The 71,721-nt window shown below is 42.6% G+C and overlaps 2 protein-coding genes across 8 annotated transcripts; both read left to right on the plus strand.

Moving 5' to 3' along the window:
• The first annotated feature begins 3,983 nt into the window (after window positions 1-3,983).
• LOC102932788 (butyrophilin subfamily 3 member A2) lies at window positions 3,984-30,136 on the plus strand. 5 transcript variants are annotated; one of them, XM_037888629.2, is made up of 14 exons: window positions 4,010-4,179; window positions 4,313-4,444; window positions 6,051-6,199; window positions 8,454-8,804; window positions 13,928-14,212; window positions 15,801-15,899; window positions 16,258-16,284; window positions 17,858-17,884; window positions 20,116-20,142; window positions 20,678-20,704; window positions 22,396-22,422; window positions 24,608-24,628; window positions 24,828-24,854; window positions 28,532-30,136. In XM_037888629.2, the coding sequence occupies exons 3-14, from the start codon at window positions 6,082-6,084 to the stop codon at window positions 29,095-29,097; spliced, it is 1,602 nt and encodes a 533-aa protein (XP_037744557.1). In that variant the 5' UTR covers window positions 4,010-4,179; window positions 4,313-4,444; window positions 6,051-6,081; the 3' UTR covers window positions 29,098-30,136. The 5 variants fall into 5 exon arrangements, with proteins under 5 accessions (XP_037744556.1, XP_037744559.1, XP_037744557.1 ...); XM_037888628.2 differs by lacking the exon at window positions 4,313-4,444 and having other exon boundaries at window positions 3,984-4,260; XM_043534694.1 differs by lacking the exon at window positions 22,396-22,422 and having other exon boundaries at window positions 4,026-4,179; window positions 20,678-20,695.
• A 4,875-nt stretch (window positions 30,137-35,011) lies between these two features.
• On the plus strand, window positions 35,012-58,267 carry LOC119564947 (butyrophilin subfamily 3 member A3-like). Of its 3 annotated transcripts, XM_043534695.1 has the most exons (13): window positions 35,012-35,380; window positions 36,070-36,231; window positions 38,306-38,656; window positions 43,594-43,878; window positions 45,663-45,761; window positions 46,120-46,146; window positions 47,720-47,746; window positions 49,952-49,978; window positions 50,513-50,539; window positions 52,231-52,257; window positions 53,515-53,535; window positions 53,735-53,761; window positions 57,567-58,267. In XM_043534695.1, the coding sequence occupies exons 2-13, from the start codon at window positions 36,159-36,161 to the stop codon at window positions 58,130-58,132; spliced, it is 1,557 nt and encodes a 518-aa protein (XP_043390630.1). In that variant the 5' UTR covers window positions 35,012-35,380; window positions 36,070-36,158; the 3' UTR covers window positions 58,133-58,267. The 3 variants fall into 3 exon arrangements, with proteins under 3 accessions (XP_043390630.1, XP_043390632.1, XP_043390631.1); XM_043534697.1 differs by lacking the exon at window positions 52,231-52,257 and having other exon boundaries at window positions 35,036-35,380; window positions 50,513-50,530; XM_043534696.1 differs by lacking the exon at window positions 47,720-47,746 and having other exon boundaries at window positions 35,038-35,380.
• Window positions 58,268-71,721: the final 13,454 nt, after the last annotated feature.

A 71,721-nucleotide genomic window follows, 5' to 3' on the forward strand; every position in this document is an offset into this window, starting at 1 on the left:
CATACCCTTTCCCCTAACAGCTTATACAGTTGAGAAACAAGGTAGGTGAGATCTGATCTGTCAGTCCTCATCCTCAAAGGAAACCTGCATAACATTTTCAAAAGATGTGCCGGGAAGCTTAAATTCATAACATTGCTAGACACTAAAAAACATGAACTGACTAGAGACACTGGATCTATGGCTTATTACAACAATCTATAACCCACTGACACCCCCTACCCCACCTCCAGCTGCCTTTCCCACCTGTTCCTTCCTTTCCCCCTTGTATTTAGCAGTGACACTCTGAGTTACTTTCCCAGAACTGAAGAAGAGCTCTCTGTAATATCGAAAGCTTGTCTCTCTCACCAACAGAAGTTGGTCTAACAAAAGATATTACCTCACCCAATTTCGCTTGCTAATTTCCTGGGACACACAAGGGTCCATAGCTAATACAGTTGTCACACAACATTGTAGAAAAATTAAGCTGGGATTTTCAAAGGGCCTAACTGAAAATCGGTGGAACATGGGTGCCCAACTCCCTTAGCCTCATTTGAAAAATCCTGGATGTAAAACAGGATGATTCTGTAGTTAAACATTAAACCCTGCCACACAGCATTTCTGGATGATAAGAGCACAGTGCAGGTGGAATTAAAAAGCCAGTGTCCACAGGATAAGTGACAAATCATCCAGGCATGGCAGTGGTCCCTCAGGGACAAAACCTGTCTGATCTCCTTTGGGAATGGAAACTGGTCCCTGCAGAAGCACGTGTTGGGTTCCACTGTGTTAGGCAGAGGTGGCCAAAACTCAGGATTTCTGGTTCATTCAGTTTCACTCTGCAGCTTCTGGGACTCCCAAGGGCTGCATCTCCAGCTCACCCAGAAGCCCTGGGTCTCTAGCCCCAGGTCAGCCCGCATGGATGGCTGTCCCAGAGTTGCAGACCTTGGGAGCCTATCCCAGGACCTCGAGACTCCCAGACTTGCAGCAATGAACTTGGAAAACTTGAGAGCCCCCTGTAGTTCCAGGCTCCCTGCTGCAGAGTTGGGAGCCTAGACTCTGAGAGTCCTAGAGTTTCTGCTATTTCCAGAGCAGCTCAATCTATAAATATTAACTTTTCCTCTTAAATTTAAAGGCAACATGTCAGAACACAGAGCAACACCAAGTGGGAGGGCAAGATCTATCTCTGTGGTGCTGTCATTGAACAGAGGGAGAGCTTTCTCACGCTAAAGCCTATTCCCCTACAAATAACCATGATTCCACTAACATGCTGTAGGTATCAGCAGGGAGAAATGTGGTAGAAACCAACTTAAGAACATAGGAATAACCAAAGATTTTTTTTCAAAATAATATTTTTCATGGAAATATTGATTTAGTTGAAACTATTTTGTTGTTTAAATATTGCTTTGGTCAAAAAGATTCAACTTGTCTTAAAAGAAAAGGAGTACTTGTGGCACCTTAGAGACTAACCAATTTATTTGGGTATAAGCTTTCATGAGCTACAGTTCACTTCATCTTGCGCTATATTGATGACATCTTCATCATCTGGACCCATGGAAAAGAAGCCCTTGAGGAATTCCACCATGATTTCAACAATTTCCATCCCACCATCAACCTCAGCCTGGTCCAGTCCACACAAGAGATCCACTTCCTGGACACTATAGTGCTAATAAACAATGGTCACATAAACACCACCTTATACCGGAAACCTACTGACCGCTATTCCTACCTACATGCCTCCAGATTTCACCCTGACCACACCACACGATCCATTGTCTACAGCCAAGCTCTGCGATACAACCGCATTTGCTCCAACCCCTCAGACAGAGACAAACACCTACAAGATCTCTATCAAGCATTCTTACAACTACAATACCCACCTGCGGAAGTGAAGAAACAGATTGATAGAGCCAGAAGAGTATCCAGAAGTCACCTACTACAGGACAGGCCCAACAAAGAAAATAACAGAACGCCACTAGCCGTCACCTTCAGCCCCCAACTAAAACCCCTCCAACGCATTATCAAGGATCTACAACCTATCCTGAAGGACGACCCATCAATCTCATAAATCTTGGGAGACAGGCCAGTCCTTGCCTACAGACAGCCCCCCAACCTGAAGCAAATACTCACCAGCAACCACATACCACACAACAGAACCACTAACCCAGGAACCTATCCTTGCAACAAAGCCCGTTGCCAACTGTGCCCACAAATCTATTCAGGGGACACCATCACAGGGCCTAATAACATCAGCCACACTATCAGAGGCTCGTTCACCTGCACATCTACCAATGTGATATATGCCATCATTTGCCAGTAATGCCCCTCTGCCATGTATATTGGTCAAACTGGACAGTCTCTACGTAAAAGAATAAATGGACACAAATCAGATGTCAAGAATTATAACATTCATAAACCAGTCGGAGAACACTTCAATCTCTCTGGTCACTCGATTTCTGATCTCAAAGTGACTATCCTTCAACAACAAAAAACTTCGAAAACAGACTCCAATGAGAGACTGCTGAACTGGAATTAATTTGCAAATTGGATACAATTAACTTAGGCTTGAATAGAGACTGGGAATGGTTGATTCATTATTAAAAGTAACCTATTTCCCCTTGTTTATTCCTTCCCCCCCCCCCCCCCAGTGTTCCTCAGACGTTCTTGTTAAACCCTGGATTTGTGCTGGAAATGGCCCACCTTGATTATCATACACATTGTAAGGAGAGTGATCACTTTAGATAAGCTATTACCAACAGGAGAGTGGGGTGGGGGGAGAGAAAACCTTTTGTAGTGATAAACACCCATTTTTTTCATGGTCTGTGTGTATAAAAACATCTTCTGTATTTTCCACAGTATGCATCCGATGAAGTGAGCTGTAGCTCACGAAAGCTTATGCTCAAATAAATTGGTTAGTCTCTAAGGTGCCACAAGTACTCCTTCTATTTTTGCGAATACAGACTAACACGGCTGTTACTCTGAAACCTGTCAACTTGACCTGTTACTCAGCAGGAACACTGTGATGCAAAAATCATGAGTCAAGGCACTAATATATTAATTATAGTGTATTATAATCCCAAGTATCAAATACGGAAAGACTCTGGAACATCCCCTTATAAGTGACCATCTATAATTCCACAACTGCAGGCACAGACAATAGTGCTTCAGATGCACCGAGTGTGCCTCTGGACAGGACAGACAGAAACTAGATAAACCGAAGGGGAAAACTGAGAGGAAGCTGCTACTGAAAATACATCGTAACAGCTCCTGCTAGTCTCAAATAGAGCAGAAACAGATTAATAATACGAAGAGTATCGCTAATATTCAGACTCACATTTGTCTGGAATTTCAGTCTGCCTATTGGCCTTATAGAATCTCCGCGAGTGTAACAAACCCAAGCAAATCTCTCTATTCTGTCTGATTCTATCTCATAGAAAATGGTTTTCAGTTTTATTGCAATATTTGGTTGATGAATAACTATAGTCTGGATGATGAATCGCTCTGCAAAGGTGCCCAAGGGCTTAAGGTTTATAAGCCTCCCCTTCCGCATATGCTCCTGCAAACCCTCCTGAACTTTGGATCTGGGTGTGCAGGTTTAAGCTGCTGCTGTACACCTGCTATTCCTGTCTGAGGGGGAGTGGGCAGACCTTTGGCACTGACAAGCGCATCTGAGCCAGTAACAAGATTAGGGCAGTACTTTGCTATTGGTAAAAGACCAATCACCAGTTATCAGTGTTATTCATAGCACACACACACAGAGAAAGTAGATAAAAACATAAAATATTATTGTTGGAAAGTTGCAACATAACACTGTTTATTACTCAGAATCCAGAACACTACCATACAAGAACCGCAAAACAGAGAGAGACAGAGCAGGCTGCTCTGTAAAAGAGAGAGGCAGAACTCACCCCACCTTGCTGTAGGCTGGCTCTCTGTAGACTGCCCAGATTGCACAACTTTCTGCAGAACCACCTAGCAAACAATCAGGAACAGGAAACCCTTTGCAAACTGAAAGTGATAGCTTGTAATTTAAACACAGTTTTCAACACACTACAATTAATCCCTGGAGGAAGTGTGGCAGGGATAATGTTGCTCCTTTGTCATGATTTCTTCCATATGCTGATTCCACGGAGCAGATCATTAAACCACAAACTCACACTAGATAAATACAGAAGAGTAAAGAACAAAGTTCAATAGCCATAAAAGGTATCTGTAACAGGAGAAAGCTTCGTCTCAGCCCTAATCCCTGTACAGTTTGTAATGGCTGCCCCGGATTCTGCTATTGAGGTAAGAAATGACATTTTAGCTAAAAGAGAAATAAAACTCATTATGTTTACAGGGATATTCAGATGGATGTTGGCCTCGTGATCTGGTAAAAACAAGCCTCACTGGCTGATTGAATTTGAGAATTAAAATTAGATTCTTCCAGGTCTGAAACTGCATGACAGAGAAACATTACTGCCATTTGCAGGTAAGAAGAAATTTGCTCAGAATAGTATGTTTCACTTTATTTCAGGCATTAATCTCAGGAATAAAATGAACTAGCAAACAGACGTGAAGAAAGATGAGGAATTTGTGGTTGTTTCTGTATGGGAGAGTTTTCTGACAGCTCCTTATATTAATAGCGGGGTGTGAGCATTGTGCTTTTTTTATAAACTAGTAACGATGCTTAAAAGAGCTGTGTTGTCAAATCAGCCAAGACAAAGAAGATTGTGTTCTCCCCTGCAATGCATTGGTTTTGCCACAAGCGCACACAAAAAGATTGTCTATAAATGCTGTCCTTTTGTATTGAAAAATTAAATATGTCCGGTGTTTTCCAGGCAGTTTATACATAAAATTATGGATGTCCAGCCTTTTTGTGTATGTATCTGTATCAGTCTGTGGATGCAATTTTAAATAAGTTCTATGGGTGCTAGGCACCCAAATGCCATTGAAAGTTAATAAGCCTTTATTTTTTAGCATTTTGTCTGTGTGTGAGTAATCCCCTTTCTGGTTTATGTGGCAAATGGGACCTGGAGATAATGATAGTTTCTGATTTCTTTTTTAAAAGGGAATAAAATATTTTGAAAGTTAAGACAGAAACATTTGACCCTTTTTTAAAACATATCGGATTCTGCTTTCACACAGGTGTAAATCTGGAGTAACTATGGATTATATGAACAGAGAATCAGGCCTATCTATTCCCTCCCCCTCTTTTAAATCTTTTTTCCCTTTACTTCCTTCCAAACCTAGTGAAAAGCACACTCTGATCTTAACTTCTCTGTGCCTAGACAGTGTATAGACCGATCGACAGAAAGATGCATCGATAGGATTGAGAAGTACAGTAATGGGAGTGGATATGTAGTTCCATTTTCTTCTGCAGGAGAGCTGGCCTCCATTTGAGCTCTGATCTTTCATTTTCCTTTGTTGGGAGAACTCTGGAGTGCATATACTCACCCTTACAGATGACTCAGTGCCTAGCGTGCTTTGCAGGGTGCCCTTGTGTCTATCCAGGAGCATTGCTGGACTCCAAAGAGAATCCAGTCCCATTCCAACCTCTGTGTGTGTGTGTGTGTGTTTTGTGATCACTTCATAGGTGGTATAGAGATGTTACTTTTCTCACGTTAAGTACCTGTCTAGTTAGCTCAAGCAGTAACAGTTTATGATTTCAGTTCTGTAAATCCTCACTTCAGTTCCCAGTGTCAGTCAAGATGGCAGTTGTTCCACAATAATCTTTTAGTGCCAAGAACTTGCATACAGGTTTTTAATTATATATATATATGTATCTGACAAAATCCCTTTTTTTAACCCCCAGGGCATTTCCCAAGGGCCCTGGTCAGCACTACCTATTCCTTCCTTCCTGTGCGAAAATTATCAATAAAGATAATAAAAGTTCTGCACACATTAGAAAGTCTAAGTAGGGTCTGTAAGGAGTATATTCCTTCAGCACAGCTCAGCGTACATAGCAACATTGGTCCTAGTCCTGCTCCAATTAATAGCAGGATCAGGTCCTTTGTCTATAATTTTCTTTTCATTTTTCCTACAATATTGAGCTATTTCTACCCTCACTGCTGTCGTTTTGTGTTCTGCATCTGAAGAGACTGGAAGACTCATAAGGATTTCCCTTGGATGTTTCATCACTGTCCTATTGATGTCTTGAAAGCCTGCACAGCGATGGGGTCTGTATTTCACTGGGTGACAGTTGTTCACATACTGTCTTTTCTACAGATGCCACATGTGATTACAGGTAAATAGGGTTCTGTGTTAAACATATGCAAAGAAACAATTAATCATTTCCATTACTGTGGAAAACCATAGATTCCAAAAATGATGTATTCATGTGTCATCCTTTACTTTAAAAGGTATAAGGTTTCATTTAAAAAACCTGTCTAATATTTTTATTTTCCAGGTACATTCCCATAAAACCAGTCCCCTCTGTCCTGTTCAACCTCACATGCGGAGACCTGACTCAAATGAAAGCCAATCACATTATGTACTATTCTAATACAGCTTATCCATACAGACAAATGTATTCCCTTTGGGAGAGCAATTCACTTCTCTGTATCACTTAAGTCATACTCAATCCCTCACCATAGAGTTAATGTAGGATTTACTTTGTTCTTTGGCCTATGATAATTTACCAGGCAGGTTCTCATATAAATTTCTAGGGCTGTTCTTCGGGTTCCTTTCATGATCACTAAAATTCACAGAGCAGATCATATGGGCCCACATCATTGAAGCCCCCAGTTATAGAAGAGACATGCAAAACATATAAGGACAAAATCCAGTGGGCACACCTTTTGATATGCAAAGTGAGATACTTACTGGTGTTAGGTAGTACCTATTTCCAGTGATAGCTCCACTTGAAGTCAGTGCTACAAGTCACAGAGTTAGTCATTGTGAAAAAGGACTGCAGAATATGGCATCTGTGACTAAAATACTAAATGTGTGATAGTATTTCAGACTGTTCAGATATAAATGTTTAATGGTGAGAGTAACTAATCAATTTTCCAAGGGCCATGGTGTATTCTCTATCACTGATAATTTCTAAATTAAGATTGGAGGTTTTTTTCTAAAAGATCTGATCTAGGAATTATTTTAGGGAACTTCTTTGGTCTGTGTGATACAGGTCAGGCTGGATGACCACAATGGTCCCTTCTGGCCTCAGAATTTATGGATCTATGTATGTGCATAAGTGTGCCCATGCATTGTTGTGCAATTACCATCCCAGCTGGTGGTTCTTCCCATGTAGGAGGCTTTGTTGCTTTGGCTATTCATTACCAGTTCCATTTTTTCCTGTATAAAAGTGCAGCTAGAGTGGGCTGAAATATTTCAGCCAAATAGTTTATTCAATGAAAATTGCAGTTTCAGTTGACCCAAAACTATTTGCCAATTTGACTAATAGTTTTGGTGATCGACAAAACAGCAGGAGAATGTGGTGGTGGTACTGCCGTAGCCCTTTTCTTCTTATAACATGGCTCCTTTCTTCTTACAACATTTATCCTCCTGGTTAGGGCTCTCCCCGGGGATATGAAGGATCCAGGTTTGAATGACCGCTCTGGAACAAAGCCCAAAGTGACTTTACTGAGTCACCAAAAATTCAAAAAACTTTAGATTCACTTTGACCCAAATCAAATTCTTTCTTCAATTTTTCCAAATTGCTACTAAACCAGAAAATTTGTTATTTTCCCAGCTCTGTGAAACATGGAGAGCTGTAGAAGCTTTTATGAAATCAAGCAAGCTTTTCCTCTCTGCCTGCAGTGATCACTGTAAACAGTAATTCCATTTACCAGATAATAAATGGTGGAAAAAGCATTGGTAGCCTGTGAATATCTGTCCCTGTTCAATACTGTTAAATGAGAGATCAAAGTCCCTTTGCCCCCTTTGGGAGGGTGGGGGAATCTTTATTGCATTCAGTGTGATATGTGAAGAGCAGGCCCTTCCTGGAACGGTGGGAAATTAACTGGAGCCATTTTTGCACCTTCTGATTTAAATGTCATATCTGTCTCCTAAGTGGAAGTGGAAACTGATCATCCTGGGCCAGATTCTGACATGGGTTGTGTGCCTCTGCAGGAGAGTAAGGGGAAGTGACAACCCACTTATACCTCTGTGCAGGCCACCCAGACCTTGGGACCTGGCATAGTGGCATAAGCAGGAGCTACGCTCATGCAGCCAACTCCCAGAGCAGCTGGATCATGAGTGACGGGGCCTTAGCTCCTTCCCCTATACATCCGTCAGCACAGCTGAATCAGCACAGGTATTTTAATTTGCTGCTAGTATAACATATCGGCAAGTGGCTACCCCCTCTGCTCCAGAGCAACCAGGAAGCAAGGAGGGAATTGTGTTTCCTCTCTGTGATGTTCCAAGGATAACACAGCTACGCACAGCTTCATCCACAGGGCTTGAGGCAGATCCACACTCTAGCCTCACATAGTTTCCTATAGAATCCACAAACGAGGGCATCTGCAATGGATACAACCTCTGTTTCTGTCCACACACAGGTCAGTTTAAAATCATCCCTCCTCAGAATCCTGTCATTGCTATCGTTGGAGAATCGGTTGTCCTGCCTTGCCAGCTGACAGGTCAGAATAACCCTGAGACAATTACTGTCCAGTGGATACTTTCTAGACACTCGGAAAAAGTAGATGTGAGCTCCTATGATGGAGTAACAAAAGAGGAGAGACAGGATGAGAGATACCAGGGCAGAACGCAGTTCTTCCACACTGAATTTCAAGCAGGAAACGTGTCTCTAAACCTGAAGGATGTCATTGTCTCCGACAAAGGGAAATACACCTGCAGTGTCTCTTTGGAGACCTGGTACGATGAGGTGGTGGTTGAATTGGATGTGACAGGTAAGTGGAATGGCTCTCTGTCTTCACTCTAAGGTAATATAGTATCTAACCAGGTGGGAGAACAAAGAGTGAAGGGACGTGGGGGAGGGAGCTTCCTGGGCTTCCAGGTCCAATGTCCTTCCTTTACCCCTTCTTCTCACCTAGTCAACAGTATTCAGGGGAATCTGTCAGCTACTGCTCGCAGGCCAGGGTTTGATCCCTTGTTCCTCCCTCCCCTTTGCAAGAGGGGGAAGATTTGGCTGGAACAAGGACCAGTCTCTCAGGCAGCCCCTAAGAGGATCATCTCTAAGGGCTCAGTCTCACAAAGACTGTTGCCCCTTTATGTGGTTTACTTTCCACCCCTCTTCCTGGGGTGTATTGATTTGCCCTCGATCAGGGTGGTTTGGGGGCAGTGTGTCCTGTAGCTGTATCCTCCTTGGCTGGATTCCCTCTGCTGCCAGCAGTCCCTGGGTGGAGCAACCTTCTTCCTGTTCACTGCCCCTTCCTGTGGTAAGCTTGCACTTTTAAGCTCCTTCCCCTCCATAGAACATTAGGGTTGGAAGAGACATCAGGAGGTCATCTAGTCCAACCTCCTGCTCAAAGCAGGACCAACCCCAACTAAATCATCTCAGCCAGGGCTTTGTCAAGCCGGGCCTTAAAAACCTCTAAAGATGGAGATTCCACCACCTCCCGAGATAACACATTCCACTGCTTCACCAACCTGCTAGTGAAATAGTTTTTCCTAATATCCAACCTAGATCTCCCCAACTGCAACCTGAGACCATTGCTCCTTGTTCTGTCATCTGCCACCACTGAGAATAGCCTAGTTTCATCCTCTTTGGAACCTACCTTCAGGTAATTGAAGTCTGCTATCAAATCCTCCCTCACTCTTCTCTTCTGCAGACTAAATAAGCCCAGTTCCCTCAGCTTCTCCTCATAAGTCATGTGCCTCAGCCCCCTAATCATTTTCGTTGGCCTGTGCTGGACTTTCTCCAATTCGTCCACATCCTTTCTGAAGTGGGGGGCCCCAAATGGGATGCAATACTCCAGATAGAAAAGGAGTACTTGTGGCACCTTACAGACTAACAAATTTATTTGAGCATAAGCTTTTGTGAGCTACAGCTCACTTCATCGGATGCACGAAAGCTTATGCTCAAATAAATTTGTTAGTCTCGAAGGTGCCACAAGTACTCCTTTTCTTTTTGCGAATACAGACTAACACGGCTGCTACTCTGAATACTGCAGATGTGACCTCACCAGTGCCAAAGAGAGGGGAATAATCACTTCCCTCGATCTGCTGGCAATGCTCCTACTAATGCAGCCCAATATGCTGTTAGCCTTTTTGGCAATAAGGGCACACTGTTGACTCATATCCAGCTTCTTGTCCACTGTAATCCCCAGGTCCTTTTCTACAGAACTGCTGCTTAGCCAGTTGGTCCCCAGCCTGTAGCACTGCATGGGATTCTTCCATCCTAAGTGCAGGAATCATAGAATCATAGAATATCAGGGTTGGAAGGGAGCTCAGGAGGTCATCTAGTCCAACCCCCTGCTCAAAGCAGGACCAATCCCCAATCAAATCATCCCAGCCAAGGCTTTGTCAAGCCTGACCTTAAAAACTTCCAAGGAAGGAGATTCTACCACCTCCCTAGGTAACGCATTCCAGTGTTTCACCACCCTCTTAGTGAAAAAGTTTTTCCTAATATCCAACCTAAACCTCCCCCACTGCAACTTGAGACCATTACTCCTTGTCCTGTCCTCTTCTACCACTGAGAATAGTCTAGAACCATCCTCTCTGGAACCACCTCTCAGGTAGTTGAAAGCAGCTATCAAATCCCCCTCATTCTTCTCTTCCGCAGACTAAACAATCCCAGTTCCCTCAGCCTCTCCTCATAAGTCATGTGTTCCAGACCCCTAATCATTTTTGTTGCCCTTCGCTGGACTCTCTCCAATTTATCCACGTCCTTCTTGTAGTGTGGGGCCCAAAACTGGACACAGTACTCCAGATGAGGCCTCACCAATGTCGAATAGAGGGGAACGATCACATCCCTCGATCTGCTCGCTATGCCCCTACTTATACATCCCAAAATGCCATTGGCCTTCTTGGCAACAAGGGCACACTGCTGACTCATATCCAGCTTCTCGTCCACTGTAACCCCTAGGTCCTTTTCCGCAGAACTGCTGCCTAGCCATTCGGTCCCTAGTCTGTAGCTGTGCATTGGGTTCTTCCATCCTAAGTGCAGGACCCTGCACTTATCCTTATTGAACTGCATCAGGTTTCTTTTGGCCCAATCCTCCAATTTGTCTAGGTCCCTCTGTATCCTATCCCTGCCCTCCAGCGTATCTACCACTCCTCCCAGTTTAGTATCATCCGCAAATTTGCTGAGAGTGCAATCCACACCATCCTCCAGATCATTTATGAAGATATTGAACAAAACCGGCCCCAGGACCGACCCCTGGGGCACTCCACTTGACACCGGCTGCCAACTAGACATGGAGCCATTGATCACTACCCGTTGAGCCCGACAATCTAGCCAACTTTCTACCCACCTTATAGTGCATTCATCCAGCCCATACTTCTTTAACTTGCTGACAAGAATACTGTGGGAGACCGTGTCAAAAGCTTTGCTAAAGTCAAGAAACAATACATCCACTGCTTTCCCTTCATCCACAGAATCAGTAATCTCATCATAGAAGGCTATTAGATTAGTCAGGCATGACCTACCCTTGGTGAATCCATGCTGACTGTTCCTGATCACTTTCCTCTCGTGTAAGTGCTTCAGGATTGATTCCTTGAGGACCTGCTCCATGACTCTGCACTTGTCCTTGTTGAACCTCATCAGATTTCTTTTGGCCCAATCCTGCCATTTGTCTAGGTCACTCTGGACCCTATCCCTACCCACCAGCATATCTATCTACTTCTCCCTGCAGCTTAGTGTCATCCACAAACTTGCTGAGGGTGCAATCCATCTCATCATCCAGATCATTAATAAAGATGTTGAACAAAACTGGCCCCAGGACAGACCCCTGGAGCACTCCACTTGATACCGGCTGCCAACTAGACATCAAGCCATTGATCACTACCCGTTGAGTCCAACGATCTAACCAGCTTTCTATCCACCTTATAGTCCATTCATCCAGTCCATACTATCGGAGATCAAATATCAAAAGCTTTGATAAAGTCAAGATATATCACGTCCACCACTTTTCCCATATCCCCAGAGCCAGTAATCTCACCATAGAAGGCAATCAGGTTGGTCAGGTATGACAGGTCCCGCCAACTCCCTCAGCACCCTCGGATACATTAGATCTGGTCTCATGGGGTTGTGCATGTCCAGCTTTTCTAAATAGTCCTTAACTTGTTCTTTCACCACTGAGGGCTGCTCACTTCCTCCTCATACTGTGCTGCTCAGTGCAGTAGTCTGGGAGCTGACCTGTGAAGACTGAGGCAAAACAAGCATTAAGTACTTCAGCTTTTTCCACATCCTCTGTCACTAGGTTGCCTCCCCCATTCATTAAGGCTCCCGCACTTTCCCTGACCTTCTTCTTCTTGCTAACATACTGGTAGTAACCCTTCTAGTTACCCTTCACATCCCTTGGTAGCTGCAACTCCAATTGTACTTTGGTCTTCCTGATTACACCCTCGAGCAATATTTTTATAGTCCTCCCTAGTCATCTGTCCAAGTTTCCGCTTCTTGTAAGCTTCCTTTTTGTGTTTAAGCTCACTGAAGATTTCTCTGTTAAGCCAAGTTAGTCACCTGACATATTTGTTATTCTTTCTGCACATCAGGATGGTTTGATCCTGCACCCTCAGGAAGGCTTCTTTGAAATACAGTCAGCTCTTCTGGACTCCTTTTCCCATATTAGCCTGCCAGAGGACCCTGCCCATCAGATCCCTGAGGGAGTCAAAGTTTGCTTTTCTGAAGTCCAGGGTCCGTGTTCTGCTGCTCTCCTTTTTTCCTATTGTCGGGTCCTGAACTAGACCATCTCATGGTCACTGCTGCCCAGGTTGCCACCGACTTCTACTTGCCCTACTTCTGAGGTGAGCGAATCCACCAATAAGCGCAGGACCCACCAAGGTAGAGGAGGAACTTTGTCACAACTGTCATCAGGCTTTTCTCCAGTTTCATATTGTAGCTCTGAACAATCATACTGCTCCCTTATATACAATGCAACTCCTCCACCTTTTCTCCCCTGCCTGTCCTTGAACAGTTTATACCAATCCATGACAGTGCTCCAGTCATGTGAGTTACCACACCAAGTCCAGGCTGAGAAAACCTTGCAGGTGTTTCTTGTCAGCATGGAAAAGGCTAAGAGGAGCTCTTTAGTTTACCTCATACCAGGGTAAGAGGGTATCCCTTCACAGGACTTAATGTAATTCTGTTGAACTCAATTAAATTCTATGGAGGATGAGTTTTATACAGGGACGGCAGGTGTTTATGTTAGAAGATTTCTCTACAGCACTAAGCCCCTATGTAAAATGTTACCTGACACATCTAGGTCATACCATGGTGCAGTCCACTTAACTTCCAAATATTGTGTTCATGGCATACAAACACAGAAGTTAGACAAAAGCCATAAAATGCTCTTTCAGGGAGGTTGCAATATAACATTACCTAATTTCTTAGAATCGAAAACCCTAACACAAAATAACCAAAAAACAGAGAGAGACAAAGCAGGCTCCTTATACCAGAGAGGCCCAATTCACCCCACATTGCTCTAGGCTTCCTCTTTGCAGACTGACTGCTGCTAAACCCAGATTCACACTTCTCTACAGAGCACAGCAAAAGGGACCCAGAAAAAACCCTGAAATTTAAAGTGACAGCTTACAATTTGAACTGAGTTTTCACCACATCTGCACACCAAGATATCTGAATTAATAGGAGTATGTCCATAGAGGCTTTTTGACAGATTCTGAACTGCTATGGGCAAAGAGAAACAGCTCCAATGTATAGGTTTCTTAAGATACAATGTCACTATTTTAACTTAACATGGGAAGGGTCCTTGCCCTGTAATTTCATATGAAAGGAGTCACAAATTCTGTCAGAATTCTCAGGCAGCATGTGTACAAGGCCATGGGAAATCCCCCAAACCCTGCACTGTTTGGAGAGGAGACGGTAATAACAACTTTTCTTCTTTCTTTGTAGCTAGAGGTGGCGAGTCTTCCATTTTCATGGAGGACTATGCAGACCAGGGGATCGGCCTCACCTGCAGGTCGGAGGGATGGTTCCCTGAGCCCCAGGTGCTCTGGTTAGACAGTAAGGGACAAAAACGAACAGAAAACCCTACGACTAGTAACACAAAGACACCTGCTGGAATCTACAATATTGAAAGTGCCATTAAAATAGAACCCGGCTCGGACAATGAAGTCTCCTGCAAAATAATCAACAACATACTAAAGACAGTGAGCGAGTCCAGGGTCCTAATTTCAGGTGAGTGCACATGGGGATCAATGACTGTAAGAATGAATAAAGAGGCTGCTTGGTTAATGAGATGTGTCCCGTTTTTCTCTCCCCCTTTCTTATTACAAATAGATGCCCAGAGTTTGTCTGGTCTAGCAGATGGAGCACTGGGTTAGGATTTAGGAGGCCTGAGTGCTATTCCTGAATATGCTGCTGACCTGATGAGTGACACTGGGCAAACCACTTCCCCTCTCTGTGCCTCAGTTTGCCCAAAACTGGGGTTAATAATATTGACCTCCTTTGTAAAATGCTTTGAGATCTACTGTTGAAATGCCCAATATAAGAGCTAGGTGTTATTATCTTTTAAATATGTGCCTGTCAGTTTCCATCAAAAAACCCATTTTGATTAGGCTGAGTTAAAAAAAGTTTAAAAATCATAATTTGCACAAGTACATTATTAAGTGTTTTCTTTCCACATCATGATCCAGCTTTCATTGCACATGAATATGTAACAAAGTTGCATGGCTTTTTCAATATTACTAAAAGATATGGAAAATTCTGTCTCATTCAATGTACTGGTGCATCATTGAAAAAGAGGGTAAAGTTAAGGTGGTGTGTATGACCTTCATTTTGGCCTCTCCTGATTCTTGTGTGCTTAATTTTTCAACATTAACTTTACTTTAAGTTTTCATTATTATTGAATGGTTATTGGGCAGATTCCATAGCCCTTACTTGTACTTTCAAGTACTCACCCCGGTGAGTTGTCCCGTTTATATCTGTTGAGTACAGAGATTCTGTATTGAGTTCAAACCTTGCCACTGACTTGCCTTATGGCCTCAGAGAAGTTGCTTAACTTCTCTCACTTTCCCCACCTCAATAGGGAGGGAATGATATTTATCCCACTTACATCATAGGATGTTCACAGGGTTAATTAATTTTAGTGCATACAGAGAAATGGTTTCTATCATTAACCTGAGTAACTCCGCCAAAGATACTACTTTTAGGTTCTCTACCTCCCTTCCTCAGTAGAGCATCTTTCTGCCTTTCTTTTTATTTTATACTATTTCTGGTGGGAATGCTCTGGCAAAGAGATGCATCTTGCATTTTGCCCAGTAAGCAGCAGGGGTTGTGCCCATGAGGTATCTTGGATATGACTTTCACCATTTCATGGACTGATGGAGAACAAGTTATAATTTATATATGTGCAGATGAAAACCTTTTATTAAATATGCATACAACTTCTGTATGAATACTAGCATTGAAAGGGTATTTGAGGTAAATCCTGCAAACCCTACTCATGTGAGATATGCCAATGTCTGAGGTGTTTCTATCTGCATGAGTAAGGTGAGCTGGGTGTGGCTGAAGGTGTGTGCTTTTCCAGAATGCACTGGAGGAGCCCACAGCTCTGTTCTCCATGATATCCTTGAAGATGTGTAGAATCTTTAAATCTAAATTCATCTAGACTTTGTTCTGCCAGAAGGAAACAGCAGACTTTAAATTCAAGTGAAATCTGAATTCACCAAGTTCTCAGACAGACTCCATTTGCTTGGCCTTATAATTTTCATGATGTTTCTTAAGAATTATTGGACTGTAACTGACATTTTCTCATATTTTTCAGATGTTTTCTTCCCAACCACCTCCCCTTGGATGACTGCTTTCCTCATCATTTTATTTCTTAGCATAGCCCTTATTGCTGCTGTAGGGTATAAACTGAAAAGTAAGTATTTCTTTGTATGTTTTTTTCAATAACTATATGAAAATGTTTAAACAAATGATATGGAATTCTTTACCTATACTAAAACCAAACAAAAACTTAAATGAGTTTTCTAGGGGCAGATTCAGAAAATGAAATATAAGGGTCTGTAAATTATAATTCCTTACCAGATAAGTCCCTTGTTCTGACAAGACAATTTTTTAATTCCTCACCTATAAATATATTCAAGACCAGAATAGACACCAATGGATGGTTCGGGATTACAGACTTAGCATTCATGCCAGTGACTGTTTCCATCAAAACTATTGTAGGATGCTATGAAAAGTGTCTCATTTTCAAAAGGCATTTTAATTTTTTTCAGATAATAATGACACAACATCTCGCTCAGGTAAGTAAGCAGGCAGGTGAATGCAAATTAATATGAACATATTTTATATTTTGATTTTGACACAGTCTCAGGGAGCCTGTGGAATCTGCATCACTGGAGAGTTTTCAGAACAGGTTTGACAAACACTTGTCAGAGATGGTCTAGTAGGGTGACCAGATGTCCCGATTTTGTAGGGACAGTCCCGGTATTTGGGGCTTTTTTTGATATGGGCTCCTAATACCCCCCACCCCCTGTCCTGATTTTTTCACACTTGCTATCTGGTCACCCTATGGTCTAGGTTTAGTTGGTCCTGCCTCAGCACAGAGAGTCCGACTGGATGACTTCTCGAGGTCCCTTTCAGACCCTACATTTCTCTGATTTTAGAACAAAAGTTTAACGTAGCAGTTGCTGTTCTGATCTGAGAAGTTGTTTATAAGTTACAGGAGATGGGTGGATTTGTTCTGTCTTAATTGTGGTCAACAGCTGTGTGCTTTTAACGTTTGCAGTATGCATCCAATGATTTCATAGGAGACAGGGTCTATGTTCAGGTATTGAGCAACAGGGAGTATTGCCATTGGTGGCTCATCAGGAAAGTTTGTTTCCTTCTGTTATAAACAGATCTTGTCATTAAAATAGATCACATTCAGGCTAGCTTTCTGCCATTCATTGTTAGGTGAGCTTGACATTGTTCCAGAATCATTAACAGTTGTAGAAAGGGGTTGCTTATGTACATGAAGAATCACTTATATCCTCCAATATAGACTGGGTAAAGTATAAAATTTGAGGCCTTTTATAACATAGGCACTGGAAACAGAAGTGATTGTCTCCTGCTGGTTGTCTGCCTGGGAATTATGTTTGCCCATAGTGGATTTGCTCTTGGTCCACAAGATTCATTCAGGACTAGGGCAAGACCTGGCCTTTTTTAACTAGCTGGGTGAGAATCTAGCTCCTCTGATCACTCATTTCCCTTGTGGGTGTCCATGGGGTATCCTAGAAATTTCAGCATTCCATAATATTTCTCTGGTAAAAAAATCTTCTTCCTCCATAAAGTTTCAATTTAGTCTTCTTCAGCAGATTGTAGGGCTCATGATCAGTCCCATTTATTTCACTTCACCTACACTTAATTGTTTTGGACTCCTTCCTTTATTTTTCAGCTCTTCCAAAACTTCTGTCTGATGCCCCTCTTTTCCCACCCCAATCATTGTACCAGTTGGTATCTGATCCTGTTCACTGATGGTTTTATCTGGCTCACTCAGAAGCTTCCCTGCCAAGTCAGAGGATGTGGGTGGGGGGGATGTCCTGAGGCAAGGGGCCTCCAGAAGCATCCTAACATTTTCCCAGATGACAGGCCATCCGCTGCTTTATGTGGTCAGAATCTCTGCATAATCAGTGAACTGGCAGAAACCATCTTCCAATATAGTGAATGAGGAGATAATCTTCAAGTGCAACAATCCACTTCCGGTCTCCTAAAGCAGGTTTTTCCGACATGGAGAGAATCTCATCCAGTATTTTAAAGTTGTTTTGTGGTTGAAATAAGGCTTGGGGAAACTTATAAGAGTAATTAACGATGCAATGTGATTCCATGTATTTGCAGTAAATGAGAAGAAAACAATGGAAGAAGGTAAATATATATTTTGATGTGATATAAGCTGCTAAGAGTATTTCCATGAGTCAGATTCATGGAGACAGTATTACATAGAAATTTTCCAAGACAGTAACCACAGAGGTATCAGTCCTTACCCAGGTAAAAGAATCACTGAGGACTGGGACTTTTGTTAATATAAGAATCTCTGAATCTATCTGTCAACAAGGGATTACACCAGGGCTATTCACCACGAAAGAACCGCAGATGCCCACGGAACAAGGCTTAAATGAGATTTAGGCTATGTACACACTACAGATTAGGTAGGTAAGTTATCATAGAATCATAGAATATCAGGGTTGGAGGAGACTTTGGAGGTCATCTAGTCCAACCCCCTGCTCAAAGCAGGACCAACCCCAACTAAATCAACAAGTTATGTCACTCAGGGGTTTGAATAAGCCCCCCTCCCTCCAAGTAACGTAAGTTACACCGACCTAAGTGCTGGTGTGGACAGCGCTATGTCAGTGGGAGAGCTTCTCCTGCTGACAAAGTTACGGCCACTTGTACGAAGATTAATTAAATGAACTGGAGAGCTCTCTCCCATCAGCTTAGAATGGCTACACTAGAGAACGTACAGTGGCGCAGCTGAACCGATGCAGCTGCACCACTGTAAGCTCTCTAGTGTAGCCAGAGCCTTATAGAGACAACACTAGTCTTGTGCACAAGTTACGTCTCTCTTAAGTCTTAGTCTGAGGTCTGAAATAGGAATTAAGGTATTCACTCTGCACCAGGGGGAATTTTGCTGTGAGTGAGGTTTGCTATCAAGCATGCGAACTTCTCTCCATAGGGAATGTAGCGCACATAATAATTAGAAAGCCAGTAAGTATGGGTAATTATGAGTAAATCTAGACCTGCTGCTGATCTGTCTTTCAGAAGGTAAGAACATTTAAAATAAAATTTCATATTGGGGGCGGGAAAAAAGGAAAGGAAAGGAAAGAAGAAAGTACAGTAAAGTCATTTCCCAATCTAATGAGCTTCCATATTTCAGTCCCCCCAGTACTCTCAAAAGAAACGTAAAACTACAGGACCATTAATTAGATCACTGATGCATTTAAGTGAAACAAGCCTAGGCTGAAATCCAACATAATCCTTAACCATTTGCTCAATTTTAAACACACAAGTAGTCTCACTGAACTCTAAACTCAGGTGCTAATCTCCTATCAAATCAAAACTAACATCGGCTTCTGTATGTCACCACAAACAACCAAAGTCAAATCAATCAAAAGTGGATATGAACTACTACGAAAAACTTAAAAAGTGAATCTTAATCCACTACAAAAAATAAGAAAGAAATGAACCAACAGAGTAAATCACACTAAGTGTAATTTAAAAGAAGTACAATTTATGTAATGACTGAACAACTGTATATGATAGATTAAACAAGACTAATCTTTAGACTGTCATATAACATCAGAAAACCTTCATATGGAAATACAATCTAAGCATGAAAATGTATTATATAATTTACTTCAAAAAAGTACTTATAGATTTTGATTCATGAATGCGGGGGATCTCTTTGATACTGGTTGGTTATATAGTTTCATTGGGATGTAGATAGGCAGGTAAGGCTATTCATCATAGACTCTTCCTGTTCCTGGAAGCTGTAAAGATTGATTTAAAATATATTGTGTTAATATATTATGTTGGCCGAGATAAACCTTTTGTGCTCTGTCAGTGAAATATATTCTAATGTCTAAGACTGTTTGTAAGTGATAGATCAAAAGCACAGGAATACTGCATATTTCAACAAGGTCCAAAGGTTGGCCTGGTCAAAATTTTCGGGGGGGGTTCACTATTTTTTTTCCCAGAAAGTGTTTATGTTCTGTGGAAAACCTACAGTATTCCTACAAATACTGAGTATTTCTAAAACAAAAACGTTTGGTTTTTGCCTGAATATTTTAAAATTTTGACTTTTTGACAAACAAGGCCCATTTTCAGTTACTCCTAAAATGTATTGAACTATACAAATATTCAAATAAAGTAAAAAACATTGTGATATGCTCATGGGTTAAATCAGTGAGTTTACATTGGATTTGCACCAGTGTAACTGAGAGCAGAATTTGACCCATATAAAATACAAATCATTGTATTTTAAAATAAATTATGGTTATAGGTGTAAAGTGTAAAGCATATTTCATAAATGCCATAAAATATACTAAACAACATTTCCCTTCTATCTTACAATGATATTTAAATGTAATTTCTTTCAGACAAAGAACGTCTGAGCTCCCAACTAGGTGAGAATACAAATGCTCGTATGGTTCACCATTTTTCTTGTGTGTGTTTGTGGGCAAGTACAGAAGAAAGGCCAACATCCCCAAGTATTTTTGTCTGGTTGATAGGCCCAATCAAGTTCTTATATGAGTTTAGATTTTCAAGATAAAATATGGAAAATCGAATGCAGATCATTTCCAAGTGAAATGCTCTTTCTTGGATGTGTGTGGGGACATTTAGATTCTTTTTTTTTTTTTCAGTTTTATGGGTTATTTATTATTTTAGAAATTGTTTTCATATCCACTTTGCAAAGACTTGCTTCCAGTTTAACACTGGAATAATAAGGAATAAAGTGTCACAGGCCACCTCACAGCTTTTCACCCAGCACCCCAGGAATTATTTGGGAGCAGTTTTCTGGCTTATGTTATAAAGGAGGTCAGGCTAGATGATCACAATGGCCCTTTCTGCCCTTAGAATCTAGGAACTCTCTCAATTAAAGCCAATCACTACCTCAGTAACATGCATTTGTTCTTGTTTTTCATTCATTTACTCTTTTAGAGTCAGACAAAAAGACAGGTAAAATAGGTAAGTCTCATTTTATTAAAATGCTCCGTGTAGACAGACAGAACTTTGCCATAAATGAAAAGAAGCTGCTTTATAAAAATGAACAGCAGCATATTCGTTATTTGAATGACTATTATATGTATTTTATTTTCAATAGCTGATCAGAGATTATTAATAAATGTGGCTGAACGTTAGAAAAGGCGATCATACATAGCTGCCTACTTAACGACATCATAATCATTTCTCCCATATTAGGGACTGGATAGAGATCTCCACTGGTGTCTCTATGCCTTTGACCCTCTCCTATGCTCTCTCTCCCTGTGGGACATCATTTGGACATACAGCTTCCACTAGCTCTTCTTAAACAAAGACTCATAGATCATCTTCTTCACCTCTTATCTCTTCCCTCCATTCAGTCACACATCTCTGACTGCCTTTCAGATACCACTCCCAGGCTCTCTTGCCACTAGCAACTGCAAAATGAATTTATTTTCCTCAAAATCTCTGCTCTCTTCCTCCCCTCTCTATCACCCTTGACAGGCAGATTTGTCATCATTTCCCTCTCTTCTCTCTCCATTTTCCCACGGGTTGATGGAGTGGGCAGGATTTGACTATTTTGTGTTCTTCCACAATAACATTGGCTCATTCTACTTTATTTCCATCACCAAAAGCCTGCTCCAGCTTTCAGCTTGACCACCGCAACATCCACCTTTACAACCTGTTAGACCCTCACCGCATCCCCTCCCACTTCCATTGACCCAAATTCTGCTGAGAAAGTCACCTAATTTCTCCCCTCATCTAAGTCCACCCTTCTCTTAATATTCTTTCACTGGTTTTCCCTTGCGATCTACAACAAAGTTGGGGTGGTTGTCCCAGCCTTCATCTCCTGTCTGACCCCTCCAGCAGAGATTCTCTTCTCTCCTCCAGCACCTTCTTTGCTCCACCGGCAACTGCAACTTTTATGTCCACTTTTCATCCATGATTTCCTCCCGTGTGTCCCCTGTGCTTTAAACTTCACAGACCAGTGATGACCCAAAGTGCCTCTACACTACATAACTGCAAGTCTCTTATTAAAACACATTTCACTCCTAATGCCTATAAACCCGAGCTCCACAAAGTAGAGCTGCTTGGAAAAATGGAAACAATTTTCACAAACATTTTTTTCAATTTTCCCCTTTTTCGATTCATAATTTCTTCACAGTTCTGAAATAAACAAAAAAAATCTGATCTGCTCCATCATATAATGAGATAAAATAAATATTAAACAAACATACCAGCATTTAAAGAATAACTGTGGAATTAACTAAGAGAAAGCTGCTAAACATCTCGGTCAATCACTCTTTTTGCATAGCATCCTTCATCTCTACAGGAAATTGTCAGTGTATATTGCCTGCTCTTAGTGGCAGGAGCCTCATTGAGTTAAATGTCTTAAAGCACGTAGCATGCTATTGGCACGCTACAAATAATAAAAATAATGTTTTGCACTCTATTGTTTGAAATAAATGGGCCACAGACTGAGTCGTAAGAACAGATGGCTATTAAATATGGAGTGAGAATTTAGCAGCATCCCTGCCATGCATGTGTAATAGCAGAATTCTCTATGAATAGTTTTCACAATGTTCTCCATGGATCACTATCTCTTTGCTCACACTCTCAGTTCTTATTCTCTCTCTCTGCTGTTCATTGCACTAATTGTAATTACTATTTTGCAGCAATTCAAGAGATACAAGAAAATATTGGTAAGAAAACTTGTCTATGTTGTTACTTGTCTTAGAATAAAAGAGGTGAGTGTTCTGGTGAGTCTGTCTATGGCACCTTGAAGGTGAAGCCCAATAAATGTGGTCAAATACCAGCCTGAGAGACTCTGCTTCTACTTCAGGAACATAAGATCTGCCATACTGGGTCATAGCAAAGGTTCATCTAGCCCACGATCCTGTCTCCTACAGTGGCCAGTACCTGAGCTTCAGGGGCAGTGTACAGAGCAGCCAATTCTGAGGAGATCCATCCTTACCTTCCCCTCCTGGCTTCTGGCTGTCCGAGATTTAGGGTCACCTCCAGCACGAGGTTGCATCCCCAACCATCTTGGCTAATAGCCGTTGATAGACCTATCCTCCATAAACATATCTAGTCCTTTTTGAACCCATTTATACAATTGGCCACCACAACATACCGGGTTGACTGGGTGTTGGGTGAAAACAGTGCTTCCTTCTGTTTGTATTGAACCTGCCTATTAGTTTCATGGTGTGACCCCCTGCTTTTTGTATTTTGAAAGCAAAGCATGTGGCCCATTGTCACTGCTCTTTTGGGATTGAGAAATATTCTCCTTTCATCATGAGTCTATCTTGCTTAATACATTGTAACAAATCTGTGGGCACAAATTAATTATTATTATTATTATTATTATTTTATTTATTATTACGATAACACCTAGCCAAACTCCACTGTGCTAGGAGCTGTACAACATGTATTGGATGAATTACAGTAGCATCTAGGATCCCAGTCATGGCACTTGCTAGGTGGTGTATATTATTTATTAGGTGAGTTACAGTAGCACCTAGTATCCGCAGGCATAACCCAAGACCCCATAGTGTTAGGTGCTGTACATTATTTATTAGGTGTATTATGGTAGTGCCTATGAACCCCAGTCATGGAACAGGACCCCGTTGGTATAGGTGCTGTACAAACACAGAACAAAAAGACAGCCCTTGCCTCAAGGGGATTACAATCCAAGTAGGACTACAGATGTTAATATTCTACACATCCTGGCCACTTGGGCCTCCATGACAACAGCACAGATAGAACCCAGATCTCTCCTATTTTTCTATAACACAGGCCCCTATTGCTTCAGCTAAACAAATGTCTCCAATAGCTGAAAGATGTATAGGGTTTGTGAAAGGCAATTGAACAGATATGATTCCATCCAGCAGAAGGCACTGGTGATACACACACTTGCAAAATCATTAAAATATTCTGTCTGTCTTCCTTAGGATTATAGCCTAGATGCTAAGGGTAATGAGATCTTTATACTTGCACAGATTCAGGTATATAATGATTGTATGTGCACCAACCATAGTGCTGAGATTACCAACATTAGTGCTTATGAGTTTTATTTTTTTTAAAGAAATTATCTTTGTTTGAACTCTACAGCAGTAGTTGAAACTGCAACAGGGATGAATTTGGCTCATTTAGTTTTTGCAACAGTGCTAGGAGGGAGACAACAATGATATAAGCTAACACATTCTACACTGTACTTCAGTATCGCACAAAAATTGTGAGGCAGGACTCAATAGTGCTAGACAATAGCACTGGCAAATGATGATGTTTCAGATAAGAACTCAAAACATTGATTTCTGGTGCCTGTTTGTATGATACAGGTACAATAATTTACGTAAGACTTATGAGGTTACAACTACAAAAACAGCCCCCCGGTAATCACTTTTGGTTAGAGGCACTTTGAATGGCTGAGTTAATGGGGGACTGCACTGCAGACAATTGAATATAAAGATGTTGGGGAAGTATTTATATAATGGAATGAACCAATATTACTCTCTGCTTTGTGTCTTTGATAGTCACAGTACAGAGATTGTAATACAGCATTGCCAATAACATTTATGTCTAGCATTTTCAAAGGAGCTTAAGGAAAAAGGTGACTAGCTCTCATAAATCTCAGCCTCAGTGGCCATGTTATTCCCACTCTTCCTGTAAACAAGCTCAGAAACTAAGAGCGCAGTTCTTACTTAGGTGAGTAGTTCCATTAACTGTAATAGGACTGTCAGCGTGGTTAAAGAACTATGAGCACAAATAAGAATTGCATGACTGAGCCCCATTGTCTGAGCATTGTTTGTAGACAGTTCTCAGAATTTTAAAAACATTAGCAGAAATGAACTAGTTAGGGTCAGTGACTGGAGTATCCTTTCATTTCAGATCGACTCTCAGCAGAGCTGGGTAAGTTGAGTTGTTTTAATTATCCGTTTATTCTTTAAATTAAAATTATAATTATCACTCTAGTATTAACTAGATTAAAACAGCATGGAAATGAGTGTGCTATAAACACATGGGTAGGCAGATAGAAGACATATTAAACTCCACTGTATTTCACTATGCCATAGATTGTCAAGGCAGTAATTGTTTTTTCCCTCTGTAGAATTCAGAAGAGCTCAGAGCTATGCAGGTAAGTTGCAGTGCATACAGTAAACCTGTTATCTAGAAATTATGAGATATTTTCTTTCACAGATTAATAGCTGAATTGAAAATCATTCCTTGTGCATTGACTGGATACATATACGGATGATATAAAGATAGGTTATATGTCTCAATCCATCTGTACCTTAAATTCTATTGTATTTACCAGTTTTCCAATAGCAATAATTATTTGTTAATCACTAACTACGAGCTCAGTGCTGTACAGGTTGCAGGAACAAACCATCCTGATGCATAGAAAGAATAGTAAATATGGCAGGCGACCAGCTTGGCTTAACAGTGAAATCCTTACTGATCTTCAACACAAAAAAGAAGCTTAGACGAAGTGGAAGATTGGACAAATGACCAGGGAGGAGTATAAAAATATTGCTCAGGCATGCAGGAGTGAAATCAGGAAGGCCAAATCACACTTGGAGTTGCAGCTAGCAAGGGATGTTAAGAGTAACAAGAAGGGTTTCTTCAGGTAAGTTAGCAACAACAAGAAGGTCAGGGAAAGTGTGGGCCCCTTACTGAATGGAGGAGGCAACCTAGTGACAGAGGAAGTGGAAAAAGCTAGTGTACTCAATACCTTTTTTACCTCTGTCTTCACAAACAAAGTCAGGTCCCAGAGTACTGCACTGGGCAGCACAGCATGGGGAGGAGGTGACCAGCCCTCTGTGGAGAAAGAAGTGGTTCAGGACTATTTAGAAAAGCTGGATGACCACAAGTCCATGGGACCAGATGCGTTGCATCCAAGGGTGCTAAAGGGTTGGCGGATGTGATTGCAGAGCCATTGGCCATTATGTTTGAAAACCCATGGCGATCAGAGGAGGTCCCGGATGACAGGAAAAAGGCTAATGTAGTGCCCATCTTTAAAAAAGGGAAGAAGGAGGATCCAGGGAACTACAGGCCAGTCAGCCTCACCTCCCCGGAAAAATCATGGAGCAGGTCCTCAAGGAATCAATTTTGAAGCAGAGAGTAGAGAAAAGTGATCAGGAAGAGTCAGCATGGATTCACCAAGGGCAAGTCTATGACGAGATATCTAGTTCTGTGAACTAGTTCTCAGTGGGTAGTGTTCAATGGCTCAATATCTAGTTGGCAGCCGGTATCAAGTGGAGTGCCCCAAGGGTCGGTCCTCAGGCCGGTTTTCTTCAGTATCTTCATTAATGATCTGGAGGTTGGCGTGGATTGCATCCTCAGCAAGTTTGCAGATAACACTAAACTGGGAGGGGTGGTAGATACACTGGAGGGCAGGGATAGGATACAGAGGGCCCTAGACAAATTAGAGGATTGGGCCAAAAAAAAATCTGATGAGGTTCAACAAGGACAAGTGCAGAGTCCTGCATTTAGGAAGGAAGAATCCCATGCGCTGCTACAGACTAGGGACCAAGTGGCTAGGCAGCAGTTCTGCAGAAAAGGACCTAGGGGTTACGGTGGACGAGAAGCTGGATATAAGTCAACCGTGTGTCCTTGTTGCCAAGAAGGCTAACAGCATTTTGGACTGTATAAGTAGGAGCATTGCCAGGAGATCAAGGGACGTGATCAATCCCCTCTATGTGGCATTGGTGAGGCCTCATCTGGAGTATTGTGTCCAATTTTGGGCCCCATACTACAAGAAGGATGTGGAAAAAATGGAAAGAGTCCAGCGGAGGGCAACAAAAATGATTTGGGGGCTGGAGCACATAATTTATGTGGAGAGGCTGAAGGAACTGGGCTTATTTAGTCTGCAGAAGAGAAGCATGAGGGGGGATTTGATAGCTGCTTTCAACTACCTGAAAAGGGGTTCCGAAGAGGATGGATCTAGACTATTCTCAGTGGTACCAGATGATAGAATGAGGAGTAATGGTCTCAAGTTACAGTGGGGGAGGTTTAGGTTGGATATTAGGAAAAACTTTTTCATTAGGAGGGTGGTGAAGCACTGGAATGGGTTATCTAGGGAGGTGGTGGAATCTCCTTCCTTAGAAGTTTTTAAGGTCAGGCTTGACAAAGCCCTGGCTGGAATGATTTAGTTGGGGATTAGGTCCTGCTTTGAGCAGAGGGTTGGACTAGATGACCTCCTGAGGTCCCTTCCAACCCTGATATTCTATGATTCTATGATTCTGTGATTCAAACACTTGGAAGGTCCGGTCCCTGTCAAGAACAGTTTACAGTTGAAGACCCCAGTCCAGCAGAATGTTTAAACACAATCATAACTCTAAAGATATGAAGAGCCCTGTTGTCAGTTGTTGCCTATCTGTGTGTTCTCTGTGTGTGCTATGCTGTATCTGATCAGATAGCTGACCCAGCAGACCTCGATCAAACTGCTCAATAAGACCACAGACTTGGTTCAGTAATGAAGACACTTGGCCAGATTTATTGTCAATGAAGCTTGGTAATAGCACCCGGCAGACTCTACAGGGATATTAAGACATGTATGCTTGTGACAATGTATGCTTGTGAGACAGAGCAGATGAGGATCCTGACTTGACCTGTTGTGGCTTAAATGAAAATTGGGATGTGAGGTGCAAGCTGGGGAGGTGAGACAGGAGGAAGCTGTGGGAGATGTGGAAGCATGAGGTGACCAAGGACTTTAGGATCATTTTAGTCATAGGGATAGGCAGGGAGAGGTGGATTATTGAGACCTTGTGGAGAAAGAACAGACAAGGTTTCTCAGCAGGGAGACAAGGTGAAGATAACACCAGAGTTGTGAGTCTGTGCACCAGGGTTAAGACAGAGCTGTCACCAGCAGTGGAGAAAGGCAGGAAAGTGAAGGTCTTGGGAAGAAGACTGAGTTCAGTGTTAGCCATATGGCATTTAAGCTGACAGCAGGACAGACAGGGGCTGATGTGAGCATTCCCAGAGCTCTCCAGGCAGAGTAGGGGACCGACTGCACCATCTTAAGTGACTGTGCTGCTTGACGCTCCCCTTCATGCTGGGAGCCTGTGGAAGATCGAGCCTGAAATTAGCCTCCTATTTAAAGACAAATAAAGCAATTCCAGAATAGAGCTTCACTCCAGGATGAATTCACCCATTGAGCCCAGTTTTTAAAGCACTTGTGGTTTGTAACATAACTCTAGAATTTCACATCCTTTTGGTCAGTTGTGGTGGCCTTACGATGTGGGAGACCGTTGTGTGATTCTTGCCTTTAGAGGTGTGTGTGTGCGCGCGTGTGTGTTATACAGCACATAAGGTTTGGTCCTGCAAGGTGCTGAGAACTCTGACATGATCCAATGATGCAGTGGCAGTCATTTGGGCTACTCATGTTCTGATGAGCTTTGCAGTGAACTGTATGCAAGATGGGATTGCTCCTTACTGCTGCTCACAAAGGAGCAGCTTGTATCTCACCTCCAGAAATCTAACCTCTAACCTTTGTCCTGGCCCCAGGCCAGCAGATGTCCCTCCCTTGGAGCAAAGTCACAGCAGAAGGGACCTTAGCCAGCTCCCATGCTGCCGTACTGGAGTGTAAGATTGGGGAAAGCTCCCCATGCCCCCTCCCTGCCCCAGGGCTGGATCTGGCCTGCAGAGTGTGTAAATTACTGCCATACAGTACCCGTTATGTTCATGTTTATATGAATTTGTCATTTTAAAATGCATTTCTCCCCTGGTTTATTCCCTGTCTCTTCTCCTTACACTGAGTGTCTCTGATTCACTCCTTGCTAACCAGGGGACTATTCCGGTTTCTCTCCCCAGTTCCCATCACTCTGGATCCGGATTGCAAACACCCAGAACTCAAACTGTCAGAGGATCAGAAAAGAGTCTGGAAAGATCTTTCATCTCCTGAGCTGGATGCAGCCTCCTGGGCCCTGCTCGTGGTGGGGAAGGAGGGGTTTGTGGCTGGGAGGCAGTACTGGGAGGTGGAAGTGGGGGAGAAACGGGACTGGGAGCTAGGGGTCCTTAGTCAGTCGGTGAGGGACAGAGTGAAAAGGGAGAAAGCAGAGACACTCCCTGAGGAGGGATATTGGTCTCTGAAGAGATCCCAGGGAGACTTTTTTTCAAGCATAGAAAATGCTAAGATTGAAAAGACGGATTGCCACTATCAAGTAATTGGTGTATTTCTGGATCGGGAAGAGAAAAAAATCTCATTTTATGATGCAGAGATGATGTTCCTCATCACAACTATCCCTGCAGACTTTACTGAGAAATTTTTATACTACCCATTCCTGAGTCCTAGGAACAACACAGGAGAGCAGAAAGCACTAGCAATCCACCCCATCAGAGTCCCTGTTCCATTAAAGCCTCTGAGAAAGGAAAAATGAGATCTAGTTACTTTGGCGAAGTAAAGCTCAAAAACAGAGGGGAGAAGGGAATGTAAACATGTGAAACATCAGAAACCGTAAAATAAGCAAAGTAGAAATGGAAGATTAAATAAAGCACATAAAACAGAAGAAAAAGAGACAAAAACACTTGTCGTAGGCTTGTTGACTCCGAAGTTGAAATCAATACATTCTGAAAGGATTGAGATTTGTCTTCATAGACATATTTTTATTTAACTTTGTTGCATTTTTTAAAAATAGGAAAATATTTCAATGATAAAATCTTGGGGGGCTGTGTTGAGATGAAGGGGAAATGCAAGTGTGCTGTTGCCAAGCAAGGTAGCAATAGTCAGAAAAGACACCATTATGGATGGCTACCCACGGAGAAGAGGATAAAATCTTGCAATTATTCAGTTGCTGTTTAAGAGTCATACAGGAATGGTTATGAAGAAAAACAAAATTTCTTATACAAACCCTGTATCCCAAAAAGCATATTTGATGTCCCCGTGACATCTAAAGCAATAATATGAAGAGAGAGTTTGATTATGCAATATAGAAAATTGAAAAATTAAGATTAAGAATAGAGTCTAACGTTATGCCCTCGGGAAGTCCTCAGATGTTTTCTGCTGCCTTTTTATGTGTTTAGACCTCAAAGAGTGGTGTTGTCATTCTGATGTATTTTTTATTAAACTGTCCATATTTCAATAAACATTGAACCTGCCTTTGTGTGTATTTCCCTGACGGGAATAATTCCCTAACTTTGGCTCTATTGATCCCAGTACATATAGTAGCTTTGCTAATACATTATATAAATCTGTAGGTACTCCTGAGTCATTAATGTAGCTTAAGCAACACAAAATTCGTTATATTCATCCGAAACCTTGAAGTAGTTACTTTCTACATGACTCCTGGGCTTCATATTTTACTTTTCCCACACTAGCTCAATCTTTTTGGAATGAAGATGAGTCACGAAGTGTGAGGAACTTTCTCAAGAAGCAAAGCCCCTTGTGTCTCTGGAACACCTGCCCAGTTCATCTTAAATGTTCTTAAATAAACAAAAACAAAACTATTCTATAGCTGGAGAACAAAAGAGAGTAGATTATAATACTTCTCCTTATAATTGGAATTATATATATTATAGAAACCAGATACCAAAAGGGAGGCAGTATTGCCTAGTAAATCGATCTCTGGAGTGGAGTTCAGGAGACCTAGTTTCTTTTCTCAGTTCTGCTGCTCTTCTGGGTGTCCTTGGCCCAGTCACAGTCTCTCTGTGCTTCAGTTTCCTCATGTGTTCAATGGGTATAAGGAAACTGACCTCCTTTGTAGAACACCTTGAGATCTACTGATGAAAAGTGCTGTATAAAAGCTGGGCATTCTTATTACTCTAAACTCCAAATAAATGTTCTTTTCCTTTTTTATTCTACTTATGTTGTGTGGTTTTATTTTCATGCATTATTCTTCCTCTAAGAGGAATCCAAAACTGCTTATTTCAACGCAACTGAAACAATTCAAAAATATCTGGTGCTTTAAAATCAGTTTGAACATCACCTGTCCAACAAATACAACCTGAAATCATCCATTTGAATAATACATCCTCCTAGCTGTATACGTTTACCATTTAAATTCCTGCACCCTGGCTTTTCAATTATACCAACTTCGTTCCATTCTTTGGTGTATCCAAATAAACTGCCCCAAGTAAAATCCATCTTGAAGGATATTTGGTGCTCTTGTATTAAGCCTGGGTAGTCAAGGGGCAGAGGTATGTTGAGGAGGCAGATTTACTGAGGTGCAGGTGTGTCAGGAACAAATTGTGGGATGTAAGTCACCTAGAGGGGCAAATTTGGAGGGGTAATTTCCTTTGAGTATTTTATGGGGTACAGTCTCTCCTAAGGGACAGATTATGGAGTGTAATTCCTCTGCAGAGTAGATTACGGGGACATTTCAACCAAGAACACATTATGAAGTGTCATTCGTCCCTGGGGAAAGATTATGGGGTACAGTCCCCCAGGGTGAAAGACTGGGGGCCGGGGGGACAGTTCCTCTTCAGGGTAGATAATGTTATTAGGCCCCTCTTCTCTGGTACATTCTTTGGGGACTCTGGCCAGGCCTATCGCCCCTGCTGCCAGCAGCTTGCTGGGCTGAGCCACTAGTGGGGTGATATGGGACCCTCATTGTTGGGTGGCCCACGCTGGGCAGGAGCTGCTCCCCCTCTAAGCCAGGCCCCTGTCAAGCCTGTAGCTGCCTCAGGAGCAAGTTGCCAGAGCAACATACTGACAGAGCAAAAGCCCTGCCTGAGCAGAGTAATATCTGAATGCCCTGGGGGATGCGGAGAGAGCAGGATGGGTAGTGGGGGTCACAGTATCATTAATATGGGTTCCTTGGGCCTGCCCTTATTGAGGAGTCATCCCCTAAATGTGACGGTCAATCTCCTCAGAGTCCATGTGTGGGGTCACCCCCTCCCACAGCCTCAGCACCATCACCTGCAAGTCAGGACTCTCATGAAATCACTAGCACCACCATAGCTTGGCAGAAAACAGACTTCAAAACAATATCCTGACCCACATTGGGATGAAATTGAGATCTGTCATTTTTTTCCCAAAAGCCAGAGGCAAAGAGAGCTATCAGAGGAAGAAACCCAGCTGCCCCTAAATAATGCACTCATCTAGGATGTACAAAACCCACAGTCAAGCCTCTTCTCTAGCTCATTTAGAGGAGAGATTTGAACCAGCATTATTCACATAATCGAGTAGTTCCCCAGGTATGGGGGTGTGATGCTGGCAGATCAGGTCATGTCAGAGTGTATTCAAGTCAATACACTTGTGTATTAGCATAGATCAAAATGAGTGCAAATGTAAGGGTGTATTGTAAATGAGTGTAAATGTAAGAGTGTAAATGTAAGAGATGTTTAAACTTCATGAAAACTAGTGGAATGTTACCTGTATTGTTTTTACTAGTCTGTTGCTGTTATAATGTAATAGCAAACACTTACGTTGTGTATACTCCTCTGACTAAATAACCCACCAAAGAAATCCTAACAAAGGAATTCTGTCCAGTTTTGGGCCCCCGCTACAGAAAGGATATGGACAAACTGGAGAGAGTCCAGCAGAGGATAACAAAAATGATTAGGGGGCTGGGGCACATGATTTATGAGGAGAGGCTGAGGGTACTGGGATTATTTAGTCTGCAGAAGAGAAGAATGAGGGGGGGATTTGATAGCAGCCTTCAACTACCTGAAAGAGGGATTCTAAAGAGGATGGAGCTCGGCTGTTCTTAATGGTGGCAGATGACAGAACAAGAAGCAATGGTCTCAAGTTGCAGTGGGGGAGGTCCAGGTTGGATATTACAAAACACTGTTTCATTAGGAGGGTGGTGAAGCACTGGAATGGGTTACCTAGGGAGGTGGTGGAATCTCCATCCTTAGAGGTTTTTAAGGCCTGGCTTGACAAAGCCCTGGCTGGGATGATTTAGTTGGGGTTGGTCCTGCTTTGAGCAGGGGGTTGCACTGGATGACCTCCTGAAGTCTCTTCCAACCCTAATCTTCTATGATTCTATGAGTTAAGGTCTTTAACAGAAAATGTTAATTTCAAAGTAAGTGGTCATTATGCATAGTGGTCAGAAGTCAAAAGGCTAAGTGTATTCCTCACTCATCGTCATCAAAAGAAAAACCCACGTGGGTGTACAGACTGTCAGCTTGTCTTCTATAAAAATGGATTCAAAGAAAGATCCTTTATCTCTGGACTGTTTTAACTCTTATAGGGAAGTGTACCAGATGAAAAGCAGAGATCCCCAGAGACAATCTGGGTACTGTGAAAAGACTTTTGGGAAACTGGCAGATTACTACATCTCTCCTATGACTTAGTATTATAGTCTGTGACTCACCTGTTATTATATTTGATCTGCTTTAACCACTCAGTAACTCTCATTTCCTTTTCTTACCTAATAAAACGTTAGATAGTTTACTATAGAATTGGCTACCAGCATTGTCTTTGGTGTAAGAGCTGGAGTACCAATTAGTCTGGCGTAAGTGACTGGTCTCTTGGGACTGAGCAAAATCTGATGTGGTGTGATTTGAGGTTGAGTTAACCTTTTATCACAAAGTTCAGACTGTCTGGGTGGCAAGATAGTCTGGAGAGGCTAAGGGGACTGTCTTTGTCTCCATAGTAAGACTGGTATAGTGATCCAGGAGTTCACATTTGTCAATGGCTTGGTGAAAACTAATTATAGAACCTACCATCAGTATGGCAGTATGGTGCCTTTGTTTTCTTAAAGTCTGCCCTGAGATAGGCACTCACAGTTGGGAGCGGCTCCAGAGAGGGGCTCGTACCTAATTTGTGGTGGGTATTTATCATTCATTAATTTTGAACAGAAATTCCATCCTGGACTGCAGCAACCTACCCAGCAAAAATTTAATCACAATCTAGTCTATCCTATACACAGTTTTATTTTTGAGAAAATGGCATTTTTTCAACGAGCACAAAAAACATTTTGTCCATAAATTCCCAGCCAGCTCAAATCACCAACCCTCAATACTGGGGTTTGCAGAGGGGTTTTTAAGATTCCCATGATCTATGAAGAAACAGGAGGTTTTCTCTTTCTACTCAGTGGAACAACTCTCTGTGTGGCTGAGTTTCAGGAGGGAGGTGTGCAGATGGAGAGCTGCTCCCTGAGCTGTGTTATCATAGGGAAAAGTGAAGAAGCCTGGGGAAAAAGAGGTCAGGAGGGGACTCCAGAAGCGGAGTTTTACAAATCTGTCAGAGCAGTTGAAAAAGGGACCTATTGCTGCTAATAATGAACAGTCTCTAGCACTGAGATGCACACTTTCAGTTAGAAGGGGATCCCAGTTTCTGTATTTGCTGCTTAAACATCCCAGTGAGTGAGGCCTGAATGCACAAAAGGAGTTAGGTGATGTGATGTTCAGCATCACACCACCTAACTTGCAGGCACCCTGGAAAATCACTCAGATACACAGACTTGGAGCTCAGCACCTAATCTCCTGTACACTGAATGAAGAGTGATAGGAGCCTTACACTGAGATTCACAAAAGCCAGACAGATGAGCAGGGAGACCCCTGGTTTAGGTCCCCCTCCTTCTGAGAGGTAGAAATGATTTGAATAGTGCTCTGCTACCTTTCAGGGAGTGCTCTGATCACTGGGCTCCAGGATAGTCAAACTCTCCTGTTGAAGCTGTTCCACTGTAGATAAATAACGAGTCATTTGGAGCAGGACAGCTGGTTCCTGGGTCCCCACATCCTGCCAGAGTGAACTAACCATCAGACTATGGAGTTATTATCAATTTTCCATGCTTTCTTTTTCTTGCTCTCCATCATTCAATCTTAAAGAGCCTTTTGGGCCATAGAGAGACAAAGAGTAAACATAAGAATGACTCTGTAGCCCGGTGATTAAACCACTTGTGATCTGTGGGAGATGCAGGATCCAGCCTCCCTGCTCCAATTACTCTATAATTACTGACCATCAGTGGAACAGCTTCAAAAGGAGAGACTGAGGGAGTCTCACGCGAGATTGTCCCATACCACATTGGGTACAGCACTTACTTGAGAGATGGCAGATCCCAGCTCAAATCCCTGCTGCCCTGCAGGTGAAGGGGGGTCCTCAACCAGTGCTTTCCTATAACACAGGTGGGGTTTTTACACTAACCACTGGGTTAAAAGTTCTGAGGGTTGTCCTCCTTCTACCCCAGCGGCTATTTTGTGTGAGTGGCCTAATCTAATAGACAGCCTCTGAGCACACCTACCCAATTGGGCCCTGCACACAGCACAGGTGGTCAGCTGCCTATCTTCCCCAGGTTTGTGAATGGCTCTCAGGTTGATGCCAGAGATCAACACCTGGAGGCCTAGAAGGAAGCTGCAGTGCACATGCCCAGAGGAAGGAACATAGATGCAGAGGGAACTTTTCCTGTTGAAACTTAAGAGCCGAGTGAGTTTAGGCACCTGCATGATGTCATGGTGGGGAGGGAAAGGGGCGCAGTACATCACAGTGGTGCTGAAACCAGGACCTATACGTCTAAAATAGGGACTTAGGCATCTAACTTTTTTTTGTGCAGTCAGGGCTAACACACTCAGATCACATTCGAGCTTGGCTGCCTGCTTCTTTATGAAGGAAAATTGCTTTCGTTTTTACGATTGTATTTGGTTAATAAATAACTACATAAATGTGTAAACTGAAAGTACAAACTTCAACTGCAAGGAAACATATATGTGAAGACTGAATAATTCCTCAAACCACAATCCATTACAGCACATAGCAGTGCATAGGACCCTGCAATGACGGTAAGAAATCAATTTAGCAAAAATGAGCATAGAGAGAGAGATTATTGCAAGTCTAGCTGCCTAATTTAATTGGGAAATTACAGTCAGACTCTTTATCTGAAACAACATGGAGGATAACTGACTCCCATTTTCACCTACTTTTGAATGTAGTTTGAACAGATTTATGTTTACACGCCACAGAATTTAAGACATTCCTCTCTACTAGAGAGGTTGAAGCAGGGTGGTTAGAAGGAAGCTGTTTCAAGACAAGGGAATTTTTGACAATCTTTTACTCTTAATGGAATGGGCTTATTAATTTAATTGTGATTTTGATGCTCAAAACATGTTAAAAGGTATCCAGCCTCTCTATTCTTTTGTAGAAATGGATTTGAAGGATGGGACAGAGATATGTTCTACCTTCTTTACACTTTGAGGCCAGATCCTCAGTTGGTGTAAACTGCTGTAGCCCCTGTGATGCAAGTTAAGGATCTGACCCATGTAACATTACTACATTTTCTTAACTATTTTTTGCTTAGTTCAGCACCTGGGCAGAACTCTGCACCTCTGCAAAAAAATTGATTTGGACGTGTTTTTTGAGTCACGATCAGAAAAGTCAGTCAATAGCAATAATGATTGCAGCATTGCTTGCTAATGTATTGCTCTTTCTTGTACAGCAATAACACTGAAACGTATTGTGCTTGCCTTTCAAGGGCCTGGGAGAACCTTATTATACCTGCCCCAGCATGTTGCCTTTTGAGAAGTTTGTTGACATTTTGGTTATTTGAATGTCTGCCCAGCAATGGATTCCTTATTCCAGTGGATAACAGCTATTCAGATACTAACTTTTCTACAGACACCCTACTTGATAAGAGGTAAACAAGGTTCTTTGTTGAATTTATTTTAATGAAGTAATTAATCATTACCAGGGTGAGGAAACAAATCACAGGCATCAACAATCTAAGGTTTCCTTATTTTTAATAGTGTATAGCATTATCACTTTTTACTGCAATGCAGCTCACTTCTTTGTTCACCCCAATGTGCAGAGAAATGGCTCAACTCTACTGCCATATGCAATTCCGACACAGAATATTCACTGAACAACGTCATTCATGGGATGCTCCCAATCCCCCATCACACTATGAAATTCCTAAGTCTATTCAGAGGCAAAGAATTTTATCTGCCATCAGCCAAGCACCAGGCTGCCCAATAAAAATATAAGATTAATCTCTATCTATCATACACTGGTCCACATGGGTTTTGTGGTGAAACATCTGTTTACTGATCAATGAGAAATTATTTCAGAGGTTATTTCAGACGGCTGTAAGTCCCGTTTCTGATTAATCTGGTTTATTAGTAAAGGCATAATATTGACTGTTAGAAGACCTGGGTTCTATTCTTGACTTGCCCATTGACTCCCTTTATGACTTTGGGCAGGTCACTTCATCTTTCTCTGCCTTGGATTCCTTAGCTGTACAATTGGGATACTAATATTAACTCAGCTTTCTAAAGCTTTTGTGCCTGAGAAAATGCAACCCAAGCCCAAACATCTACACTGCAGTTAAACTGCCCCTTAGCCAAAGCCCTGCAAGCATGAGTCAGCTGATGCGGACCAGCCATGGGTGTCTAACTGCAGTGTAGATGTGCCTGTTAGAGGGCTTTCCCTTCACCCTCTCCCCAGGTTCCTGCCACGCAGACAGAAAGCAGAAGACCAGCAGTCCGAAGTGCCGGCAATGCAATGTTTATTGGTGTTAGTTTCCAGCAAGCATGTATACCATAACTCTGACGCCGCAGAGCCTTGTTTCCCAGTGTCCCAACTCCCTCGTCCTAAGCAGGCATCATTATACCTGAAATGCATGCCCACAGTCCCGCCCCTTACAATTTATGGTCATGTTCCGTTTTGGGGGATCCTGGGTCTTCGTCCCACCCTTTTTGTACCCTATAGGAGTGGTAAGGAGTGAGGTTGTACTACGGTCAGGGGCAGATATTTCTCTGGTCTTTTAGTGTTTTACCTTCCCCCCCAATCTCCCCTTGCCTCTCCTGACTGGTTGCTTAACCTTGCCTTGAGATAGGAGTTGAGGCAGTCTTCAAGTGTGCGCTCATATATCATACTCCCACCATGCCCAGTAACATTTTAACTTATCTTATCTGTTCCCATTATACTAACAAACCCATCTGGCTAGGCAGAAGCAACATACACAGTGTCTTTGTCCTTTGTTCACACATATTAGTAAAAATGTATGTGTATCAAAAAATCAAAAAGGCAAGCAAAACTCAAAATACTATCTCAAGCGAAAATACAGGCCTGGATTCTACACTGGCACTAGCACTCCTAACAGTGCCCTTAGGAAGCTCTCAGCCACTGGAGTTCTTTAGGGGCCTTGTCAGCTACGCACATGGCTACTGAATGCATCCAATGAAGTGAGCTGTAGCTCACAAAAGCTTATGCTCAAATAAATTGGTTAGTCTCTAAGGTGCCACAAGTACTCCTTTTCTTTTTGTGAATACAGACTAACACGGCTGCTACTCTGACACATGGCTAGGAATGTGCATCACCCCAGGAGTGCCTGAAGAGGCTGTTTCACCTCTGGGCCACTTTGCAAGCATTGCTGGCTCCTACACAGCAGGAGGGAGGCCCATTCCTGCATATGGGAATGTGGGATCATGGGCGCTTGGCAGAACTGTAGCTGATCCAGCTGAACTGGGTAAAGCTCCTCGGGACTTTAGTGAACTTCGCAGGGATAATTAGAGTCCACGTGGTGCCTAAAATCACAGCCTGAAGCACTAATTTCATTATCCCATTCAACATTTAAAAACTGAAAATACAACTGTAAAATTCAGGTCAGTTATCACCATCTCATTTCACCTCAGGCTGCTTCTGCATCATAAAGTTCACTCATTGATTAATGATCTGAAACAGAGAAAATGTCTATCTGTGTCTATCTACAGGTGAATATAAAATCGTTCACCCTGAATCGCCTGTTATTGGATTCCTTGGCGAAGACGTTACCCTCCCTTGCCGGGTGACAGCCACGAGTATCCCTGGGGACATCACTCTCCACTGGAGACTTGTTCGACCCCAGGAAAATATAGATGTGAGTTCTTATAACAGAGGAAACAAAGAAGAAAAACAGGATGAGAGATATTGGGGGCGAACGGAGTTCTTTCACCATGAAATGAACACAGGAAACATGTCTCTAAAGCTGAAGAATGCCCAGGTCTCTGACGCAGGGAATTACATGTGCCGAGTGGTTTCTGAGAACTGGTATGATGAGGTGGTGATTGAACTCCATGTGACAGGTCAGTGAAGGTAATATTGAATCGTTTATTATCAGATATTTTGTTATTGAGAGAAAGAGAGAATGAGCTCAATTAAGCCTTTATACAGCTCTTTTTTAGTCCACAGAATTACATCAGGAATGAGAAGAACTGTGAGAATGATTTGTGGTTTCAAAGAACAGGTAGAAAAATATCAAAGCCCTACAAAGCCTGCCTCACCGTGAGAGACTAAAGAAGCTCATCTATTTAGTTTAACAAAGATAAGTTTAAGAGGTCGTTTCATCACAGTTTATAATTACCTTCATGGGGAAGAGATTTCAGATACCTAACGGATTTTCAGTCGCACAGACAACGGCAAAACAAGATCCGGTACCTTAAATTTAAGGTCAGCAAAGTTCATATTGGAAATATTATTCAAATTTTTAAAAATTAGGGTAATTAACCTTTGCAACAGATTACCAAGGTATTTGATCAATTCTCCATCCCTTGTATATCAGGACTGGATATCTTTCCAAAAGATTCCAGCACAAGCTACTGGTCTCAACCCAGAAACAATCAGGTGAAATCTATGGCCTGCATTATAAAAGAAGTCAGACATAATGGTCCCTTCTGGCCTTAAAAACTATAGACTTGGCCTCAAATGAGTATTAGCAAGATTGTCTAGTGAACCAACTCACTTAGCAATTTGGTTCTCTTAACCTCTTAGAATCATAGAATCATAGAATATCAGTGTTGGAAGGGACCTCAGGAGGTCACCTAGTCCAACCCCTTGCTCAAAGCAGGACCTAAACCCCAACTAAATCATCCCAGCCAAAGCTTTGTCAAGCCTGACCTTAAAAACCTTTAAGGAAGGAGATTCCAATACCTCCCTAGTTAACCCATTCCAGTGCTTCACCACGCTCCTTGTGAAATAGTGTTTTGTAATATCCAACCTGGACCTCCCCCACTGCAACTTGAGACCATTGCTTCTTGTTCTGTCATCTGTCACCACTAAGAACAGCCTAGCTCCATCCTCTTTGGAATCCCTCTTTCAGGTAGTTGAAGGCTGCTATCAAATCCCCCCTCACTCTTCTCTTCTGCAGACTAAATAATCCCAGTTCCCTCAGCCTCTCCTCACAAATCATGTGCCCCAGCCCCCTAATCATTTTTGTTACCCTCCGCTGGACTCTCTCTACTTTGTCCACATCCTTTCTGTAGTGGGGGCCCCAAAACTGGATTCAATACTTCAGATGTGCCCTCATCAGTGCCGAATGGAGGGGAATAATCACTTCCCTCGATCTGCGGGCAATGCTTCTAATAATACAGCCCAATATACCGTTAGCCTTCTTGGCAACAATGGAACACTGTTGACTCATACCCAGATTCTCATCCACTGTAATCCCCAGGTCCTTTTCTGCAGAACTGCTGCTTAGCCAATAGGTCCCCAGCCTGTAGCAGTGCAGAGGATTCTTCCATACTAAGTGCAGGACTCTGCACTTGTCCTTGTTGAATCTCATCAGATTTCTTTTAGCCCATTCCTCCAACTTGTCTAGGTCACCCTGGACCCTATTCCTACCCTCCAGAGTATCTACCTCTCCCGCAATCTTAGTGTCATCCACAAACTTGCTGAGGATGCAATCCATCCCATCATCCAGATCATTAATGAAGATGTTGAACAAAACCAGCCCCAGGACAGACCCCTGGGGCACTCTGCTTGATACCGGCTGCCAACTAGACATCAAGCCATTGATCACTACCCATTGAGCCCGACGATGTAGCCAGATTTCTATCCACCTTATAGTCCATTCATCCAATCCATACTTTTTTAACTTGCTGGCAAGAATAGTGTGGGAGACCGTATCAAAAGCTTTGCTAAAGTCAAGATATATCACATCCACCGCTTTCCCCATATCCACAGAGCCAGTTATCTCATCAAAGAAGGCAATCAGGTTGGTCAGGCATGACTTGCCCTTGGTGAATCAAAATTAACCTGTGTTCCTGATCACCTTCTTCTCCTCCAAGTGCTTCAAAATGGAGTCCTTGAAGACCTGCTCTGTGATTTTTCCAGGGACTGAGATGAGGCTGACCAGTCTGTAGTTCTCTGGATTCTCCGTTTTCCCTTTTTTAAAGATGAACACTATATTTGCCTTTTTCCAATCATCCAGGGCCTCCCCCAATCAGTACGAGTTTTCAAAGATAATGGCTAATGGCTCTGCAATCACATCAGCCAACTCCATCAGCACCCTCATATGCATTATATGTGGCCCCATGGACTTGTGCATGTCCAGCTTCTCTAAATTGTCTTTAACTTGTTCTTTCACCACTGAGGGCTGCTCACCTCCTCCCCATACTGTGCTGCCCAGTGCAGCAGTCTGGGAGTTGACCTTGTCTGTGAAGACCGAGGCAAAAAAAGCATTGAGTACTTCAGCTTTTTCCACATCCTCTGTCACTAGGTTGCCTCCCCCATTCAGTAAGGGTCCCACACTTTCCCTGACCTTCTTCTTGTTGCTAACATACCTGTAGAAACCCTTCTTGTTACCCTTCACATCCCTTGCTAGCTGCAACTCCAGTTGTGCTTTGGCCTTCCTGATTACACCCTTGCATGCTCGAGCAATATTTTTATACTCCTCCCTACTCATCTGTCCAAGTTTCCACTTCTTGTTAGCTTCCTTTTAATATTTAAGTTCACTGAAGATTTCTCTGTTAAGCCCAGCTAGTCTCCTGACATATTTGCTATTCTTTCTGCACATCTGGATGGTTTGTTCCTGCACCCTCAATAAGGCTTCTTTAAAATACAGCCAGCTCTCCTGGACTCCCTTCCCCCTCATATTAGCCACTCAGGGGATCTTGTCCATCAGATCCCTGAGGAAGTCAAAGTTTGCTTTTCTGAAGTCCAAGGTCCACGTTCTGCTGCTCTCCTTTCTTCCTTTTGTAAGGATTCCTGAGCTCAACCATCTTATGGTCACTGCTGCTCAGGTTGTCACCCACTTCTACTTCCCCTACCAATTCTTCCCTTTCTGTGAGCAGCAGGTCAAGAGGAGAACGGCCCCTAGTTGGTTCCTCCAGCACTTGTACCAGGAAGTTGTCCACAACACTCTCCAAAAACTTCCTGTATTGTCTGTGCACAGCTGTATTGCTCTCCCAGCAGATGCCAGGGTGACTGAAGTCCCCCATGAGAACCAGGGCCTGTGATCTGGAAATTTCTGTTAGTTCTCTGAAGAAATCCTCATCTACCTCATCCTCCTGGTCCGGTGGTCTATAGCAGACACCCACCATGACATCACCCTTGTTGCTTTCTCCTCTAAACTTAACCCAAAGGCTCTCAACAGGCTTTTCTCCAGTTTCATATTGTAGCTCTGAACAGTCATACTGCTCTCTTACATACAATGCAACTGCTCCACCTTTCTGCCCTTACCTGTCCTTCCTGAACAGTTTATACCCATCCATGACAGTTATGCAGTCATGTGAGTTACCCCACCAAGTCCAGGCTGAGAAAACCTTGCAGGTGTGTCTCGTCAGCATGGAACAGGCCAAGAGGAGTTCTTTAGCCTTCTTCATACCAGGGTGAGGGGGTATCCCTTCACAAGACTTAATGTAATTCTGTTGAACTCAATTAAATTCTATGGAGGATGAGTTTTATACCGGGAGGGCAGGTGTTTATGTTAGAAGATTTCCCTACAGAGCTAAGCCCCAATTAAAATATTACCTGACACATCTAGGGCATACCATGGTGCAGTCCACTTAGCTCCCAAATATTGTGTTCATGGCATACAAACACAGAAGTCAGACAAAAGCCATAAAATTCTCTTTCTGGGAGGTTGCAATATACCATTACCTAATTTCTTAGAATTGAAAACCCTAACACACAATAACCAAAGAACGGAGAGAGACAAAGCAGGCTGCTCCTTATACCAGAGAGGCCCCAAGTCACCACACATTGCTTTAGGCTTCCTCTTTGCAGACTGACTGCTGCTAAACCCAGATTCACACTTCTCTGCAGAGCACAGCAAACAGGACCAGAAAAAGCCCTGAAATTTAAAGTGACAGCTTACAATTTGAACTGAGTTTTCACCACATCTGCACACGAAGATATCTGGATAAATAGGAGTGTGTCCCCAGAGGCTTCAGGTTTTTGACAGATTCTGAACTGCTATGGGCAAAGAGAAACAGCTCCAATGTATAGGTTTCTTCAGATACAATGTCACTATTTTAACTTAACATGTGCTGTGGAAAAGGAGTCACACCATCTGTTTGGTTCAAACAGTCTGAGGTCCTTTTATTTTGAATACGAGCATGCAGGGAGAAGGGACAGAGATGGCCACACGCAGGTGCCACCCTGGTCTCTCTCTGTCCTGCCCCTATAATACCAGTCTTATATAGTTTTTTACATTCAAGTCAAATGATACATTTCCTTAATTTTTTATCACTCAAGCATTGTTAATAAAGCCTTATAAGGAGCCAAAGTAAACAGTTTCATCGTTAGCACTGTGCTGATGCACTTCGCTATTATCAAGATCTGCGGTTTGCTTGTGGCAGTGCTTTCTCTAGGGGCTTTTGCAGGGTTGGGGGCGGGGGAGGTTGCATATAATGGACAGCTAGGGACTTGAGCTAGGCTAGAGGTTGGCCTAGTTTGTTATCTGGGTCAAAATACCACGGCCCAGCATATGCCAATGCTCTTAGCTTAAGCTAAGTCTTACAGGATGCAGGCCTGTAGGCCTCTTGCGTTACCGCTCCTGCCTACGCTGCATATAGTGCATAGATCTTGTCACAGAGTGGGATGGGGTAAGGTTCAACAGCAAGGTTAACAGCAATTTCCCCCACACATGGGAAGAGTTCTTACCCTGTAATTTCATATGAAGAGGGGTGACAAATTCTGTCAGAATTCTCAGGCAGCATGTGTACAAGGCCGTGGGAAATCCCCCAAACGCTGCACTGTTTGGGGAGGAGACGGTAATAACAACGTCTATTCTTTCTTGTAGCTAGAGGTGGCGAGTCTTCCATTTTCATGGAGGACTATGCAGACCAGGGGATCGGCCTCACCTGCAGGTCGGAGGGATGGTTCCCTGAGCCCCAGGTGCTCTGGTTAGACAGTAAAGGACAAAAACGAACAGAAAAGCCTACGACAAGTAACACAAAGACACCTGCTGGAATCTACAATATTGAAAGTGCCATTAACATAGAACCCGGCTCGGACAATGAAGTCTCCTGCAAAATAATCAACAACATACTAAAGACAGCGAGCGAGTCCAGAGTCCTAATTTCAGGTGAGTGCACATGGGGATCAATGACTGTAAGAATGAATAAAGAGGCTGCTTGGTTAATGAGATGTGTCCCGTTTTTCTCTCCCCCTTTGTTGTTAGAAATAGATGCCCAGAGTTTGTCTGGTCTAGCAGATGGAGCACTGGGTTAGGATTTAGGAGGCCTGAGAACTATTCCTGAATATGCTGCTGACCTGATGAGTGACACTGGGCAAACCACTTCCCCTCTCTGTGCCTCAGTTTGCCCAAAACTGGGGATAATAATATTGACCTCCTTTGTAAAATGCTTTGAGATCTATTGTTGAAATGCCCAATATAAGAGCTAGGTGTTATTATCTTTTAAATACGTGCCTGTCAGTTTCCAGCAAAAACCCATTGTGATTAGGCTGAGTTAAAAAAAGTTTAAAAATCATAATTTGCACAAGTACATTATTAAGTGTTTTCTTTCTACATCATGATCCAGCTTTCATTGCACATGAATAAGGAACAAAGTTGCATGGCATTTTCAATATTACTAAAAGATATGGAAAATTCTGTCTCATTCAATGTACTGGTGCATCATTGAAAAAGGGGGTAAAGTTAAGGTGGTGTGTATGACCTTCATTTTGGCCTCTCCTGATTCTTGTGTGCTTAATTTTTCAGCATTAACATTACTTTAACTTTTCATTATTATTGAATGGTTATTGGGCAGATTCCATAGCCCTTACTCGTACTTTGAAGTACTCACCCAGGTGAGTTGTCCCGTTTATATCTGTTGAGAACAGAGATTCTGTATTGAGTTCAAACCTTGCCACTGACTTGCTTTATGGCCTCAGAGAAGTTGATTAACTTCTCTCACTTTCCCCACCTCAATAGGGAGGGAATGATATTTATCCCACTTACATCATAGGATGTTCACAGGGTTAATTAATTTTAGTACATAAAGAGAAATGGTTTCTATCATTTCTATCATTTACATTCTATCAGTAACTCCACCAAAGATACTAATTTAGGTTCTCTACCTCCCTTCCTCAGTAGAGGATCTTTCTTCCTTTCTTTTTATTTTATACTATTTCTGGTGGGAATGCTCTGCAAAGAGATGCATCTTGCATTTTGCCCAGTAAGCAGCAGGGGTTGTGCCCATGAGGTAGCTTGGATATGATTTTCACCATTTCATGGACTGATGGAGAACAAGTTACCTTGTGTTACCTAGAGAGGTGGTAGAATCTCCTTCCTTAGAAGTTTTTAAGGTCAGGCTTGACAAAGCCCTGGCTGGGATGAGTTAATTGGGGATTGGTTCTGCTTTGAGCAGGGGGTTGGACTAGATAACCTCCTGAGGTCCCTTCCAACCCTGATATTCTATGATTCTATGATTCTAAGTTATAATTTAAATATGTGCAGATTAAAACGTTTTATTAAATATGCATACAACTTCTGTATGAATAGTAGCATTGAAAGGGTATTTGAGGTAAATCCTGCGAACCCTACTCATGTGAGATATGCCAATGTCTGAGGTGTTTCTATCTGCAGGAGTAAGGTGAGCTGGGTGTGGCTGAAGGTGTGTGCTTTTCCAGAATGCACTGGAGGAGCCCACAGCTCTGTTCTCCATGATATCCTTGAAGATGTGTAGAATCTTTTGATCTAAATTCATCTAGACTTTGTTCCACCAGAAGGAAACAGCAGACTTTAAATTCAAGTGAAATCTGATTTCACCAAGTTCTCAGACAGACTCCATTTGGTTGGCCTTATAATTTTCATGATGTTTCTTAAGAATTATTGGACTGTAACTGACATTTTCACATATTTTTCAGATGTTTTCTTCCCAACCACCTCCCCTTGGATGACTGCTTTCCTCATCATTTTATTTCTTAGTGTAGCCCTTATTGCTACTGTAGGGTATAAATTGAAAAGTAAGTATTTCTTTGTATGTTTTTTCCAATAACTATATGAAAATGTTTAAACAAATGATATGGAATTCTTTACCTATACTAAAACCAAACAAAAACTGAAATGAGTTTTCTAGGGGCAGATTCAGAAAATGAAATATAAGGGTCTGTAAATTATAATTCCTTACCAGATAAGTCCCTTGTTCTGACAAGACAATTTTTTAATTCCTTACCTATAAATATATTCAAGACCAGAATAGACACCAATGGATGGTTCGGGATTACAGACTTAGCATTCATGCCAGTGACTGTTTCCATCAAAACTATTGTAGGATGCTATGAAAAGTGTCTCATTTTCAAAAGGCATTTTAATTTTTTTCAGATAATAATGACACAACATCTCGCTCAGGTAAGTAAGCAGGCAGGTGAATGCAAATTAATATGAACATATTTTATATTTTGATTTTGACACAGTCCCAGGGAGCCTGTGGAATCTGCATCACTGGAGAGTTTTCAGAACAGGTTCGACAAACACTTGTCAGAGATGGTCTAGTAGGGTGACCAGATGTCCCGATTTTGTAGGGACAGTCCCGGTATTTGGGGCTTTTTTTGATATGGGCTCCTAATACCCCCCACCCCCGTCCTGATTTTTTCACACTTGCTATCTGGTCACCCTATGGTCTAGGTTTAGTTGGTCCTGCCTCAGCACAGAGAGTCTGACTGGATGACTTCTCGAGGTCCCTTTCAGACCCTACATTTCTCTGATTTTAGAACAAAAGTTTAAAGTAGCACTTGCTGTTCTGATCTGAGAAGTTGTTTATAAGTTACAGGAGATGGGTGGATTTGTTCTGTCTTAATTGTGGTCAACAGCTCTGTGCTTTTAACGTTTGCAGTATGCATCCAATGATTTCATAGGAGACGGGGACTATGTTCAGTCATTGAGCAACAGGGAGTATTGCCATTGGTGGCTCATCAGGAAAGTTTGTTTCCTTCTGTTATAAACAGATCTTGTCATTAAAATAGATCACATTCCGGCTAGCCTTCTGCCATTCATTGTTAGGTGAGCTTGACATTGTTCCAGAATCATTAACAGTTATATAAAGGGGTTGCTTATGTACATGAAGAATCACTTATATCCTCCAATATAGACTAGGTAAACTATAAAATTTGAGGCCTTTTATAACATAGGCACTGGAAACAGAAGTGATTGTCTCCTGCTGGTTGTCTGCCTGGGAATTATGTTTGCCCATAGTGGATTTGCTCTTGGTCCACAAGATTCATTCAGGACTAGGGCAAGACCTGGCCTTTTTTAACTAGCTGGGTGAGAATCTAGCTCCTCTGATCACTCATTTCCCTTGTGGGTGTTCATGGGGTATCCTAGAAATTTCAGCATCCCATAATATTTCTCTGGTAAAAAAATCTTCTTCCTCCATTAAAGTTTCAATTTAGTCTTCTTCAGCAGATTGTAGGGCTCATGATCAGTCCCATTTATTTCACTTCACCTACACTTAATTGGTTTGGACTCCTTCCTTTATTTTTCAGCTCTTCCAAAACTTCTGTCTGATGCCCCTCTTTTCCCACCCCAATCATTGTACCAGTTGGTATCTGATCCTGTTCACTGATGGTTTTATCTGGCTCACTCAGAAGCTTCCCTGCCAAGTCAGAGGATGTGGGTGGGGGGGATGTCCTGAGGCAAGGGGCCTCCAGAAGCATCCTAACATTTTCCCAGATGACAGGCCATCCCCTGCTTTATGTGGGCAGATTCTCTGCATAATCAGTGAACTGGCAGAAACCATCTTCCAATATAGTGAATGAGGAGATAATCTTCAAGTGCAACAATCCATTTCCGGTCTCCTAAAGCAGGTTTTTCCGACATGGAGAAAATCTTGTCCAGTATTTTAAAGTTGTTTTGTGGTTGAAATAAGGCTTTGGGAAACTTATAAGAGTAATTAACGATGCAATGTGATTCCATGTATTTGCAGTAAATGAGAAGAAAACAATGGAAGAAGGTAAATATATATTTTGATGTGATATAATATAAGCTGCTAGGAGTATTTTCATGAGTCAGATTCATGGAGACAGTATTACATTGCATGCTGAAATTTTCCAAGACGGTAACCACAGAGGTTTCAGTCCTTACCCAGGTAAAGGAATCACTGAGGACTGGGACTTTTGTTAATATAAGAATCTCTTAATCTATCTGTCAATAAGGGGTTACACCAGGGCTATTCACCACGAAAGAACCACAGATGCCCTCGAAACAAGGCTTAAATGAGATTTAGGCTATGTACACTCTACAGCTTAGGTAGGTAAGTTATCATAGAATCACAGAATATCAGGGTTGGAAGAGACTTCGGAGGTCATCTAGTCCAGCCCCCTGCTCAAAGCAGGACCAACCCCAACTAAATCAACAAGTTATGTCACTCAGGGGTTACACCGACCTAAGTGCTGGTGTGGACAGCGCTATGTCAGTGGGAGAGCTTCTCCTGCTGATAAAGTTATGGCCACTTGTATGAAGATTAATTAAATGAACTGGAGAGCTCTCTCCCATCAGCTTAGAATGGCTACACTAGAGAACGTACAGTGGCGCAGCTGAACCGATGCAGCTGCACCACTGTAAGCTCCCTAGTGTAGCCATAGCCTTATAGAGACAACACTAGTCTTGTGCACAAGTTACGTCTCTCTTAAGTCTTAGTCTGAGGTCTGAAATAGGAATTAAGGTATTCACTCTGCACCACAGGGAATTTAGCTGTGAGTGAGGTTTGCTATCAAGCATGCGAACTTCTCTCCATAGGGAATGTAGCGCACATAATAATTAGAAAGCCAGTAAGTATGGGTAATTATGAGTAAATCTAGAACTGCTGCTACCCTGTCTTTCAGCAGGTAAAAACATTTAAAATAAAATTACATATTGGGAGCAAAAAAAGAAAAGAAAAGAAGAAATAACAGTAAAGTCATTTCCCAGTCTAATGAGCTTCCATATTTTAACCCCCGATGTACTCTCAAAAGAAACGTCAAACTACAGGACCATTAATTAGATCACTGATGCATTTAAGTGAAACAAGCCTCGGCTGAAATCCAACATAATCTTTAACCGTTTGCTCAATTTTAAACACACAAGTAGTCTCACTGAACTCTAAACTCAGGTGCTAATCTCCTATCAAATCAAAACTAACATCAGCTTCTGTATGTCACCACAAACAACCGAAGTAAAATCAATCAAAAGTGGATATGAACTACTACAAAAAACTTAAAAAGTGAATCTTAATCCACTAGAAAAAAAAAGAAAAAAATGAACCAACAGAGTACATCACTGTAAGTGTAATTTAAACTAAGTACAATTTATGTAATGACTGAATAACTGTATATGATAGATTAAACAAGACTCATCATAGACTGTCATATAACACCAGAAAACCTTCATATGGAAATACAATCTAAGCATGAAAATGTATTATATAATTTACTTCAAAAAAGTACTAAGAGGTTTTGATTCATGAATGCGGGGGATCTCTTTGATACTGGTTGGTTATATAGTTTCATTGGGATACAGATAGGCAGATAGGGCCATTCACCATAGACTCTTCTTGTTCCTGGAAGCTGTCAAGATTGACTTAAAATATATTGTGTTAATATATTATGTTGGCCGAGATAAACCTTTTGTCCAAGGCAGTACTCCTCTGTCAATTAAATCTATTCTAATGTCTAAGACTGTGTGTGAGTGATATATCAAAAGCACAGGAATACTGCATTTTTCAAAAAGGTCCAAAGGTTGGCCTGGTCAAAACTTTCGGGGAGGGTTCACTATTTTTTTGTCCAGAAAGTGTTTATGTTCTGTGGAAAACCTACAGTATTCATACAAACACTGAGTTATTTCTAAAACAAAAACGTTTGGTTTTTGCCTGAATATTTTAAAATTTTGACTTTTTGACAAACAAGGCCCATTTTCAGTTACTCCTAAAATGTATTGAACTATACAAATATTCAAATAAAGTAAAAAACAATGTTCATGGGTTAAATCAGTGAGTTTACACTGGATTTCCACCAGTGTAACTGAGAGCAGAATTTGACCCATATAGTATGAATCATTGTATTTTAAAATAAATTATGGTTATAGGTGTAAAGTGTAAAGCATATTTCATAAATGCCATTAAATATACTAAACAACATTTCCCTTCTCTCTTACAATGATATTTAAATATCATTTCTTTCAGACAAAGAATGTCTGAGCTCCCAACGAGGTGAGAATACAAATGCTCGTATGGTTCACGATTTTTCTTGTGTGTGTTTGTGGGCGAGTACAGAAGAAAGGCCAACATCCACAAGTATTTTTGTCTGGTTGACAGGCCGAATCAAGTTATTATGTGAGTTTAGATTTTCAAGATAAAATATGGAAAATGGAATGCAGATCCTTTCCAAGTGGAATGCTGTTTCTTGGATGTGTGTGGGGACATTTAGATTCTTTTTTTTTTTTTAGTTTTATGGGTTACTTATTATTTTAGAAATTGTTTTCATATCCATTTTGCAAAGACTTGATTCCAGTTTAACAATGGAATAATAAGGAATAAAGTGTCACAGGCCACCTCAGAGCTTTTCACCCAGGACCCCAAGAATTAATTGGGAGCAGTTTTCTGGCTTATGTTATAAAGGAGGTCAGGCTAGAGGATCACAATGGCCCTTTCTGCCCTTAGAATCTAGGAACTCTCTCAATTAAAGCCAATCACTACCTCAGTAACATGCATTTGTTCTTGTTTTTCATTCATTTACTCTTTTAGAGTCAGACAAAAAGACAGGTAAAATAGGTAAGTCTCATTTTATTAAAATGCTCAGTGTGGACAGACAGAGCTTTGCCATAAATGAAAAGAAGCTGCTTTATAAAAATGAACAGCAGCATATTTGTTATTTGAATGACTATTATATGTATTTTATTTTCAATAACAGATCAGAGATACTTAATAAATGTGTCTGAACGTTAGAAAAGGCGATCATACATAGCTGACTACTTAACGACATCATAATAATTTCTCCTATACTAGGGACTGGATAGAGATCTCCACTGGTGTCTCTATGCCTTTGACCCTCTCCTATGCTCTCTCTCCCTGTGGGACATCATTTGGACATACAGCTTCCACTAGCTCTTCTTAAACAAAGACTCATAGATCATCCTCACCTCTTATCTCTTCCCTCCATTCAGTCACACATCTCTGACTGCCTTTCCGATACCACTCCCAGGCTGTCTTGCCACTAGCAAGTACAAAATGAATTTATTTTCCTCAAAATCTCTGCTCTCTTCCTCCCCTCTCTATCACCCTTGACAGGCAGATTTGTCATCATTTCCCTCTCCTCTCTCTCCATTTTCCCACAGGTTGATGGAGTGGGCAGGATTTGACTATTTTGTGTTCTTCCACAATGACATTGGCTCATTCTACTTTATTTCCATCACCAAAAGCCTGCTCCAGCTTTCAGCTTGACCACCGCAACATCCACCTTTACAAACTGTTAGACCCTCACTGCATCCCCTCCCACTTCCATTGACCCAAATTCTGCTTGAAAAGTCACCTAGTTTCTCCCCTCATCTAAGTCCACCCTTCTCTTAATATTCTTTCACTGGATTTACCTTGTGATCTACAACAAAGTTGGGGTGGTTGTCCCAGCCTTCATCTCCTGTCTGACCCCTCCAGCAGAGATTCTCTTCTCTCCTCCAGCACCTTCTCTGCTCCACCGGCAACTGCAACTATTATGTCCACTTTTCATCCATGATTTCCTCCCGTGTGTCCCCTGTGCTTAAAACTTCACAGACCAGTGATGACCCAAAGTGCCTCCACACTACATAACTGCAAGTCTCTTATTAAAACACATTTCACTTCTAATGCCTATAAACCCGAGATCCACAAAGTAGAGCTGCTTGGAAAAATGGAAACAATTTTCACAAACATTTTTTTTCAATTTTCCCCTTTTTCGATTCATAATTTCTTCACAGTTCTGAAATAAACAAAAAAAATCTGATCTGCTCCATCATATAATGAGATAAAATAAATATTAAACAAACATACCAGCATTTAAAGAATAATTGTGGAACTAACTAAGAGGAAGCTGCTAAACATCTCAGTCAATCACTCTTTTTGCATAGCATCCTTCATCTCTACAGGAAATTGTCAGCGTATATTGCCTGCTCATAGTGGCAGGAGCCTCACTGAGTTAAATCTCTTAAAGCACGTAGCATGCTATTGGCACACTACAAATAATAAAAATAATGTTTTGCACTCTATTGTTTGAAATAAATGGGCCACAGACTGAGTCATAAGAACAGATGGCTATTAAATATGGAGTGAGAATTTAGCAGCATCCCTGCCATGCATGTGTAATAGCAGAATTCTCTATGAATAGTTTTCACAATGTTCTCCATGGATCACTATCTCTTTGCTCACACTCTCAGTTCTTATTCTCTCTCTCTCTGCTGTTCATTGCACTAATTGTAATTACTATTTTGCAGCAATTCAAGAGATACAAGAAAATATTGGTAAGAAAACTTGTCTATGTTGTTACTTGTCTTAGAATAAAAGAGGTGAGTGTTCTGGTGAGTCTGTCTATGGCACCTTGAAGGTGAAGCCCAATAAATGTGGTCAAATACCAGCCTGAGAGACTCTGCTTCTACTTCAGGAACATAAGATCTGCCATACTGGGTCATAGCAAAGGTTCATCTAGCCCACGATTCTGTCTCCTACAGTGGCCAGTACCTGAGCTTCGGGGGCAGTGTACAGAGCAGCCAGTTTTGAGGAGATCCATCCTAACCTTCCCCTCCTGGCTTCTGGCTGTCCGAGATTTAGGGTCACCTCCAGCACGAGGTTGCATCCCCAACCATCTTGGCTAATAGCCGTTGATAGACCTATCCTCCATAAATATATCTAGTCCTTTTTGAACCCATTTATACAATTATTTACCAACATTAGTGCTTATGAGTTTTATTTTTTTTAAAGAAATTATCTTTGTTTGAACTCTACAGCAGTCGTTGAAACTGCAACAGGGATGAATTTGGCTCATTTAGTTTTTGCAACAGTGCTAGGAGGGAGACAACAATGATATAAGCTAACACATTCTACACTGTACTTCAGTATCACACAAAAATTGTGAGGCAGGACTCAATAGTGCTAGACAATAGCACTGGTAAATGATGATGTTTCAGATAAGAACTCAAAACATTGATTTCTGGTGCCTGTTTGTATGATACAGGTACAATAATTTACGTAAAACTTAGGAGGCTACAACTACAAAAACAGCCCCCGCTAATCAATTTTGGTTAGAGGCACTTTGAACGGCTGCGTCAATGGGGGACTGCACTGCAGACAATTGAATATAAATATGTTGGGGAAGTATTTATATAATGAAATGAACCAATATTACTCTCTGTTTTGTGTCTCTGATAGTCACAGTACAGAGATTGTAATATAGCATTGCCGATAACATTTGTCTAGCATTTTCAAAGGAGCTTAAGGAAAAAGGTGACTAGCTCTCATAAATCTCAGCCTCAGTGGCCATGTTATTCCCACTCTTCCTGTAAACAAGCTCAGAAACTAAGAGCCCAGCTCTTACTTAGGTGAGTAGTTTCATTAACTGTAATAGGACTGTTAGCATGGTTAAAGAACTACGAGCACAAATAAGAATTGCATGACTGAGCCCCATTGTCTGAGCATTGTTTGTAGACAGTTCTCAGAATTTTAAAAACATTAGTGGAAAAGAACTAGTTAGGGTCAGTGACTGGAGTATGCTTTCATTTCAGATCGACTCTCAGCAGAGCTGGGTAAGTTGAGTTGTTTTAATTATCCGTTTATTCTTTAAATGAAAATTACAATTATCACTCTAGTATTAACTAGATTAAAACAGCATGGAAATGAGTGTGCTATAAACACATGGGTAGGCAGATAGAAGACATTTTAAACTCCACTGTATTTCACTATGCCATAGATTGTCAAGGCAGTAATTGTTTTTTCCCTCTGTAGAATTCAGAAGAGCTCAGAGCTATGCAGGTAAGTTGCAGTGCATACAGTAAACCTGTTATCTAGAAATTATGAGATATTTTCTTTCACAGATTAATAGTTGAATTGAAAATCATTCCTTGTGCATTGACTGGATACATATACAGATGATATAAAGATAGGTTATATGTCTCAATCCATCTGTACCTTAAATTCTATTGTATTTACCAGTTTTCCAATAGCAATAATTATTTGTTAACACTAACTACGAGCTCAGTGCTGTACAGGTTGCAGGAACAAACCATCCTGATGCATAGAAAGAATAGTAAATATGGCAGGCGACCAGCTTGGCTTCACAGTGAAATCCTTACTGATCTTCAACACAAAAAAGAAGCTTAGACGAAGTGGAAGCTTGGACAAATGACCAGAGAGGAGTATCAAAATATTGCTCAGGCATGCAGGAGTGAAATCAGGAAGGCGAAATCACACTTGGAGTTGCAGCTAGCAAGGGATGTTAAGAGTAACAAGAAGGGTTTCTTCAGGTAAGTTAGCAACAACAAGAAGGTCAGGGAAAGTGTGGGCCCCTTACTGAATGGAGGAGGCAACCTAGTGATAGAGGATGTGGAAAAAGCTAGTGTACTCAATACCTTTTTTGCCTCTGTCTTCACAAATAAGGTCAGCTCCTAGACTACTGCACTGGGCTGTACTACACTGTACTGCACTGGGCCCTACTGCACTGGGATTATTTATCTGCAGAAGAGAAGCACGAGGGGGGATTTGATAGCTGCTTTCAACTACCTGAAAGGGGGTTCCAAAGAGGATAGACTGTTCTCAGTGGTACCAGATGGTAGAACAAGGAGTAATGGTCTCAAGTTACAGTGGGGTAGGTTTAGGTTGGATATTAGGAAAAACTTTTTCACTAGGAGGGTGGTGAAGCACTGGAATGGGAGGTGGTGGAATCCCCTTCCTCAGAGGTTTTTAAAGTCAGGCTTGACAAAGCCATGGCTGGAATGATTTAGTTGGGGATTAGGTCCTGCTTTGAGCAGAGGGTTGGACTAGATGACCTCCTGAGGTCCCTTCCAACCCTGATATTCTATGATTCTATGATTCTGTGATTCAAACACTTGGGAAGGTCCGGTCCCTGTCAAGAACAGTTTACAGTTGAAGACCCCAGTCCAGCAGAATGTATAAACACAAGCATAACTCTAAAGATATGAAGAGCCCTGTTGTCAGTTGTTGCCTATCTGTGTGTTCTCTGTGTGTGCTATGCTGTATCTGATCAGATAGCTGACACAGCAGACCTCGATCAAACTGCTCAATAAGACCACAGACCTGGTTCAGTAATGAAGACACTTGGCCAGATTTATTGTCAATGAAGCTTGGTAATAGCACCCGGCAGACTCTACAGGGATATTAAGACATGTATGCTTGTGACAATGGACTCGGCTCAGTGAGTGGCAGCACTCATCGCTCCGCCCTAGTCCGGACAGACACCCGCTCTGTGACCCCTCTTTTATACACTGATACAAAAAAGTTATGTATCGCCCCTCTGACGTAATTAGTTATCACCCTTTACCTCATACCTGTTGGTTCGCTCAAAACATCTCTCTCCATCACACTGTCATCCTGACCTTATGTTTAGGAGGGGTCTGTGTGTCCCAGTACTATCTTTGGGGAGTGTATTTACACTGTAACCTTGTAGCGGGGTTTTCTGGTACCACCCTTCTGGAATGTGTTTACGTGAACACTTAATGACTAGAAGTGCTTGTGTTTTTGAAGCTCCAGTCCTGTCCTTTCCAAGTTCATACATTGGATAGTGAACTTGCAAGCAGGCATTTGCTTTGTAACAGGGACTGACTTTTGCTCATAGCCAGACTTTTGCTAACTTTCCCTTTTAGCAGCAGGGCCTGACTTTACTTCAGGCCTTAAGCGTCATACCAGGCCTTTAATTCCAGGCCTTATGTCTCAGGTTCTCTCTTTCTACTACAAGCCCCATTATTGGTGCCTAATAAATAGAGAAAAATATTCACACACTACATGTTATGGATAAAACCGAAATGGTTCTTATGTCTTATAGCATGATTCTGTGTGTGTGTGTGTGTGTGTGTGTTTCTGCAACAGCATTTTGCTGTAGTGGGTGTTTTACCTATGAAGAAACTTCAGTGAAGAGAGGATGTGTGCCTTGCATACTAAGAGAAAAGGGATCGCCAGGAATAAGAGGAAGCATGGAAAAAGGCATAAAGATGAGGTGGAGAAGAATGTAGGGTTGAGAACAGGGAATGTAGGGTTGAGAGTCTGGTGGAGTGAAAGAGGGAATAGTGAGAGATGAAGGTGGAGAGGTAGGTGCACTGTGCAGAGCCTAGAAGATGTGGATGAAAAGCGTGATCCTGATGTGCAGGGTAAGAGGAAGACAATGGAGGGATTAAAGAAGGTGACTGACAGATGAGGCAGTGAGACAGAGCAGATGAGGATCCTGACTTGACCTGTTGTGGCTTAAATGAAAGTTGGGATGTGAGGTGCAAGCTGGGGAAGTAAGACAGGAGGAGGCTGTGGGAGATGTGGAAGCATGAGATGACCAAGGACTGGAGAATCATTTTAGTCATAGGGATAGGCAGGGAGAGGTGGATTATTGAGACCTTGTGGAGAAAGAACAGACAAGGTTTCTCAGCAGGGAGACAAGGTGAAGATAACACCAGGGTTGTGAGTCTGTGCACCAGGGTTAAGACAGAGCTGTCACCAGCAGTGGAGAAAGGCAGGAAAGTGAAGGTCTTGGGAAGAAGACTGAGTTCAGTGTTAGCCATATGGCGTTTAAGCTGGCAGCAGGACAGACAGGGGCTGATGTGAGCATTCCCAGAGCTCTCCAGGCAGAGTAGGGGACCGACTGCACCATCTTAAGTGACTGTGCTGCTTGACGCTCCCCTTCATGCTGGGAGCCTGTGGAAGATCGAGCCTGAAATAAGCCTTTTATTTAAAGAGAAATAAAGCAATTCCAGAATAGAGCTTCACTCCAGGATGAATTCACCCATTGAGCCCAGTTTTTAAAGCACTTGTGGTTTGTAACATAACTCTAGAATTTCACATCCTTTTGGTCAGTTGTGGTGGCCTTACGATGTGGGAGACCGTTGTGTGATTCTTGCCTTTAGAGGTGTGTGTGTGCGCATGTGTGTGTGTGTTATACAGCACATAAGGTTTGGTCCTGCAAGGCACTGAGAACTCTGACATGATCCAATGAAGCAGTGGCAGTCATTTGAGCTACTCATGTTCTGATGAGCTTTGCTGGGCTAGAGAGCTCAGCCCATTTCAGGATCAGACCCCTAGTACTTTTCATAATGATTTTTCCCTAGCAACACATAGGAAGAATCCTGCTTCTCTTCACTAAAGGGGTGGGAGCATCTGAGTAGCACATCCAGGAGCCATCCAGCCACAGCAGGGCAGGATGGGTCAGAGTGAACTGTATGCAAGATGGGATTGCTCCTTACTGCTGCTCACAAAGGAGCAGCTTGTATCTCACCTCCAGAAATCTAACCTCTAACCTTTGTCCTGGCCCCAAGCCAGCAGATGTCCCTCCCTTGGAGCAAAGTCACAGCAGAAGGGACCTTAGCCAGCCCCCCTGCTGCCCTGCTGGAGTGTAAGAACGGGAAGAGCTCCCCATGCCCCCTCCCTGCCCCAGGGATGGACTTTGCCTGCAGAGTGTGTAAATTACTGCCATACAGTACCCGTTATGTTCATGTTTATATGAATTTGTCATTTTAAAATGCATTTCTCCCCTGGTTTATTCCCTGTCTCTTCTCCTTACACTGAGTGTCTCTGATTCACTCCTTACTAACCAGGGGACTATTCCGGTTTCTCTCCCCAGTTCCCATCACTCTGGATCCGGATTGCAAACACCCAGAACTCAAACTATCAGAGGATCAGAAAAGAGTCTGGAAAGATCCTTCATCTCCTGAGCTGGATGCAGCCTCCTGGGCCCTGCTCGTGGTGGGGAAGGAGGGGTTTGTGGTTGGGAGGCAGTACTGGGAGGTGGAAGTGGGGGAGAAACTGGACTGGGAGCTAGGGGTCCTTTGTCAGTCGGTGAGGGACAGAGTGAAAAGGGAGAAAGCAGAGACACTCCCTGAGGAGGGATATTGGTCTCTGAAGAGATCCCAGGGAGACTTTTTTTCAAGCATAGAAAATGCTAAGATTGAAAAGCGGGATGGCCCATATAAAGTGATTGGTGTATTTCTGGATCGGGAAGAGAAAAAAATCTCATTTTATGAGGCAGAGGTGATGCTCCTCATCACAACTGTTCCTGCAGACTTTACTGAGAAATTTTTGTATTACCCATTCCTGAGTCCTAGGAACAACACAGGAGAGCAGAAAGCACTAGCAATCCACCCCATCAGAGTCCCTGTTCCTTTAAAGCCTCTGAGAAAGGAAAAATGAGATCTAGTTACTTTGGCAAAGTAAAACTCAAAAACAGAGGGGAGAAGGGAATGTAAACATGTGAAACATCAGAAACGGTAAAATAAGCAAAGTAGAAATGGAAGATTGAATAAAGCACATAAAACAGAAGAAAAAGAGACAAAAACACTTGTCATAGGCTTGTTGACTCTGAAGTTGAAATCAATAAATTCTGAAAGGATTGAGATTTGTTTTTATAGAAATATTTTTATTTAACTGTCTTGCATTTTTTAAAAATAGGAAAATATTTTAATCACAAAATCTTGGGGGGCTGTGTTGAGATGAAGGGGAAATGAAAGTGTGATATTGCCAAGCAATGTAGCAATAGTCAGAAAAGACACCATTATGGATGGCTACTGTCATAAATATAAAGGGAAGGGTAAACCCCTTTAAAATCCCTCCTGGCCAGAGGAAAAATCCTCTTACCTGTAAAGGGTTAAGAAGCTAAAGGTAACCTTGCTGGCACCTGACCAAAATAACCAATGAGGAGACAAGATACTTTCAAAAGCTGGGAGGAGGGAGAGAAACAAAGGGTCTGTGTGTCTGTCGGTATGCTGCTTTGCCGGGGATAGAACAGGAATGGAGTCTTAGAACTTTTAGTAAGTAATCTAGCTAGGTATGCGTTAGATTATGATTTCTTTAAATGGCTGATAAAAGAATTGTGCTGAATAGAATGACTATTTCTGTCTGTGTGTCTTTTTTGTAACTTAAGGTTTTGCCTAGAGGGATTCTCTATGTTTTGAATCTAATTACCCTGTAAGGTACCTACTATCCTGATTTTACAGGGGTGATTCCTTTATTATTTTACCCCAGCTCAACGGGTAGTGATCAATGGCTCCATGTCTAGTTGGCAGCCGGTGTCAAGTGGAGTGCCCCAGGGGTCGGTCCTGGGGCCGGTTTTGTTCAATATCTTCATAAATGATCTGGAGGATGGTGTGGATTGCACTCTCAGCAAATTTGCAGATGATACTAAACTGGGAGGAGTGGTAGATACGCTGGAGGGCAGGGATAGGATACAGAGGGACCTAGACAAATTGGAGGATTGGGCCAAAAGAAACCTGATGCGGTTCAATAAGGATAAGTGCAGGGTCCTGCACTTAGGATGGAAGAACCCAATGCACAGCTACAGACTAGGGACCGAATGGCTAGGCAGCAGTTCTGCGGAAAAGGACCTAGGGGTTACAGTGGACGAGAAGCTGGATATGAGTTAGCAGTGTGCCCTTGTTGCCAAGAAGGCCAATGGCATTTTGGGATGTATAAGTAGGGGCATAGCAAGCAGATAGAGGGACGTGATCGTTCCCCTCTATTTGACATTGGTGAGGCCTCATCTGGAGTACTGTGTCCAGTTTTGGGCCCCACACTACAAGAAGGACGTGGATAAATTGGAGAGAGTCCAGCGAAGGGCAACAAAAATGATTAGGGGTCTGGAACACATGACTTATGAGGAGAGGCTGAGGGAACTGGGATTGTTTAGTCTGCAGAAGAGAAGAATGAGGGGGGATTTGATAGCTGCTTTCAACTACCTGAGAGGTGGTTCCAGAGAGGATGGTTCTAGACTATTCTCAGTGGTAGAAGAGGACAGAACAAGGAGTAATGGTCTCAAGTTGCAATGGGGGAGGTTTAGGTTGGATATTAGGAAAAACTTTTTCACTAGGAGGGTGGTGAAACACTGGAATGCATTACCTAGGGAGGTGGTAGAATCTCCTTCCTTGGAAGTTTTTAAGGTCAGGCTTGACAAAGCCTTGGCTGGGATGATTTGATTGGGGATTGGTCCTGCTTTGAGCAGGGGGTTGGACTAGATGACCTCCTGAGGTCCCTTCCAACCCTGATATTCTATGATTCTATGATTCTATGATTATGGCTGCTTGTTGGGGGTAGATTAATTAAATCAGCTGGAGAGCTGTCTCCCATCAGAACAGCTACACTGGAGAACTTACAGTGGTGCAGTTGCACTGATCCAGCTGTGCCACTGTAAACTCTCTAGTGCACCCTACCAGGGGCACCCAACCACTCCACCCCAGAGGACTGTCCAAGCAACAGAAGGCTGGCATTCAATAAGTTTTAAAGTGCAGTGTGACCTTGTCCTTCCCTTCTCCCCTCATCCACCACCCCACCCGGTGCTTCCCTCCTCCCCCACCCCTCCCTGGGTACCTTGACAGTTATCCCCCTATTTGTGTGACGAATTAATAAAGAATGCATGATTTTAAAATAAGAATGACTTTATTGCCTCTGTAAGTGGTGATCGAAGGGGGTACGGGAGGGCTGTTGGCTTACAGGGAAGTAGAGTGAACCAAGGGGGTGGGTTTTCCTCAAGGAGAAACATACAGGACTGTCACACCGTAGCCTGGTCAGCCATGAAACTGGTTTTCAAAGTTTCTCTGATGTGCAGCGCACCCCGCTGTGCTCTTCTAACCGCCCTGGTGTCTGGCTGTGCGTAATCAGTGGCCAGGCGATTTCACTCAACTTCCCACCCCGCCATAAACGTCTCCCCCTTACTCTCACAAATATTGTGGACCACACAGCAAGCAGTAATAACAATGGGAATATTGGTTTCGCCGAGGTCTAACTGAGTCAGTAAACTGTGCCAGCGCGCCTTTAAACGTCCAAATGCCCATTCTACCACCCTTCTGCACTTGCTCAGCCTGTAGTTGAACAGCTCCTGACTACTGTCCAGGGTTCCTGTGTATGGCTTCATGAGCCATGGCATTAAGGGGTAGGCTGGGTCCCAAAGGATAACTATAGGCATTTCAACATCCCCAACAGTTATTTTCTGGTCTGGAAAGTAAGTCTCTTGCTGCAGCTGTTCATACAGACCAGAGTTCCTGAAAATGCAAGCATCGTGGACCTTTTCCAGCCATTCCACGTTGATGTTGGTGAAACGTCCCTTGTGATCCACCAGTGCTTGCAGCACCATTGAAAAGTACCCCTTGTGGTTTATGTACTGGCTGCCAAGGTGGTCCAGTCCCAAGATAGGGATATGGGTTCCGTCTATCGCCCCACCACAGTTAGGGAATCCCTTTGCAGCAGAGCCATCCACTATGACCTGCACATTTCCCAGAGTCACTACCCTTGATAGCAGCAACTCAGTGATTGCTTTGGCTACTTGGATCACTGCAGCCCCCACAGTAGATTTGCCCACTCCAGATTGATTCCCGACTGACCGGTAGCTGTCTGGCATTGCAAGCTTCCAGAGGGCTATCACCACTCGCTTGTGAACTGTGAGGGCTGCTCTCATCTTGGTATTCTTGCGCTTCAGGGCAGGGGAAAGCAAGTCACAAAGTTCCATGAAAGTGTCCTTAAGCATGCGAAAGTTTTGCAGCCACTGGGAATCATCCCATACCTGCAACACTATGTGGTCCCACCAGCCTGTGCTTCTTTCCCAGGCCCAGAATCAGTGTTCCATGGCATGAGCCTTCCCCATTGCCACCAGGATGGTCAAATTGCCAGGGCCTGTGCTTTGAGAGAAGTCTATGTCCATGTCCTCATCACTCTCATCACCACGCTGCCATTGCTTCCTCGCCTGCTTTTGCAGGTTCTGGTTCTGCATGATAATGCATGAGGTGTTTACAATGCTCATAACTGCCGCAGTGATCTGACCGGGCTCCATGCTTGCTGTAGTATGGCATCTACAGGACAGCAGAGTTGCAGTGGAAGTGGCCCTGCGAGACCACCAGGAGAGCAGGAGAGCTGAGTGGCAGTGGAAGCAGCAGAGAATAGATATTTATAAAGAACGATGAGAGGACCTGTGAGGTGGATTCATGGCACCAGGAGAGCAGAGTGGCAGCGGAAGTGGTGGATGATGAAGACGGTTTCGTGGCACCTGCACGGAAAAAAGGCACCAAACTTTTGTCTGCCATTGCTTTCATGGAGGGAGGGACGACTGACGACATGTTCCCAAAACCACCCACAATAATGTTTTTGCCCCATCAGGAATTGGGAGCTTAACCCAGAATTCCAAAGGGTGGCGGAGACTGCGGGAACTGTGGGATAGCTACCCACAGTGCACCGCTCCAAATGTTGATGCTAGCCTCGGTACTGTGGACACTAGTGGGGACAACACACAATCGACTGTATAAAATCGCTTTCTAAAAATCGTCTTCTATAAAATCTACCTAATTTTCTAGTGTAAACAAAACCCAGAAGTGCACACAGTATTCCAGCAATAGAGCCAAACACAGAGCTAATAAACCCCTATAGTCCTCATTAAGATCATCATCATGCACTCTGGCCTGGGGCCCAGTGAAAACTTTCCTACTGAAGGGCTTGTGTGAGCTCCAGTGAAAGGGGTAGAGCTTTGCTGAGATAGAAATTGCACTCACCAGCAGGCCCTGCCATTCAGCTCCTTGCCCTCCACCACAGCGCCTATTGCCCGCCACTGATTGGTTCTTCTGCAGAGGGCAGGAGGCGATGGTGGGGAGGAGCCAGGGAAGAAAGAGGAGGAATGAGTGTGGGGTGCTCTTGGGAGAGGGGGTGTAATGGGGCAGGAAGAGGCGGAGTGGAAGCGGGAAGAGGTGGGGCAGGAGTGGTGTCTTGGGGAAAGGTGTATAGTAGGGGCAGTGTCTGGGGCAGAGAGGTGGTCAAGCGCCCCCGAGGAAATCAAAACATTGGCACCTGTGCCTACACTGCCCCCACATGACCGGGTAACTGAATCGAACCTTAACAATGGCTCCTTCATTTTTAAGTGAAAAATCAGAATGTTCTTTTTTAATACGGAGGAAATAGAAACTTTTGATTCCACTGAGGTGCTTTTGTTTCTTTCTTGTTCTTTTTTTCATCCAAAAAGTTTTTTTCCACCTGAAATAGACACATTCCCTTCGAAAGTTTCCTCCAACACCTTGCTCTCACGGCGAATACACCGGACTGGAAGACAGAATAACTAGGTTCTATTTCCTGGTCTAGCGAACATTCCTGTGTGACTGTCAGCCCTTCCTTTGCAGGGGGAATGTCAAAGAGCCGACACTGGGGGCTCTGCACAGGATGTGGGTTTCCAGTTTGGGGGCAGCTCTTTGGGGAAGACATTTCTCCCTCCATCCCTGAGGCACAGGGTGGAGTGCCCGCATGGCCTCAGCTACTACAAGGTCAGGCACAGCACTAGCAACTTGGTCCTGCCACACTCCTCATCCAGAGCTTTTTCACTCAATGGATCTGTTCAGTTCCTGAAGCATGCGGATATTTTTTCCTCACATGCCTGACTGCTGTTGAACCCCTACGTCTCTGACTTTCTTTGCAAAGTGCTGGTGAGGTCTCAGCTCCATAACATACCACAATTCCAGAGTCTCCTACACAGACCTTCCGCTTCCCAGATCCACGGGGCATGAAATGATAGCATCCCTTCTGGAGTTGAAGTTGTTGCAACCAATACAGGGCACATGAAGTTTGGTCAGTGGACTGTAAGTATTGAGTAAAGTAGGCAAACTCACCCATTTACTCCTGGGGTTCCTCTGCAAAAGAAAAATGTGGAGGAGAAGAAAATAGTTCAGTGTATGTCCATTGACATATGAATTGAAGAGGGTGAATGAGATCCTTTCTTTGTTGATTAACATAAATATTGGCCATGCGTAGTGAGCTAGCTATTCAATCCGTGGGCTAGCCCCATTCCTATCCCACCACGTAGTAGATAGAGAAGATTATATTCTTCCTTTAATCAATTTAAGAAAAAGCTTCATGGCCACAACTAATTAGAAAAGGTGAATATGACATACTACGCTCCTCTGCTAATATGGGTTCTGCTATGAAAGGAGCAGTAACATCATTTACATCATGAGCTGCATTCCATTTGCTGGTTCAATGCAGAGTCCTTCCAATGTGTACATGGCCTTTCATACTGCCTCTCTGCAAGAGTGTTATGGTTCTTGGAGAATACAAACCAGGAGTGGTGAGTCTATTTAAATTTCAACAATGTATGAGCAGCACTGCTCAGAACCAGCAAGTGCTCACATATGTTATTGACAAAATTAGCCAAGTATTCTGCTTTATCAAAAACAGGAAAGTGTGGTGAGATCTAATAAATCAACAATTTTCTTTTCATTCTACAAGACTTCTACACAACACTAGAGCACACTGAAGAAAAAGGACACAGACTTACTTATTCTCTTTTCCAAGACTCCTAAAAAAGAAAAAATATATTTCAAGCTAACAATAGCACCTTTTGTAATAATATGGCCAAGAGCAAAGGTAACTAATGGTTAAAATATCAAAAGCTGTATTTATTGGAGAATAGCTGTGAGGGAGCAAGTGACACAATGAACATCATACTGTCTAGGGCTGGAAGGAAGCACTCTCATCATCTATAACATGGGCCAGAGAACTTCCCCCCAGACAATTCAGGTTTGCATTAGAGCAGATCCTTTAGAAAAAAACATACAATCTTGATTTGAAAAATTACAAGTGCTGGAAGATCCACCACAACCCCTGCTAAATTGTTACAATGGCTAATCACCCTCACTCTTAAACATTTACACCTTATTTCTAGTCTGACTTTCCTAGTTTCAATTTCTAGCCATTGGATTTTGCTAGACCATTCTCTGATAGACTGAAGAGCCTATTATCACATGTTTGTTCTCTATCTACATACATATAGAGTGTAATCAAGTCACCCCTTCACTTTGGTAAGCTAAATAGATTGAGCTCTTTGAGTCTATCACAATACCACATGTTATCTAATCCTTTAACCATTCTGGTGCTCTTCTCTGAACCCTCTCCAGTTTGATAACTTCTTTCTTCAGTTGGGGTCACCAGAACTGCACACAGTATTCCAGCGACAGAGCCAAGCACAGAGCTAATATATCCCCTATAGTCCGAATTAAGATCATCCCCATGCCCTCTAGTCTGGGGCCTAGTGAACACTTTCCTACTGAAGGGCTTGTGTGAGCTCTAGTGAAAGAGGTACAGTTTTTCCAAGACAGAAATTGCACTCCCCAGCAGGCCCCACCAATCAGCTCCTCCCCCTCCAACCCAGCCCCTTCTGCCTGCTACTGATCAGCTGTTCTGCAGAGGGCAGGAGGCACTAGGGGGGAGGAGTGGGGGAAGGAAGAGGTGGAACGAGGGTTGGGTGCTCTTAGGAGAGGGGGTGGAACAGGGCAGAAAGAGGCAGACTGGGACCGGAAGAGGCGGGGTAGGGGTGGGGCCTTGGGGAAGGGGTATAGTAGGGGCAACATGTTGTGAAGACCAAAAATATAATTTTTTTTTTAAAAAGAATAAGATAAGTTCATGGAGGATAACTCCTTCAATGGTTATTAACCAAGATGGTCACGGATGCAACCCAGTGCTCTGGGTTTCCCTAAGCCTCTGACTATGGGACTGGATGAAAGGGAATGGATCATTAGATAAATTGCCCTGTTCTGTTCATTCCCTCTGATACATCAGGCACCAGCCACTGTCAGAAGACAGGATACTGGGCTGGATGGATCATCGGACTGACACAGTATGGTTGTTCTTATGCTGCTTCCCTACAGACTTTGTTCCCTGTCCCCAGTAAAGTTCCCTTTGTGATACTGTTATTTTTTAATGTGGCCTTTCATTTGTTGGGGCTTGTATTAGTGTATTGTGCTGGGTTATATTTCTTGTAAATAGATAAGTAGCATTCGTTATTTTCCCAAGAGATGTTAAACCCTGTGTCCCAAGCACAGACAGGAGTCACCTTGGGTGGAGGCACCAGGAGCTGAAAGAAAGAACCCAGACCCAGTGCATCCCAGGAGGGGAGAGAAGCCACTCTGATTAGCAAGCAGCAGGGAGGAGGCTTAAGCCACATGGGGGGTGGGGGGAAAAGTGGGCTACATGAAATACAACATTGGCATTTCCCTCAGAAAGCTGTCTCTGCAGCAAGGAGGGCTGGAGGAGCCTCTGACTCCCGTGAGTCACAACACTGGCAGGGAGTCAGGGACTGCAGGGGATGAGGAATTCCACTGCTGCCAGTGACAGACAGGTTTGATTCTGAACCCAGGTTGCAATCAGGCAGAGGTCTCCCTCCCTTTTAAGGGAGCTGGGAGCCCTAGCAAAATGAAGAAACACCATTTATTCAGACTTTTATCAAAAATGGAAGAAAAGTTTTGTTTAAACTTTCCAGAAGAAAAACAAAATCATTGCATTTGAGGAAAGGCAGTGTCATAAATATAAAGGGAAGGGTAAACCATCTTTCTGTATACAGTGCTATAAAATCCCTACTGGCCAGAGGCAAAATCCTTTCACCTGTAAAGGGTTAAGAACCTAAGGTAACCTCGCTGGCACCTGACCCAAAATGACCAATGAGGGGACAAGATACTTTCAAATCTGGAGGGGGGAAAGGGTTTTGTCTGTCTGTGTGATATCTTTACCGGGAACAGATCAAGGATGCAAGCCTGCAACTCCTGTAAAGTTAGTAAGTAATCTAGCTAGAAAATGCGTTAGGTTTTTCTTTGTTTTGGCTTGTAAATTCGCTGTGCTGGAGGAAATGTGTATTCTTATTTTTGTGCCTTTTGTAACTTAAGGTTTTGCCTAGAGGGATCCTCTCTGTTTTGAATCTGACTGCCTGTAAGATTATCTTCCATTCTGATCTTACAGAGTTGTTCTCTTATTTTTTTGTTGTTGTTGTTGTTGTTCTTCTAATAAAGTTCTGATTTTTAAGAATCTGATTGGGTTTTTTGGGTCTTAAAAATCCAAGGCGTTTGTGCTCATCTTGTTTATTCTCAAGCCTCCCCAGAAAAGGGGGTGTAAGGGCTTGGGGGATATTTTGGGGAAATAGGAACTCTACGTGGTCCTTTCCCTGTTCTTTGTCTAAAACACTTGGTGGTGGCAGCATTTTTCCTAATCCAAGGGCAAAGACTTTGTGCCTTGGGGAAGTTTTAACTGAAGCTGGTAGAAATAAGCTTAGGGGGTTTTCATGCAGGTCCCCACTTCTGTACCCTAGAGTTCAGAGTGGGGAGGGAACCCTGACAGGCAGGGACTGAGCACTTGCAACTCCAACTGTGGTTATTTCACTAAATTATGAGGAACTGATTATAATAGAGTTTTATAATGGAAAATCCATATCCTCTTTCTCTAGAAGGGTGACTGCCATATGAGTTGTGATGTCCAATAGGTTTATGTTGAGTAAATGACTGTATTCACTAGAAATATATGGAAATACACCTCTCTTATCTAATCTAGCTCTCAGTGTTCATAGCACTGAACGAAAGGCAGGCAGAAGGTCAAGATAGTCTAATTCAGCCCAGTCTAATTCCCACTGAAATCAATGAAAGCAATCATACCCTTTATCCAGTTAACTGCTGTTGGAAGATCAAAAGACATTTAAAGCTTCATACTCCCCTGCAGTGGCTCTTGGCACAGGAAATAACCAATCATATTTTCATGTGTCCTCTATCTTTGTGACCAGGTGAAATGTGCCCCTTGCTGATGGATTAAGAGGTATATATGAAATCTTATGTTCTTCAGAATGCTCTTGTTTCTTTCCTAGAGGACAAGAAGCAAACAAACTCAAAGAAGTTCAACTTTAAGGAGATTTTTGATATGTAAACAAGATATGACTGAATACACTTGTCTACCTTACAGCAAGATCTCTCTTGACGGCTCCCACATGAACCATGAAATGGTCAATCACGCTTTTGAACTTGTGAGAGGAGCAGATGAGGCTCCTAGCAGCTGTAAAAAGATCAAGTAGCTGCCTCTGAAGCAGGCGAGAAGGCCTCAGATCTCACTGGTTCCAGAGCAATTGTAGCTTTCCCAGCCACACCACTGAGAAAGAAGAGACGAGGAGAAAAAGATGTGCAAAAAATATTTTTGCAAAAAAGAAAAAGTTAGATTAGGTAGTAGCTTATGTCAATAGCTCTGTGTGTTACTTCCTGCTTCTGTGAAGTACTGAGCATCCTCAATTCATATTTGGCCAAATCAATAAATCTTATTCAGGTGTAACTCAGGTAAAATTCTCCAAAGCATAGATAGTTCTCGGAAAACATCCACTCAATGTGCATCAGCAGTCAAAAATGCTAACAGAATGTTAGGAACCATGAGGAAGAGATAGATAATAAGACAGGAAAATAACATAATGCCACTATATAAATCCATAGTACGCCCACACCTTGAATACTGTGTGCAGTTCTGGACACCCCATCTAAAAAATGTTAGAATTGGGAAAAGTACAGAGAAGGGCAACAAAAATGATTAAGGGTATGGAACAGCTCCCATATGAGAAGATATTAAAAGACTAGGACTGTTCAGCTTGGAAAAGAGATGACAAAGGGGGAATATGACAGAGATCTATGAAATCATGAATGCTGTGGAGGAAGAGAAAAGGGAAATATTATTTACCCCTTTGGATAGCATAAGAACTAGGTGTTACTTGAGTAAATTAATAGGTTTAAAACAAACAAACAAACAAAAGGAAGTGCTTTTCACACAACACACAATCAACCCATGGAAACTCATTACTAGGCGATATTAAATTTGCTAATTGTATTTTAAACATCTTGAACATCATAAATTAGCCACCTTCAGTGAGGTGCATGTGGACAAATATTTGGATCCAGTACTTTTGCTATCAGTAAATTTGACCAGCATTGTGTTCTCTGTGCTGCTGTCAGTAAACTTCTCCATTGTTTCTTTCAAGCAAAATTAACCTCATTCACTTGCAGTATGACAGTTTTTTCATTGATTCCAAGGCCAAAAGGGACCATTGTGATCATCTAGTCTGATCACCCCTAGAACACAGGCCAGAGAACTGCCCCAAAATAATTCCTAGAGCAGTGGGTTTTTAAAAAAAAAACAACATCCAATATTGATTTAGAAATTGCCAGGGCTGGAGACACCACCACAACCCTTGGTAAATTGTTCATATGCTTACTCACCCTCACTATTAAAAATGTACACCTTATACAAATTAAACAAAAGAAAATTAAGTTCACTTACTTTTGCATTTTCCAAGAAAAAGAATGACGGTCACAGCAATAGACAGCAAACAGATTAAGGCACCTACGGAAACATAGAGCATGTTACTATCACCACCATGTAGCCTCAAACATGGCAGGTATTTCTAAGTGTTACAGTTTTGGACCTAAACAATGACGGACGTTTGATACCCTGGGTACCCGAACCACTGGGATAAAAGTTATCCTCCTTCTATCCCAGCAGCTATTTTGTGTGAGTGGCCCAATCTAATAGGCAGCCTCTCAGCACACCTACTCAATTGGGCCCTGCACACAACACAGGTGGTCAGCTGCCTATCTTCCCCAGGTTTGTGATCACTCTCAGGTTTATGCCAGAGATCAGCACCTGGAGGCCTAGAGGGAAGCTGCAGTGCACATGCCCAGAGGAAGGAACATAGATGCAGAGGGAACTTTTCCTGTTGAAACTTAAGAGCCCGAGTGAGTTTAGGCACCTGCATGATTTGGTGGTGGGGAGGGAAAGGGGCGCAGTACATCACAGTGGTGCTGATACCAGGACTTATATGTCTTAAATAGGGATTTAGGCGATTAACTTTTTTTTGTGCAGTCAAGGCTAACACAATCAGATCGCATTCGAGCTTGGCTGCCTGCTTCTTTCTGAAGGAAAATTGCTTTCATTTTTATGATTGTATTTGGTTAATAAATAACTACATAAATGTGTAAACTGAAAGTACAAACTTCAACTGTAAGGAAAAATATCCATGAAGACTGAAAAATTCCTCAAAGCCACAGTTCATGTACAGCATGTGGCAGTACATAGGACCCTGCTATGCAGGTAAGCAATCAGTTTAGCAAAAAATGATCATAGATAGATAATTGCAAGTCTAGCCGCCTAATTTAATTGGGAAATTACAGTCAGATTCTTGATCTGAAAGAACATGGAGGATAATTGACTACCATTTTCAGGTATTTTTGAATGTACTTAGTACAGTTTTAGATTACACACCACAGAATTTAAGATATTCCTCTCTACTAGAGAGGTTTAAGCAGGGTGGTTAGAAGGAATTTGTTTCAATACAAGGGAGATTTTGATAATCTTTTACACTTAATTGACTCCCTTTATAACTTTGGGCAGGTCTCTTCATCTTTCTCTGCCTTGGATTCCTTAGCTGTATAATTGGGATACTAATATTAACTCAGCTTTCTAAAGATTTTGTGCCTGAGAAAATGCAGCCCACGCCCAAACATCTACGCTGCAGTTAAACCGCCCCTTAGCCTGTGCCCCGCAAGCCCGAGTCAGCTGGTACAGACCAGCCATGGTTGTCTAACTGCAGCGTAGATGTGCCTGTTAGAGGGCTTTTCCTTTACCCTCTCCCCTGGTTCCTGCCACGCAGTCAGAAAGCAGAATACCAGCAGTCCGAAGTGAAGGCAATACAATGTTTATTGGTGTTAGTTTCCAGCAAGCATGTATATTATAACTCTGACGCCGAAGAGCGTTGTTTCCTAGTGTCCCGACTCCCCCCTCCTACGCAGTCATCATTATACCTGAAATGCATGCCCACAGTCCCACCCCTTGCAATTTATGGTCATGTTCCATTTTGGGAAGTCGTGGGCCTGGGGTCTTCGTCCCACCTTTTCTGTACCCCACGGGAGGGCTAAGGAGTGAGGTTGTGCTACGCTCAGGGACAGGCATTTCTCTGGCCTTTTAGTGTTTTACCTCCCCCCCATCTCCCTTTACCCCTCCCGACCGGTTACTTGACCTTGCCTTGAGACAGGAGTTGAGGCAGTCTTCAAATGTGCGCTCATATATCATACTCCCACCATGCCCAGTAACACTTTAACTTCTCTTATCTGTTCCCATTATACTAACAAACCCATCTGGCTAGGCAGCCTTGAGCTCCCTTAGTTACTAAGGGAGTCCCTGAGCAACATACACAGTGTCTTTGTCCTTTGTTCACACGTATTAGTAAGAATGTATGTGTATCAAAAAACCAAACAGGCAAGCAAAACTCAAAATACAGGCAAAAATACAGGCCAGATCCTACACTAGCACCAGCACTCCTAACAGTGCCCTTAGGAAGCTCTCAGCCACAGGAGTGCTTTAGGGGCCTTGTCGGCAACTCACATGGCTAGGAATGTGCATCACCCTAGGAGTGCCTGAAGAGGCTGTTTCACCTCTGGGGCACTTTGCAAGCATTGCTGGCTCCTGCACAGCAGGAGGGAGGCCCATTCCTGCATATGGGAATGTGGGATCATGGGCGCTTGGCAGAACTGTAGCTGATCCAGCTGAACTGTGTAAAGCTCCTTAGGACTTTAATGAACTTCGCAGGGATAATTAGAGTCCAGATAGTGCCTAAAATCACAGCCTGAAGCACCAATTTCATTATCCCATTCAACATTTAAAAACTGAAAATACAACTGTAAAATTCAGTGCAGGAACTTTATCATTATCTCATTTCATCTGAGGCTGCTTCTACATCATAAAGTTCATTCACTGATTAATGATCTGAAACAGAGAAAATGTCTATCTGTATCTATCTATAGGTGAATATAAAATCACTCACCCTGAATCGCCTGTATTGGATTCCTTGCAGAAGACATTACCCTCCCTTGCCAGGTGACAGCCACGTTGGATGACTAGGAAATAAATTGGCAGATGAAATTCAAGATTGATAAATGAAAAGCAATGAACACTGGAAAACATAATCCCAAATACAC

Source organism: Chelonia mydas, chromosome 23, assembly GCF_015237465.2.
Source record: "Chelonia mydas isolate rCheMyd1 chromosome 23, rCheMyd1.pri.v2, whole genome shotgun sequence".
Taxonomy (NCBI): Eukaryota; Metazoa; Chordata; order Testudines; family Cheloniidae; genus Chelonia; species Chelonia mydas.

Coding starts and splice junctions, on each gene's coding strand:
- LOC102932788 (XM_037888628.2), top strand. CDS start 6,082: ATGTTTCATCACTGTCCTATTGATGTCTTGAAAGCCTGCACAGCGATG. Junction 14,213..15,800: donor GTCCAGGGTCCTAATTTCAG/GTGAGTGCACAT, acceptor CATATTTTTCAG/ATGTTTTCTTCCCAACCACC. Junction 22,423..24,607: donor AGAGATACAAGAAAATATTG/GTAAGAAAACTT, acceptor CTTTCATTTCAG/ATCGACTCTCAGCAGAGCTG.
- LOC119564947 (XM_043534695.1), top strand. CDS start 36,159: ATGGATTCCTTATTCCAGTGGATAACAGCTATTCAGATACTAACTTTT. Junction 36,232..38,305: donor GACACCCTACTTGATAAGAG/GTAAACAAGGTT, acceptor GTCTATCTACAG/GTGAATATAAAATCGTTCAC. Junction 38,657..43,593: donor GATTGAACTCCATGTGACAG/GTCAGTGAAGGT, acceptor TCTTTCTTGTAG/CTAGAGGTGGCGAGTCTTCC.